At 38.4% G+C, this 72,089-nt stretch overlaps 1 protein-coding gene across 2 annotated transcripts; it reads right to left on the bottom strand.

Annotated features, from left to right (window-relative positions):
* Positions 1-14,961: 14,961 nt before the first annotated feature.
* On the bottom strand, positions 14,962-60,167 carry kiz (kizuna centrosomal protein). 2 transcript variants are annotated; one of them, XM_079833688.1, is made up of 15 exons: positions 60,019-60,162; positions 59,305-59,367; positions 58,084-58,246; positions 56,696-56,776; positions 51,339-51,909; positions 50,938-51,178; positions 42,752-42,868; positions 42,189-42,356; positions 39,114-39,264; positions 30,402-30,567; positions 28,907-28,969; positions 27,470-27,553; positions 25,195-25,252; positions 17,055-17,098; positions 14,962-15,339 (listed from the first exon to the last, which is right to left on the bottom strand). In XM_079833688.1, exons 1-15 carry the CDS (start codon positions 60,081-60,083, stop codon positions 15,236-15,238), a joined length of 2,139 nt encoding a protein of 712 aa, XP_079689814.1. In that variant the 5' UTR covers positions 60,084-60,162; the 3' UTR covers positions 14,962-15,235. The 2 variants fall into 2 exon arrangements, with proteins under 2 accessions (XP_079689814.1, XP_079689815.1); XM_079833689.1 differs by lacking the exon at positions 28,907-28,969 and having other exon boundaries at positions 14,963-15,339; positions 60,019-60,167.
* Positions 60,168-72,089: the final 11,922 nt, after the last annotated feature.

The raw sequence follows: 72,089 nt of genomic DNA on the forward strand, positions 1-72,089 counted from the left end.
GCTGTGGAGCGAAGAGTCAATAGTTGCGTACGCCAACGGGACACAAGAAAAACTAGTTCTCCTTTATCCGTGATGATTAATTCTGTTCATCTCGGGAGATTGTCTTCAATCATGGAGCATACGGTGCCAATGCTTTGGCCCTGCATTCAGGGAGCAGTGAATTACCTTGTGCCAGATTGCCAGACAGCTGTAATAAGACTCAGCTTTGGGTTAATTATCCAATAGGAAGTCAAAGCTCACAATCTGGGCTACTTAACAAGAGGGCAGGGTCACCCTTGGACAAGAGCAGGTAGCAGAGGGCGCACAATAAATCCAGAGCGAAGAAAGCCCTCAAAACATGTTGGTAACATTCACATCCGCCTTCAAAACGAAGAGAAGAGAACTTCGAAGAGAACATATTGGCTGAGCATGAATTAGGCAACATTGTATCTCAACAATATATTTAGTCAAGTAGCCTACAAAATGTTTTGTAAAGCGCTTTTCCCAAGACACATTGTTTCAAAGCATTATGTTGATGTCTACAATATGTTAATATCTTCATGTCTTATCCGCTTGTTAAGGAACGCCGTTTCTGGGTCCAAGTCTCAACTCGTTTCACTTGAGAATGCCATCGACGGCTGTTTATGAGCGCTATTTATTCATATTAAACATCAAACATTTTTAAAAGTTAAACATTTTAAATACTTACAGTCTACACAACAGTCTCTGTGCTCACAGCGTCACAGACATGAATATTTTAACGATTTGTAAAAGATAAATCACTTTCTGGCCATCTGGAATTTTGGTATGGAGATAAAGGTTATGATTATAATTTTTTTTTGTAGTATTACATCACATTGTGTGTGTATATTAGCACCGTTTGTTGTTTTTCTTGTGGTATGAGCGTTTGGACCCGGAAGCTCTGCCACGTGACATCAGACTTAACAACCGGATAGTTGCACTTAGCTGAGAGCTGGGCGATAATATAATTTACTTTTCGCAACTATACACGCAATCAAGCATTTGAGATTTGCTATATAGTGGCCTACACGAGTATACTGTATGTATATACAGATAAAGCTGGACATACTTGTATAAAGAGCTTGGAGATAATATAGTTACATTTCCCTAAGAAAATCAGGTGATTGAGATTTGCTATGTAGTGTATATCGCCCAACACAAGTATAGTTGGACATACTGTACTTATACATCCAACTTAATATAAAGAGCCAGAGGATAATATATTTATATTTTGTGACAAAATAAAAGTCAAGCAGTTGAGATTTGCTATACGGTATATGTTACCGAGTGATGCCAATTATCAGCAAAAATAAACCTGGCTGGCTGTTTTAGTTCTGAATAATAGCTGGATTTGGAGTTCACGCTAATTGAGATATGACCAGTACATTAATGCCACTGCACAATCATGGCATATGTAAAATTTCACTCTAAATGGTTCGTAACCGATGGAGAAACCCAGACTATAGGTAATGGGCAGTAATCATCCTAACTCAGCGCACACCTTTATTTATTTATTTCTGTGCCCTGATGTGTGGGGTTAAAGTATCACACTGTTGCTGTTCCATTTAGCAGATCACAGAAATTGATTTGCTGCCCAAGGAACGGCCTTTTTCCCGCTCCACTCATGCAGCCTGGTGGCATTCCGCTCACATAATCAAGGATGAACGTTGTCTGTCTACCCAATCTAGCCCTCACTCCCAATGGGAGAGCGGACTAGTAGAGAGAAAATCTGCATGAATACTAATTCAGCCTCTCGGCTTTAACAGCTTTCGCAAACCCATCTCAAAGGAATTCACCGAACATGATGTCTTACCATATTAATTACTCCATGGGCATGAAGCAGAAAAAAGAGGCAGAGATCACGGGAAACCTATAAGGAGGGACTTGCTGCTCCAACTTAAATGTGGTTAATTATAATTTGATTTTGTGCATTAGATGGAAGGGCCCAATGGTCTTGAGTGATGCTGAGAGTTCCTCTGCTATGGATCTGCCTGCAATGCTATATAGCCTATTCTCCTCCATATAGCTCATTTTGTGGCTTGACGTCCAGCATTGCAGCATACTGTGGCATTAGGGGAAATGCACAAGCCTACATGCGACTGTATATCAAATCAGTAAAAGAACATTCTTCTGTAGAGAAATTAATTTTTTACAGGCGCCTTATATGAATGTTTTTGCTCATAGTGTGTGGAGCCAGTAAGGCATTGTCCTTTTGGTCACCAAGTTGGTCAGAAAGTCCATGTCTCCCCAATATTTTCTTTTCTCAATATTTTCAGATCACAAACTTTTACTCGTGTTTGATCTATACTTACCTAAAGTGGTTGCTTTTCATAATGCATGATTCATAATGTTGACATTCATTAAAATGTTTTGATTATCATTTAGTCTGATTTTGAAGGTTGATCAACAAATTGTTTGGTAGACCTACAGTGCACATCATAAATGAGTACACCCCCTCTGAAACATAACAAATTCAGCAATTACTCTATACTTAGAACAGGGGTTTTCAAACTTTATGATGCCAAGGACCCCCAAATATGATGAATCTTTTATGAGGGACCCCTTCCTAAAATCCATCTGTATATTTGTATGTATGAAAAAACATTTAAACTGTTAGATAAATAGCAAGTGTGACATTATAAATACAACATATTGTTTCCAAACTTAAATGATTGTATAAACCTGAAGAAGAACACGTTCAATTAAAAATGATTTGTATAAGCAACTTTCAGAATAAATGTAAGCAGCTTACGTCCTGCGTTAAGAATACCGCCTTAAACCCCAGTGAGTGAGATAAAGGGGACTATAGTGAGAAAACCTTGCCAGAAAGATACAAAACAAACACATACAATTCTGGGAAGTATGTATAAGGCAAGAAATGCGAGAAACATTTAGAAGTAAAACAGTTAGAATGTTTGCTAGACTTCATCCATTTTTGCTTTGTCTTTTCTGGGGACCCCTTAGAACCTTCTGGAGGACCTCTGGGGGTCCCGGGACCCCAGTTTGAAAACCCCTGACTTAGAAGACATGTTAGAGTTCTTTTGAGATATAATGTTCCAGGAAGTCTGCTTGACCAATTACCAAAGAAGGATTGTTAAAATTATTCAGGAAAATAAGATTTTATCAAAGTGATCAAATGAAAGTTACTAAATAAAACTAAATATTTTTTTCTGGTGTAAGTTTAAGGCAATTGTTTGATCAACTGAATGTATGTTGAATTTCTTGACCATTAAAAGTGTTATATAGCCCACTGAATCATTCTCAGACTTAATGACAATTGAACCACTTGGGAGAGAACTGTCAGGAGACTTATTTCTCAGCACAAAAGAAGACAGTGGTACAAGAGGATTGCCAAATCATTGTTTTAGGTGTAAAAATATAGCAAAAGTAACAGAAATTAAAAAACAATGGACTTGTGACAAGGCCACTGAAATAATCAGGCCTTCATTGTAAGCTTTCATTTAGTGATGAGTGATTTTGAGCCATGAGCCAGCAAAAGCTATAAAGAGGGAGTGTTTATCTCACAGAGTAAGATGCAGCCTGCAGAAGTGACATGCATGGTTGTCGTCCACACTGGAACTGTCCACTGTAGCCACAGCACAATAAAGTCAACTAGCCTTTTCCAAGGACCATATTTTCAAAATATAGACTCCTGGGAATCCATACTCTGGTCTCATGAGACCAAGTCCATCATTTTGGATCTAACAGCATCTAAAATGTTCTGGTGTTGCTAGAGGAGGAGTACAGTGAAAAGTGCCTGGTTCCCTCAGTGAAGTTCAGTGATAGTAAAGCTCATAGGGATGTATGAGTGCTGAAGGTGTGAGAGAGTTGTGCTTTATCAATGCTGTCATGAATTCACACACCACTGTGTGATGTAATACGAAAACATGAAGCAGAAGATGCTACCCTCTCCTCATTCCCTGCGTTGTTGTTGTTGTTTTTTTTAACATGACAATATGCATTCTCCCAAGGTGAAAACCCTTCTTTCCTGTATTTAACCCAGTCTTAACACTCTTAAGCACCTGTGGGGATTCTGAACGAGATGAGTTGAGTTGAACACTTCCCATTATAGGGTTAGTTCACCCAAAAATTAAAATTCTGTCATTAATTACTTACCCTCATGTCGTTCGACACCCGTAAGACCTCCGTTCATCTTCAGAACACAAATGAAGATATTTTAGTTGAAATCTGATGGCTCTGAAAGGCCTCCATTGGCACAATGCACTTTACACTCTCAAGACCCTTAAAAGGTACTAAAGACGTCGTTACAAAGTCCATCTCACTACAGTGGTTCTACAATAACTTTATGGAGTGACGAGAATAGTTTTTGTGCGCAAAAAAACCCTAAATAACGACTTATATAGTGATGACGATTTCAAAACACGGCATCATGAAGCTTCGAAGCGTTATGAATCAGTGAGTCAAATCATGATTCGGATCGCGTGTCAAACCGCCAAACTGCTGAAATTTGGCGATCCAAACTGCTGAATCGACTCACTGATTCATAACGCTTCGAAGCTTCATGATGCCGTGTTTTGAAATCGTCATCACTATATAAGTCGTTATTTAGGGTTTTTTTGCGCACAAAAACTATTCACGTCACTCCATAAAGTTATTGTACAACCCCAAATCAGAAAAAGTTGGGACAGTATGGAAAACGCTAAAAAAAAGAAAAAGAAGCGATTTCTAAATTTACTTTGACTTGTATTTCATTGCAGACAATATGAACACAAAATATTTCATGTTTTGTCTGGTCAACTTCATGTCATTTGTAAATATGCATCCTTTCCGGTCATTCAGACCTGCAACACATTTCAAAAAAAGTTGGTACAGTAAAGCATTTACCACTTTGTAATGTTGCCATTCCTTTTCACAACACTTAAAAGACGTTTAGGGACTGAAGACACCAAGTGATGAAGTGTTTCAGGTGTAATTTTGTCCCATTCTTCCTGCAAACAAGTCTTAAGGTGGGCAACAGTACGGGGTCTTCGTTGTCGCATTTTGCGCTTCAAAATGCGCCACACATTCTCTATTGGAGACAGGTCGGGACTGCAGGCAGGCCAGTCAAGTACCCGTACCCTCTTCCTCCGCAGCCAGGACTTTGTAATGTGTGCAGAATGTGGTTTTGCATTGTCTTGTTGAAATATGCATGGACGTCCCTGGAAAAGATGTCTTCTTGAAGGCAGCATATTATGCTCCAAAATCTCTATGTACTTTTCAGCATTAATGGTGCCTTCACAGAAGTGCAAGTTACCTTTGCCAAGGGCACTGACACAACCCCATACCATGACAGACCCTGGCTTTTGGACTTGTTGCTGGTAACAGTCTGGATGATCCTTTTCTTCTTTGGTCCGGAGCACACGGTGTACATTCCTCCCAAAAAATACCTGAAATACTGATTCATCTGACCACAGTACACGTTTCCACTGTGTGATGGTCCATCCCAGATGCCTCCGAGCCCAGACAAGTCGACGGCGCTTCTGGACACTGTTAACATAGGGCTTCCTTTTGGCACAGTTCAGTTTTAACTGGCATTTGTGGATGTAACTACGTATTGTGGTACTTGACAAAGGTTTGCCAAAGTAGTCCTGAGCCCATGTGGTGATATCGCTTATAGATGAATGACGATTCTTGATGCAGTGCCGCCTGAGGGATCGGAGATCACGGTTGTTCAGCTTAGACTTGCGCCCTTGTCCTTTACGCACTGAAATTCCTCCAGATTCCTTGAATGTTTTAATTGTTATGCACTGTTGAATGTGAAATATCCAAATCTCTTCCTATCTTTCTTTGAGGAACATTGTTTTTTAACATTTCAATAATTTTCAATAATATCACCTGTTTCAAATCACATTATTTAACCATTTTACCTCATTACTAGCCCTAAATTGCTCCTGTCCCAACTTTTTTTTAAATGTGTTGCAGGTCTGAATGACCGGAAAGGATGCATATTTACAAATGACATGAAGTTGACCAGACAAAACATGAAATATTTTGTGTTCATATTGTCTGCAATGAAATACAAGTCAAAGTAAATGTAGAAATCTCTTCTTTTTTTTTTTTTTTTTGCGTTTTCCATACTGTCCCAACTTTTTCTGATTTGGGGTTGTAGAACCACTGTAGTGAGATGGACTTTGTAACAATGTCTTTAGTACCTTTTAAGGGTCTTGAGAGTGAACCGTGCATTGTGCCAATGGAGGCCTTTCAGAGCCATCAGATTTCAACTAAAATATCTTCATTTGTGTTCCGAAGATGAACGGAGGTCTTACGGGTGTCGAACGACATGAGGGTAAGTAATTAATGACAGAATTTTCATTTTTGGCAGAACTAACCCTTTAAAGATCGGGGCATTTAAGGAGGTCATCATCCAGGAGTTAAAACAGGACAGATGTGACAATTTATCATGAACTTGTACTCTCCATGCCAAGAAGCAATCAATGTTAAAATTATAGAGGACATATTAAGAACTAGAATATTATACATTTGTTGAATGAAATCTAGGGTGTACTCATTTCTGCAATCCTTCATTTAAACAAAATTGGCTAATTTACTTATTTTACGGATATTAATGACATATATTTCTCTGGTTTTATTAAGTATATGTTTAATACATTAAAACTGTGCCATCTTTCCATAAATTGTATTAGTGATCATTAAGAAAATACATATTTTGTTTTTGTTCAGAGGGGGTGTACTCATTTATGCTGTGCACTGTATATATTTTAAACTGGTTTGATTATTTTGTATGCATTATTTAAAGTACATGTTCAAAATGCATGTTTACAATGCACATTCAAAGTGTTTGTTTGTGTGAATGCAGGAGAAGATGAGAGGAAGATAATTTCCCAGTATGCCACATAATAAACAAAGGCTGACAAATTACTATAACCCTAACCCTAATCTAACCCTCGGCCAAAGGTCAGATGCAATACCAATTCAGTTACACTGGAAGAACATTTGATCAAGATAACATGTATGCAGGCTGTGAAGGCCATTGCATTATTTTAAACATTATTTTAAATTGCATTTTTGTCCAAAAGGTTTCGAAATGTTCCTCTTGTGAAAAAAGTTCCAAAGTAATTTAAAAAACGTATAAAATATAAAGAAACGATAAATACTGAAATATATTTTTGTATGAATGTTCAAACTTGATACTATGTCAATGCCAAGGTAATGCAGACTTAGTGAACAATATACACTTTGAATGCGTTGAATGTCACTGTTCATCAAAACATTTGCTCAATAAGCGGCATAAAATTACATGTACATTGGGCAAATGCAGGCTCAGCACAGACTGATAGATTGATATTTTCTCTACAACATGCCACAATATGCAACATGGTCCAAGAAAGTGATTTCACTGAGATCATTCATATTGCACTACCGATTTATGTATTAGACCAGACACAACACACTACAGTACATTTAGTCTTTACAATCCTAAGAAAAATATTCAATATTATGCACAGCCCACATTCCCCCAACCCACAAGTCCTATTTGCATATTATAAAATGGCTTTTGCTTAGACACCTATAAACCCGCATGCTAGTTAAACTGTATGTTTCTAAGTAAAAGGAGGTTTAATTATCTATATCTGTATGAATCAAAACGTGAAACGTGGGTTTGAATGATGAAAAGCTCGGCCTTTGTGTCTTCACTGAACATCCTCAGAAACACTGTCAGAGAAACCACAGGCGAGTAAATGAATATTTCATTAAGGTCTATTGAAACAGAAGATCAAATGACCTTGTTTTAAATCATTATTCCCTGATAAAAATAAAAGTGGATAGGGGGAGAGTGGAAGGGACACACTTGAAACTTCAACTTGTCGAATAAGCGTGAATAAATTACACAAACATGCAATATGCAAATAGCACAATGCTGGCATATCATTGTTAATGAGAGTGTTTAACTTCCCTACTTGCTTTCATCTCTTTCTTTCTTTTATTGTCTGAGATTGTTCCAGAAACAAAAACAGACATGTCTGGCCTTTGCTGCATAATGTATCCTTCATGGGCAGAATACAAGTTTAGCTTAGGTGCCCAGTGATGCTAACAATTTAGCCACTTAAAAAAGGCTCCAGTTGGACATGCTAACAGTTTACAATTGTAAATTAGTGGAACTGTATGATAACAGACCTTGACCAAAAATCATGTTAATATTGATAAAATTCATTTTTGAAAGAGTTCAGCAGTGTCTATATGACAGCACTTTATTTTACAGTCCTGTTCCCCATGTACTTATTATAGTTGTTACAATAACTGGGTAATAACGAGGTACTAACCTTGATCCTATACCCTAAACCTAACCTTAACCCATGGTGTTACCTTATACAGTGAGGAAAATAAGTATTTGAACACCCTGCTATTTTGCAAGTTCTCCCACTTGGAAATCATGGAGGGGTCTGAAATGGTCATCGTAGGTGCATGTCCACTGTGAGAGACATAATCTAAATAAAAAAAAATCCAGAAATCACAATGTATGATTTTTTAACCATTTATATGTATGATACAGCTGCAAATAAGTATTTGAACACCTGTCTATCAGCTAGAATTCTGACCCTCAAAGACCTGTTGTTAGTCTGCCTTTAAAATGTCCACCTCCACTCCATTTATTATCCTAAATTAGATGCACCTGTTTGAGGTCGTTAGCTGCATAAAGACACCTGTCCACCCCATACAATCAGTAAGAATCCAACTACTAACATGGCCAAGACCAAAGAGCTGTCCAAAGACACTAGAGACAAAATTGTACACCTCCACAAGGCTGGAAAGGGCTACGGGGAAATTGCCAAGCAGCTTGGTGAAAAAAGGTCCACTGTTGGAGCAATCATTAGAAAATGGAAGAAGCTAAACATGACTGTCAATCTCCCTCGGACTGGGGCTCCATGCAAGATCTCACCTCGTGGGGTCTCAATGATCCTAAGAAAGGTGAGAAATCAGCCCAGAACTACATGGGAGGAGCCGGTCAATAACCTGAAAAGAGCTGGGACCACCGTTTCCAAGGTTACTGTTGGTAATACACTAAGACGTCATGGTTTGAAATCATGCATGGCACGGAAGGTTCCCCTGCTTAAACCAGCACATGCCCAGGCCCGTCTTAAGTTTGCCAATGACCATTTGGACGATCCAGAGGAGTCATGGGAGAAAGTCATGTGGTCAGATGAGACCAAAATAGAACTTTTTGGTCATAATTCCACTAAACGTGTTTGGAGGAAGAAGAATGATGTGTACCATCCCAAGAACACCATCCCTACTGTGAAGCATGGGGGTGGTGGCATCATGCTTTGGGGGTGTTTTTCTGCACATGGGACAGGGCGACTGCACTGTATTAAGGAGAGGATGACCGGGGCCATGTATTGCGAGATTTTTGGGGAACAACCTTCTTCCCTCAGTTAGAGCATTGAAGATGGGTCGAGGCTGGGTCTTTCAACATGACAATGACCCGAAGCACACAGCCAGGATAACCAAGGAGTGGCTCTGTAAGAAGCATATCAAGGTTCTGGCGTGGCCTAGCCAGTCTCCAGACCTATACCCAAAAGAGAATCTTTGGAGGGAGCTCAAACTCCGTGTTTTTCAGCGACAGGCCAGAAACCTGACTGATCTAGAGAAGATCTGTGTGGAGGAGTGGGCCAAAATCCCTCCTGCAGTGTGTGCAAACCTGGTGAAAAACTACAGGAAACGTTTGACCTCTGTAATTGCAAACAAAGGCTACTGTACCAAATATTAACATTGATTTTCTCAGGTGTTCAAATGCTTATTTGCAGCTGTATCATACAAATAAATAGTTAAAAAAAATCATACATTGTGATTTCTGGATTTTTTTTTTTAGATTATGTCTCTCACAGTGGACATGCACCTACGATGACAATTTCAGACCCCTCCATGATTTCTAAGTGGGAGAACTTGCAAAATAGCAGGGTGTTCAAATACTTATTTTCCTCACTGTAGGTAGTTAACCAGTACTTTCTAGCATATGTACACTCTAAGTACATGTACATGTGTGTACTGTCTGAATCTAATGTGCCTGATTTCAAAGCTAAGTTTGGAAAATCTATTCATTTAATGAATTAGTCAGATCTATGTTTAAGTATTTTATTAAGAAAGCCTGCTATTAGCTATTGTCTGTGCATGGAATGTGACAATGATACTCCACAAAACTGCCTTCTTTGACAGAATGACGAAATATATAATAATATATTTGATTATAATTAGGACATTTTATGAGTTTATTATTAATAATTGTGTTTTTATTATTAAATACAATAAGAATTGAAACACTTTATGGTAACACTTTATTTTACAGTGTCCTTGTTATGTTGCATGTAGTTACTGTAGTACTAACTATAAATTATGCATCATTACATGCATCTAACCCTTTAGTAAGTACATGTAGTTACTTAAAGGGGGGGTGAAATGCTGTTTCATGCATACTGATCTTTTTGCACTGTTAAAGACTTGGATTCCCATGCTAAACATGGATACAGTTTCAAAAGCTAAGGTGGACGTTTGATGGGAGTATTTCTTTGCCAAAATTAGTACTTCCTGTTAGTCATAAGTTTCGGAAAGTTTTTTTCGATCATGGGTCCGCTTGACGTCAACAGGGCGGAATTTCCTTGTATGGGCCGTACGGACAATTCTACCGGAAGAGCGCGCGCGCGAGAGAGAGAGAGAGAGAGAGCGCGTGAAAGCAATAGGCTACGTAATAGGCCCATCAAAGCGCTGGCTCGTAGCCAAATAACCCCGCGTTAAGGCAAAAGTGGATGGAATTTGCTTTTCCGGATTTTCAAATCCCTAATACTGAAGGATGGAGCGGTCCCAACGATAAAGGTCCCAACGTTGGAACCGCAGGCAGTGAGTAAGACTGCTTCAAATGTCTGTTTTTGCCTATGCCCATCAAGTAGCCCAAACACGACCACGTATTGATCAATGGAGCATGCGATGTATATTGTGTACATTTGTTTAGCTGGCCACTATATGTGTATGTTTGTGTATTGTAAAAGCACTCCAAACAACAATACACAAAGAATGGGGGAATATGTGAACTAAATAAGCGCGCTTCTTCATTCAAATGCGCTACTATTCCATGTCTTTCTATGTAAACACTAGCCTGACGCGCAAAACCAGTCCGCTTACTACAAATCATGTCTTCACAAACCACGCGTAAACACACGCACGCACGCACGCACGCACGCACGCACGCACGCACGCACGCACGCACGCACGCACGCACGCACACACACACACACACACACACACACACACACACACACACACACACACACGATATAATTAAAGTATAAATGTGTAAATAACACAAGCCGCTAAGCATATTATATAGTTAGTGTAACTTATACCACATAGAGATGTCCTGCTCTAGTCGTTTTTGCTGCTGCTCCTGTTCAACTTCAGCCTCTGGGTCTGATTCCGGATCATAGATGTATGGCTGTATCTGATTAAAAGCCATTTTTTATGTTGAATAAAGTTTTTTCCCGCTTTTAGGGATGACGCAGCTTTCAGACGCACTCAACACAGTAACAGCGGCGCGCGCTCGACATTCTTTAGCTCCGCCCACCTTTTCGGAAAGACTCGGAACAGCGCATCTTCCTTTTATAATTATAATGAAAATAAAGACTTTTCGGAGATATGCAGGATGCAATGCTACTCTATAGGTACTCAAGATTGACATGAGACTGACTGAAACTGAGTGTTTCCCCCCCCCTTTAATATTACTCAGTACTTAAATGGATAATTACAGTGTAACAAAGACACCTTAATATAAAGTGTAACCCCGCCTTATTTTAGAGTTCTAGGTACATGTACTACATGTACTGTAGAAATAGCGGTTACACTTTATTTTAAGGTGTCACTTTTACAGAGTAATATTAAGTACTGAGTAATTATAATTAACAACATGAACTTACTATAGGGTTAGGGTAGAATTAGGGTTTGGTTGAGGGTTAGTTGCATGTAATTATGCATAATTTACTGTTATTACTATTGTAATTACATGTAACATATATAACAAGGACACTGTAAAATAAAGTGTTACCGAAAGAGCAGTACTTATGCATAATTACATGCAACTAACCCTATGTTAATTAATATTACTCACTACTTAAATGTATTACACTGTTGCAAGAACACCTTAAAATAAAGTGTAACCTTATAATCTTATTACTGTGTATTTGTACACACACACAAACGATTGTTTTTAGTCATTTTCAGCTAATTGTAAGAATAAGATTATAAGGTTACACTTTATTTAAATCTTTACTTATACTAAGGTGTTCTTGCTAGTGTAACTATACATTTAAGTACTAATTAATTAACATATTCTTACTATAGGGTTAGTTGCATGTAATTACACCCAATTTACTGTTGTTATTATTACAGTAAGTAGGCTACATGTAACAAGGACACTAAAAGAAAGTGTTACATATTACAGGGAGGCAAACGGGTGAGGGGAAAAAAAGGTGAGAACATTGCGTGGATAGAGAAAACATTCTCCGAGGTCAGGATACTTTAAAAAAATATATATATCACATCAGACATATCAGAGAGAATAGAGACTCACATCGCGTTTTTAGTGAATCATTCATTTCAGTGTGTGCTTTGCTTTAAAACATGAGCTCTGTCGTATTCAGCCATTGTTTCTGAAGAGCGCAATGTTGGTGACTCACAGCAGTCGTACAGTAAGCGCGTGAGAGTTTGTTATATTGATGCGCAATGAACGTGCATGTGCGCGCTCTCGATCACTGATCGCACGCTGCATTCATGTACAGACACATTCAGTACATTCGCGTTGTTTCCACACACACATTCAGGAAGGATAATGTTAAATGGCGTATGCTTAATTTCACGATAAGTGTGCTACTAAAATTTCAACATGACATCATGACTTTGCGTAAACATACACGCCACTTTCTAAAGCCAAATGGTGTGTTATCTGTACGCATTTTGGGCTATCCGTGTGTATGTCTACGCCGTGTGATTCCGCGTGAATGTAAATGGATTTATGAACATACTAAATTATGTTTTTTTTGAAAATGTAAAAATGCAGAATGTTTCTTGTGATGGGTAGGTTTAGGGGCAGGGGCAGTGTGTGTGTGTGTGATGGGTAGGTTTAGGGGCAGGGGCAGTGTGTGTGTGTGTGTGTGTGTGTGTGTGTGTGTGTGTGTGTGATGGGTAGGTTTAGGGGCAGGGGCAGTGTGTGTGTGTGTGTGAGATGGGTAGGTTTAGGGGTAGGGGCAGTGTAGGGGGATAGAATGAAACGGCGTTGATAAACACGCTAAAAAGCGATTATGCGTCTTGATAGCACGCCAAAATGGCATAGCGAATTGGCATGTCATACATACGCCATTTCATGAGATCAGTCTGAAAATGTGATATCTATTGACAGCCCTAAATAAAATATATTATAGATTTCATCATTCTGCCAAAGGCGGCAGTTTTGAGGAATGACATTGTCAGACACATACCATGTATAAAACTGACAACAGCTAAATAATAACAGGCTTTCTTAGTGAAATAAGAAAATACTTAAACATGTAGATTTGACTCATTCATTAAATGAATGGATTTTCCAAACTGAGCTTTGAAATCAGGCACAATACGCCATTAGATTCAGACAGATCATTTCAATTGAGAAATGTCTCTGAATGCTTTAATGACCTTCCCTGCTGGGAGACCTTCATGCATGCTTATAAAAGCGGCTTAGTACACACATTAAAGAAATCTGGGCACGGCCCATTTTGAATCAAAACACTCTGTTTTGATGTGACATCATTTGCAAGTCACACTCCGGGTTTTACTTTTTTTCCCCCTCCTCCATTACCCCGTCCGTGGGCTGTGTGATGATGCTCGGAAGACAGTTCCTTTAAAAAATGTTTATCGCGTTGTTACGGGCCGGCACAATGTAACTCTCTCGCACGGCTTCCTCCATCACACAAGTATCTGTTGACATGATCCTTAACACAGATATTATGTGAGGGGAGCTTTTTAGCAATCTCCAAATTATGCAGGCGCATTTTGACGCGGGTCAAGGCTGGCTGCAGCCATTACGGCTAATGAGTGTGGAGTCCTACTCTAGCAGGTTCGGCCTCATAAACTTACTTAAAAGCGAACTAATGGAATCCTACTGATGGATAGAATGCTGCAGGTTTTGTTTCATTACAGGATAACATGCCTGTGTGCATGTTAAATATACCAGCACAATGATGAAACCACATGAACTTGGAGTCACAGACAAAATTGACAATCCCCAGTCATGTGCGATGTAGATTATTGATGGCAGGGGAAACAGATCTGGAAATCCGTGCACAGCAATTTTAGTATGTAATGTTATTTTCAGCTCCATTAGAAAAAGGGTTACAGTCGTTATCACTGATTGTCTGTTTTGGAAAAATAACCGTTATTACTGTAATGATATTGCGGTGTTTGATCAGTGCTCTTTTCGATGCCTAATCATAATTATCCGTAATTTTAACTATCATTCTCAGTCTAAAAATAACCATTAGAGGGGCATATTAAAAAGAAAAACTTTTAACAGTGAATTGAAGCAAGCACGTCTCATATTTTCGTACAGTAACGTCTATGTCTGTGATGCAACTTGTTTAAAAAGCAACCAGAGGATACAGTGTGAAAATGAGTAATGGCACATTTTAAAAACTGAAGTGGGCTTTGCTCAGCGCATATCGTCGGCGAGACGCTGTCGCGTTCAGCTGACGAAAACCAGCGCAAATACAGAGAGCGTTTGTTTCTATATTGAGATGAGCACAACGCATTTTGTCCTCCTAAATGGGCCATGGGTACTTGAGGGAGTTCAAAGGTGTTTTAGCAGCATGCAGAGTGGCCATTGTGCACTGGCTTTTCATAGGAGTTGACTCAGAGCATTCCACTCCAACTCACCGCCAGATACCTGCAGCATCTAAAATGCGTAATATTCAACACAGTGCAAAGGAATCACTTTAAAAACCAAGTTTAATCTATTTCAACCAGGTCCAAGTGTTGTTCAGCTAAAGAGATTCAAGCAGGGTTAACACCAACATGTTTTGAAAACCCTCCACAGTCTTTGGCCACAATAAAGTGGATGGCTCTTTTTTGTTTTCGCGGAATGTCGCACTCATTCCTCTGTGAAGATTTCTGTTTGTTTTGCGCATAAAGGCATCTCTTTCAAATGTATTAACTGCTCAGTGGGGAAAAAATGTGACGGTGTGAACTCTGAAAAAAAGAAACATCAATCATAAAAATCATCAAAGTCATGGCTGCTGGTGTTGCGGGACTGAGGACGCAAGGCCATTTCGATCTCAGAATTGCTGTCGTCTGATTCTCCCCAAAATGCTGCAATCAAAAATATATATAACGCACAGCATTAACATTCTGTTGCAGTAATGCATTTGCGTTATCTGCAACGAAAAGTAAATAATTCCAGAGACACTGGGACAAAAAACACTTTAAGGCCAAAAAAAAACTAAACTAAACACACATGGTAACATACTGGCCAAATTTTAGAATAATTATTTCGAAATAAGTCTCTTATGCTTATATTCGATCATAAATACAGAAAAACATGAATATTGTGAAATGTTATTACGATTAAAAAGAATGTTTTTCATATTTTAATATATTTTAAACATTTAATTTATTTCTGTGATCAAAGCTGAATTTTCAGCATCATTACTCCAGTCTTCAGTGTCACATGATCCTTCAGAAATCATTCTAATATGATGATTTGACGCTCAAGAAACATTTCAAATTATTATCAACGTTTTGCTGCTTAATATTTTTTTGGTGGAAACCATGATACAAAAGCATTCAAAAGTTTTGTTTGAAAAAAAAAACAAGAAATTAATACTTTTATTCAGCAAGGATGCTTTAAATTGAACAAGAGTGACAGTAAAGACATTTATAGATTTCAAATAAACGTTCTTTTGGTCTTTCTATTCACCAAAGAATTCTGAAAAAATAAATAAAAATATTAAGTGGCAAACATTTATAATAAGAACCACTATTCAAAACTGAGCACCGAAATAATTGATAACCGAGCAGCAAATCAGCGTATTAGAATGATTTCTGAAGGATCATGTGACACATGAGTAATGATGCTGAAAATTCAGCTTTGATCACAGGAGCAAATTACATTTTAAAGGTCCCGTTCTTCGTGTTTTTTTGAAGCTTTGATTGTGTTTACAGTGTGCAATATAACATGTGTTCATGTTCCGCGTGTAAAAAAACAGTATTTTTCACACAATTTACTTATCTGTATACCGCTGTTCTCACCATCCTAAAAACGGCTGGTGATTTCCTTGTGCTATGAAGTCCCTCCTTCAGAAATACGTAACGAGTTCTGATTGTGCAAGCGGTTCCTGTGCTGTGATTCGACCACAGCTTAGCGCACGTGAAAGCGGTTCCTGTGTTGTAATTTGACAGCAGCTTAGCGCACGTTGGAAAGGTCACGCCTCTTAACGGGGAGATGTATGTGTTCAATAATCTCTACAGCGTCCCTGGGAAAGCCAAACAAAGGTGATTTGACTCCTGGATGAAAATAACAGCGTCTCGATGACATGGCGATAAACACACTCAACGCAACAGTTCCTTTTCTCCACGCGACCGTCCGCTTCTCCACGTGGGACAGCAACAAGACCGCGCCCCCTTTTTCGCGTTTCTTTGTGGGCGGAGGTTAGTCTGTTCTACTGCTCTACTGACGTAATTAAAGAAGGAAGTACCAGGATGTAGTCCAAGCCAGCCGTTCGCTGTAGGCTTTGAAAGGGAACTTCTGTTAAATAAAATATCTCGTTTGGCATTGAACTTTGAGCTTGATAATTTTACAGGTATTATTTATGCTCTAACAGCAACATTACACACTAACTAAAGTTTGAACAATGGAATCGCGAAGAAGGGGACCTTTAAAATATAATCAAATAGAAAACAGTAATTAAAAATTGTAAATGAACATTTCAGTTTTTACTGCATTTTTGATGATAAAAATAAAAATAAAGGATAAATATCCACGGGATGTCTTTAACATATCTCAGTAATTTGTACAGTGGCCTTACCCTTTGACTGGACAGCAGAGAAAGCTTTACTTTTGGCACTCTTCCTGTGAGAAATGAAAAACAAGAGAATGTGAGACTACATATTTTCTGGCTTATTTGTAATTTTGAACAACAACATTTTTTAGTTTACAAAATGAAAACACACAAATACAATTCAAATCTCAAAAAGAGTTATAAAAAAAATTGAAGAATCAGTTCAGCCACACCAGACAACAACATGCTCCATGAAGCCATCATCTCTTACCAAAACATTGTCTTTAACCAAACCCTGAAGAACATAATTTCCCGTCTAAGCTCGTTCTCAGATGGGGAGATCGGCCAAATAAACTTCCTTGACTTCTTTTCTAATGGCACTGAAGGACCCGGTCAGGGCTCTCTATTCATAAGTGGACCGAGCGCTGGGCTGCCTGGTTCCCATAGCATCACTGATATCTCTATGTAAATGCACGACCCCTGACAAGCCTTTGATCTCCATTGATGCATATGCAAAAGCTTGCGCTACTTTTCATACAGGCTTCCTTCTTCATTTACATCAGCACAGGGCTATTCAGACCTCAACAATGACGTCTTCGTCTTCACCCTCATCCTCGCCCTCCATGTCTTCGTATGTCCATATCATTGATTTTGTTTTCACGTCGATGTACTTTAAAGGATTCTGGGAGCAAGAGTAGGAATATTTCCTTTCCCTTTGATGGATTTGGATGAATAGCTAAAACAGCGATTGTATGTGTATTCACGTGCGGCCCGCCGACCCGACAGCAAATCAGTCACGTACGCTCAACCTTGACACTGACCAAAAGAAAAGTAAAAGACGTAGTTGAACTCAATTAGGTTGGCTCTCACATAATTCAGCTTAGCTCTTTTGTTTCCAGAACATCTCTGTACAAGTCACAACATTTCATCTCTATTGATGCATGTATGCAGATGCTATGAGTCAGAGTCAGAACGAACAAGTTACATAAATCACCTTTGGCTCAATAAGAATACAACGCCAAACTTATGAAAGACAGACCATCAAAGTTACAGTTGACGAATACAAAACGTACCACAGAGATGTATTCAGTCCCAGGGTCAAGGGACATGACCGGCATAACCCCATGAAAAACCTTTCTGAAACAGATACTGGCGGCTGAATTCTTTTAACCGAATCGTGAAGGTTACTTTGATGACTGTAGGAGATGCAAAACCCAAGAAAGGTGATGAAACAGACTATTCAGGGAGCAGAACGTTCAAAACACATACACGCATGGTGAGCATTAGACATGTTTTAGCGTAGCATAATATTTGTTATAGCAGTGTTTCTCCATTGGTGGGTAGAGGAGTGTGCAGTCAAAGAAACAACATCAACCCAAAGGCGGGCAGGGCGGGGGGGGTCTTTTTAAATGTGCTCCGCTCAGGGGAACTGGGTCACTGCATTTTTTCTAGCCTGCATTATTTTAGTAAAAAGAAAAATTAAGACCTCAATTAAGTGGGGCAATCCAACGCTCTCCATTGACTTTGCATTGCGGGAGGCTGCCTCATTGTCATTTTGGACTTATAACAAAAAACAGAACAATGTCTAAAAGCTGATATGTGACAAGGTGTACAGCAAACAAGCTAAAAAACACAGAAATACGTGTTTATAAGCTGTCGACCCAAAAAAACGAGCGTTTAAGAAGATAAAAGTGGATACAGGCAATACGAAGTGAAGCTTCAGCAGGAAGAATGGGCAAATTTTGGGATCCTGACACTCAGTATGCCTCAGTATGTCTATGTGTGCAGTAAACATGTTGTCACTGTTAAGTCAAATATCCAAATGTCCGTTTTATATATTATATTTACTGTCGCTGATTATGTTCCCCTCTAGTCGTCGTAGTTCTCAGTGTAATATGACCCGCGCGCTCTGTCTCAATGGCCTGAATCCACTTTTTTGTACTTAAACGCTCGTTTTTTGGGTCAACAGCTTATAAAAACGTCTGGGTTTTTGCTTCTGGGTTTTGTTTAGCTTGTTTGCTGTACACCTTGTCACATATCAGCTTTTATACATTGTTCAGTTTTTTGTTATAAGTCCGAAATGACAAAAGGGCCGCTTCATGCAATGCAAAGTCAATGGAGACAGTTTGATTGATTTCCCCACCCGGTGGGTGTGGTCTTCAGATTATGACGCGTGTCGGTCTGTCTCTATATTGCGCCAGAACGCCCACCACACACCAGCTGATTGGTGGAGAGGAGACGGAGTGATGAAGCAGAGGCCATTGGGCCAGAGTTAAACCCCTACTCTTTTTTTCGAAGGACATCTTGGGATTTTTAATGACCACAGAGAGTCAGGACCTCGGTTTAACGTCTCATCCGAAGGACGGTGCTTGTTAGAGTATAGTCTCCCCATCACTATACTGGGGCATTAGGACCCACACAGACCACAGGGTGAGCAACCCCTGCTGGCCTCACTAACACCTCTTCCAGCAGAATGGAAGAATGGATGTCTCCCATCCAGGTACTGACCAGGCTCAACCCTGCTTAGCTTCAATGGGAAACCAGTCTTGGGCTACAGGGTGATATGGCTCTGGCAACACATGTGCGGTTGATTCTTCTGTCAGACGCAGTTTTAATTTAAATTTAATTTCTGTCATTAATTACTCACCCTCATGTCGTTCCAAACCTGTAAGACCTTCATTCATCTTCAGAACACAAATGATATCAAAAAGATATTTTTGATGAAATCTGAGTGCTCTCTGAGCCCTCCATAGACAGCAGTTTAATTAACACTTTCAAGGTCCAGAAAGGCAGTAAAGACATCGTTAAAATAGTCCATGTGACTCCAGTGGTTCAACCTTAATTTTATGAAGCGATGAGAATACTTTTTGTGCGTAAAAAAAAAACAATACTCCTATGCAGTTTACGCAACATATGCGTGTGATGATGACGCAGGAGTTGCACTGCATTTACAACGTAAACTGCGTAGGAGACTGGCACAGGCTAGAACGAAATTGTTGAATAAAGTTGTTATTTTTGTTTGTTTTTGTGCACAAAAAGTATTCTCGTCACTTCATAAATTAAGGTTGAACCACTGGAGTCACATGGACTATTTTAACAATGTCTTTACTGCCTTTCTGGACCTTGAAAGTGTTAATTAAACAGCTTTCTATGGAGGGCTCAGAGAGTTCTGTCATTTGTGTTCTGAAGATGAACAATGGTCTTACGGGTTTGGAACGAGTTGAGGGTGAGCAATTAATGACAGCATTTTCATTTTTAGGTGAACTATCCATTTAAGCAAAGTGGGATGTAATTTTTGTGAAATAAATTTGCTTGTTTAAAAAAAAAAAAAAAAAAAAAAATTATATATATATATATATATATATATATATATATATATATATATATATATATATATATATATATATATATATATTATTATAATATCCTAAAAAAAAAAGTCATGGCTTAATGACCATGGGAAAATGTGGGTCCCATGGCCAAACCAGCTGAGAACCACTATGTTATAGTAATATTGATTGCATGGTTCTCTGAAAAGCTCAGTTATGACTTTCAATGGGCATTTATTTGTATCCCGACTGACAATAAAATTTTGGTTGATTTCATTCGACCAAACTGTACATGACTGTAAATTATTCCTCACACACACCACCGTTAGGTACGTTTTGTTTTTTTGAAAAGTCTCATAAGGAAGTCTCTTATGCTCACCAAAGCTGCATTTATTTGATCAGAAATACAGTACAAACAGTAATAAAGTAAAATATTACAATTTTAAATAAGGATACTTTTATCCAGAATTTTTTGATGAATAGAAATTTCTAATTTTATTTGAAACGGAAATAATTAGTACCATTATAAATGTTCTACCGTTACTTTTGATCAATTTAATGCCTCCTTCCTAAATAAAAGTATTAATTTCTTCCAAAAAAGAATCTACAGAAAAAGTTGTGTCATGTCCTGGTGAATAAACTGAAAGTTTGACAAATAAATGCATTATTCAAGTAATTATGCTTAAAAATGCTTTGAAGGATTTATGTCAATTTAAATACAAAAAAAATGAATAAACTAACAAACATCCATCTTGTGTCCAATTTCCCATCTCCCTTTCTCTGAACAAATTGAAAGCTGAAAATATGGGAGGCCTTTCTCTTTTACGAACATTGAATGGTAAAGCAAAATTTAGCCCCTTTAGTCATGATGAGCTCAATAATAAATACATGTTTGGGTGGGTAAATAGGGCTATTCTTTTATATAACTTGCTTGCCATGGGAATGCTCGATCCACTGGGCCACTTCAGACAGTGACGAGTCTGATTTCAAGACACTATTATCACAGAGAGCTGTGAATGCCACTGACCCTCCAATCTAATATTCCATTTCCATAAACATTTATGCCAGTTCATCTTGCACTGAGGTTCACTTAATTGAGGCAACGAATCTGAATATGTAAGACTGGGCTGGCCACTGTTTGGCTGTGTCTCATACACAGAGGTGAATGTAATGTGTAAAATGATGCAAATTACTGCTTTGACGGCAACCTCTCTCTATTTCCCTCCGCTCCAACGTTTACTTTTTCCGCTCTCCCTCTGTTCCGCGTTGTTTTGAGCATTTGGATGTATTTGCGATATTTGATGAAAAGTGCCCCTGTGCGTTTTTAGGCAAGCATTTGATACATTAATATATGGGGTGTGTGGGTTGTTGTTATGATATCTGAGCTATGAATAAAAGACGTCTCTCTGCATCCTATGCAGCAAAATGCTTCATGTAAATAGCCTGCGGTTAGTCTGCATTTGTTGTCTGGGCAAAGTTATTTTCATAATACCTGTGATCACGTACGATTACAGCTCTGCTATTAGCTTTGATGAAAGTGTATCATTGTGATATGAAATATTCTAATAGAAATATATTTATAAAGGAAAAAATAGACATCTGTCGTCATGTCAAATCATTATACAGATATTCACTTATATGTATTAAACATAATAAAGGGAACAAATTTTGTAAATTTTTATATATATATATATATAAAAATACACACACTGAATATTTCTTCAAAGTTGTAAATTAAGATTATTGAAATTGTCATGTCAAATATTGCAGATATTTACTTATATTAATTAAATAATAAAGGTCTACGTAAAACTGCTTATTGAAATATGTTTTACATAAAAAAAAAATGATTTCAGTCTTTCCACTTCAAAATTTCATGTTTAATTCAATTTGTTACTTGCCAATTCTTTGTAATTATTTGTCGAAATTTACTAGCAAATTCTGTGTGAAAATTGTTTCTACTCCAATATGTGTGATCTATACCTGTACCTATCATAAGAATATAGCATATGAATATAAACATCTATACGCCTCCACAGCTATGCTAATAGAACATGCTCTTTGGATCAGTGTTTGTGCAAGGTAGCAGTAGCACCTCCTACACCCGTCCCAGCTGTGACCCACAACGGCACTGATTTAGCATTGATTAGACCCCTGTAAGAGCCAAGAGCTCTGGAGTGAGGTAATGATTCAGAGCAGCAGAGAGAGCGCCCTCTATGTGCCACAAGCTGCCACTGTCATGGTACCACACAGCTGGCCGAATTATGAGTGCCCTCTGCTGGCCAACCACCAGAACTGCAGGAGAACATGCAGGGGGAGGGTGGGGGTCTTTTTAAATGTGCTCCCCTCAGGGGAACTGGGTCACTGCACTCTTTCTGGCCTGTATGATTTTAGTAAAAATTAAGACCTCAACTTGGTCAAGAAAAAAAAAATTGGCTTAATGAAATAAATGTGGATATGCGTACAGCGAATATTCTTTTTTGTTAGACAAAGCAGGCGGATGAAGAGAGGCACAAAGAAAGAGAGTGACCCCCACTGGCTATTGCAGTTTAGTGCTACCCCGTCCCACCCACCACCACCTCACACATCCATTCACTCTAGAGTCTAGACAACTGAAGACACACGTAACAGGGATATTTTAGTTAATGGAAACTAAACCAAAAATCAAATGTAGTATAACTTGCTGTACTAAACTAAAACTGAAATAAAATTAATACAAATATGTAGACATTTAAAAAAAAAAAATTATAATAATACTATAATAGTATCTCGATGCAAATGTGTTAAAACTGGGAAAAACTGCTTCCTTTACGTATTAACCTCCTGCTGCTGTTACACAAGCACCAATGTTTACATCAACAAGGATGTGAGAAATTGACGAAACGTTGGTGAAGATGTTGCGCTAACCTGTTACAACTCCTAACCTGTTATTTTTCATAAAGCTACAGAGCGGGTCACTAAGATCCAGCGAGCGGGCGAGATCTGCGCTACATGCCTGCAGTAGCCGAGGACACAATAGCCGCTGAAGAGGAGGAAGCTGTGGCATGCAGCCTTAAACAAAGCGCAGGAACAAGAGGTCTTTACATGGAGTGCAGCTGCTTATTGCGGCTCTACCCTTCCTGAATCACTGCAGCACACAGGCGTAACAAATACCGCCCGCTCCGTCCGCACAGCCTCTGAATTATAATACAATAAAACGCTGTGCTCCATAAAAGTATTTAGCAGTAAAAATGGCAAGCTGACGAGAGGAGAGCACAGGGTAGGGAATTAAGAAAAAAAAACGGGGGTGGATATGAAAGACCCCAATTCTCTTCAGTGCTATAATAGTGAAATGAACACACATAAATGTGTTAAGAGTATCTCTTTGCATCTTGTATGGACTGCATGTATTTAATCTGGAAAGCTTATTATGGGCGAGTCATTGCTATGCAAAGCAGCGCCTGACGCTTTTCTCTGGTCTTTTCAGCCCAGCGCAGTGTTTGGCCAATAGGCCTGGCCCCCCGCCTCTCATTGGGCATTCATAACATGCAACATTTGCACAATGTATCTCTCAAAGACTGCTGAATAGGGGGCCTTAATACTCATGTAAACAACTGCAAACCAATTACTTAATGAATCAGCCCCACACATAATGAGGCGGCGCACAAAGGCCCATAAATGCATTTTTTGCACCAAAGCGCCTGCTTTAAACTCTGATTCTTCAGCTACAGTCCCGGCTTAAGCACAAAATCATAATTATGGCTAAGAAAGAGAGGCACTTGATTTATTTATTTTGCTTTATTACTATTTTTTGTGAGTTTTGGTCTGAAGCAGAAGGTCTTTTAATGTGCCCATCGGCTCAGTGACAGAATGACAGCAGTAAGTGACGGAGAAGAGAGAGCGAGAGAGGGGGAACAGCACATGTAGTGTTCTACTGGTGCTCGAGTGCCGGGTACTTGTAGAGGCAATAAAGCGCAAGAAGTGACTGGCAAGAGGAATTCTTCAACACGAGGAAAAAAAAAAAGTGCCACGAAATGTTTTACCTGAAAGCAAAGCAAATGCTGCGATGCTAGCCATCGTCTTTGCTGTGAGCTTTAAACAACGGTCTCTCTTCTCTCAGGAGCTCTGTGTGACTACCAGGTTCTGGGATGATCCAGAAGCATCTCGCACTAGAGACGGCTTATGTTTATTAATGAGGCCATTCATTGGGCAGACTGTGGCATCCATCAGAGAGCTCTGTCAGAGTGCAATCATTATACCCTTTCCTCTGCAAATAGTGTAAACTAGCTGAGAGAGCGCGAGGGGAGGTGGGCAAAGAGTGGGCAGAAAGACTGGGCAGGAGAGAGAAAGAAAAAAAAAAGACGGAGAGACAGGGAGAGAGACTTTCGACCCTTGTGTCAGCGTGATGCTCTGAAAAGCATGTGAAATCAGAGACGATTACTCTTCACAAGGTTTACCCATCCATTACCTGCCCTAATGGATTCATGGAGGAGAGGCACTGCTGGGAGGGCTGCAGTCTTAGCTGATTGTGTGAACTTGTGTTGATGTGAAAACCTAAACAATGTACCCTCAAGATCCTTTTTCATCATTCAAAGTCTCGATTTACTGAAGCAATCAAATAATGCCGATGATGAGAGAGGAAGCCCTGAATGAAAATACAGCTTGACTGATGCCTCCCACGTGAACTTCTGTTAATGATGCTAAGAGTGTTTCAAGGACAAACACACATTGCTTTTTTATTAAAAGAAGACAAATGGGAATAAGGATTTATATATATATATATATATATATATAATACACACACACACATATACATACATACATTTACACACACACACACACATTTTGAGAGTACTTACTGGCTATTTTGTCTTACAGGGTCCCGGACCACCTCAGACCTCTTCAATTTGTTGATGTCTTTGCATAGCAAATTAATTATTTAAATAAAAAGAGAAGGAAAAGGGTGTGTTATTATGACACATTTAAACGCCAGTATATGCACGTGAACACAGCTTTGTTCATTTGTAATCATAAATATTATATATTTTTTCTGTTAAAATGCAGACAATATTGACCGTAAATAACTCAACAAAATAATTTAAATGTAACTGGGTTAAATGGTCATTGCACAAAACAATTGGAAAGAGAAAGGTAATGGGCTATTTATTTAAAAATAAAATTACAATTAAAATGTGATTTAAAATTAGGGGTAATCGTTGCTGCTGTTTAAAAAACAAACTAACAAAAAAAAACATTATTTTATGGTTGTCTCCAAATATCTATGGCGTTTACGGCCCTGGTACTTTGGGCCTGAGGTGAGGTGAACTTGAAACTTTGGGCACAAGTGGCACAATTTCCTGCAAACTCTCCATTCAATTAAAACTAGGGTTGCACGATTTGGGGAAAATATCCAATTGCGATTATTCTGGTTAAAATTGCGATTTTAAAATGCGATTATTGTTATTTTTTATTTTTACAAATGAAAAGTGTGTATATAACATTTTGTGTTTATATATTAATATGACTGATAATAATTGTTATGATTATTATTATTGCTAAATAAAAATAGTAATATTTCTTATTACAATAACATTCATTATCAAAACATTAAAAAGAGCATTTAAGAATAAATATAACAGTATAATAATATTTATATTTTACAGAAAACTAAAATATTATGGGTTACCTGTTAATATGCAGACAGCCTATGACTAAAAATCATTAGAAAGGTCTAAGACTTTAAGAAATTGATATCACAGATAAAAAGCACAGATTTGTATGATATATATTTTTTTTTTTACAATAAATCCTATGTCTTTAATATGAAATATGAGCCTCTTATGCATCCACTGTGGGGATTAAAACTCCTGTACATTGAAGAAAAACATGGATTGTCATATACATTTATTTAGAAATATTATTTTTCTCATTTTCTACCCAAAAGTTTCATTCATACTGGAAGCCAGAGGGCGCCCTCGAGCAGAAACTCCACATTTTCCTCAGAGAAGTAATCGTTTTCAGGAAATCCCTATGGGAAATCCCTAAAGTGAAGCTCACGTTGTAGGCTGAATAAAACAAAGATAGAAACGCTTTGACTGATAAACATGAAGATAATACTTCTGCGACAAGATATGGTGTATTGGAGTTCTTAAAGCCTTCTCGGGTATTTTCATAATAATAAAGTATGCAGTGCTGATTGACTTAATGTGATAAGAAGCCACATCAGCTCGACTGACGATATGAAGTGAGTTAAAACCTGTTATTAAACGTATTTTGTTGGACAACAGGTTTATGAACGCTTCACATTACTAGTTTTTGAAGATGTTTGACATGTGTTTCTTTTTCAAACGCACGTTATAAGCGACTCAAACTCGCAGTGCTTTCAGACGGAGCAGCGTTTACTGATCACAGAGCCGCTCTTCACTGACACGCTGGGTATTTATTTATTTAATTAAAATCGCAGCCTTTGCGGTTTCATAATCGCACATAACCCAAATTTTGATTAATCGTGCAGCCCTAAATAAAACAAATAATAGTTATAAATTCAAGTATACACTGTAAACCCTAATGCTCAAAATAATGAATTGGTTTTAAACTTAAATTAAACTAATTAGTTGTTTAAAAAACTATTTTTCTTTTGAGTTCACAAAACTGACACATTTTAAGTAATCTGAATTTTTCAATTGTTTTGAGTTTCTTTTAACTTAGACAAACATTAATTTAACTGAAACTGGGCTGGGATTTCCATTTCCCAGCATGCTTTGCCATGGAACTCGAAAGGAAGAGTAAACGCAATTATTACTGAACTAGCTAGTTAAAGCTAGCCAATTTTCCACTACTACAAATATTTAAGTTGATATTACATGATCATTTCAAGTGAAATGTATGAGTTTTGAGTTAGATTACTTAAATATTTCAAGTTTAGAGCAATTCAAATGCACGAGTACAAAATACAAATTAGCTAGTTGTACTTACTTAAACTTATTCGGGTTTAGGGTGTAGTGATTTTAAATAAGGTTCAACCAAATAAATGTAAATATATATTTTATATAAAACATGTTTCCATGCAAATAAACAAAGCATCTCATACATGCTTTGTCAAACTTTAGAATGTTTGCTATTGTTCCCCATTACCTGACGGCTCCGAATCCGTATCCGAGTCACTCCAGTGCCCCTCTTGTGCCACAGACTGTTTAAGCAGCTGATATGCTTTGGTCTCTATAGAAAAGAGAGACAGAAAAGAAAAAAAAAAATGCGAGAGCAGCTAGTCAAATATTTGCTAAAGACCTCAACTTCCAACTTTCCAGAGCCCTGATGTTTGATGAACCAACATCAGCTCTTTAAGGCCTCTGATGAGCAAAGAGAGTAGGCGAAAAACAGAGTGAGTGAGCACTAAACTATTGATCTAATCCAGACACACACATACAGGCTGCCGTCTAAAAAAAAAAAAACCCGGCTTTTGTGTTGCTGCAGCATCTTGTAGGATTCCATTTAAAACACTGTCTTTCATGTTCTATAAACTTTCGAAATTGAGATATTTAACCAGCGAGCATTCAAGCTTAAAATACTTTTTCAAAATGAGCAGCGAGAAAGAAACGTGCCCTGGAATACAAAAATACATCAGTTTTAAATGCTGAAAGCAAACAAACAAATTGCAAAGTGGTTATGCCCCCAAAGACAAAATACATTCCGGCATCTCATTACCCAGATATTTGTTGTATGGCTGCAACAAACATGTTGTTTGTTGCTCGTTTCACCCTGTGTAATGACTGCAAAATATTAAAAAAAGAAAAAGAGCATCTAAAGAATTCCGTTTTGTTCGCCATATACATAAAACAAAATTGTGCGCAATGGCGCTTTACCGACATGGACGGCGGAAGGCCAACGTTCGGACGTCGTTTCCACGGATGATTGCAAAGTGATGTAATACGAAAGGCAACAGAACTCAATGCAGTCTTCATTAGCCGCCTGTAAACAGCTCATAAGCAGCCAGGGACAGCAGAGGCGGTTTTCTACTACCATAATGCCTTTGATTAGTTGCAGTGAGAAGCTGGACTTCTCTCTCCGTGGCGCTCTTGGGCTAGCCCTGCGCATGAAAGGCACAGTTTGAAATCAGATAGCCAAGTGGAATAATGGATAGTTTTACATTTCTGAGCTGGCGCTGGGACTTGCTACCCGAGGCTTTTCAAAGGATGCCTTGACATCCAGTCTTTTCAAGTCCGCCTCTGGCTGGCATTGTTTAGCAGATAATGAGAACCAATGACAGATCTTGTGCGGCACCCCCAACCCGGCCGGCGGACAATTAAACCTCCGCATTATGCGCTCTGAGAATCTCAGTTTCACCCATACCTAGGGCAGAAGAAAAGAGATGGGTTTGTTTTCTCTGCCGATAATTAGAGGAACTGTTCCACTCTTCAGGTGGGACTTTGACCTCTGATTCACCTTGATCATCCTTTCACAGCTATCCAGTTGGGGAAAAAAAGGGACCCCCATTATCTACTGCGTGAGGAGAAAGACAAAACAGACACAGAAGAACTCCCGAACGGGCGCTTCTTCGATCTGCCTTTTTACCTCTAATAGGAATACTTTCCACTGGGCTTTGGTCGGCACTGTCCTCTTCACCACTTTGAATTCCTGAAACAAAGAAAAGAGAAGGAAAGCGCAGCTCAGAGAGATGGTGGAAGAGTGAGACAGAGGAGAAAAGAAAAGAAAATAAAGAGAGAAAGAGAGAGATCTGGGAAGGGGGGGGGTGGGGAGCTTTTCGAATCTGAACAGCAGGACTGATTGAGACAGGTTTAAAGGGAGAATGAAAGCTGGCTGGCTTTGTCAGAAATGAGATTTGGGCAAAAGTGTATTCTCATGAGGGTCAGAGCTCTGGCATCCTGCGAGTACTCAAGGTCCCCTCTTCCTTCATCAGAACGGAGCCACCGAGCTGATGTTTCTCTGCTTTGCCACTGAAAATGAGCCATTAATGCATTTCGCCTGGTATTCGCCTCTCAGTTCCTCCCATTGATCTGTTCTGTCTGGCCGAGCACGGCTCTTAACATCTGTGTGTATTTAAACTGCTCAATAAAGGCCCTTTCACACCGGACGCGTAACGAAAAAGCGAAGCAAATATTTCGTGTGCGAATAGTTCGCGTCAAAACCATTCGACGCGAGTTTGCGACGTCTGTGACGTTTCAGAGCTCCAACATTCCAAAACATTCGCAGCGACAGCTGAGAAAACACAGACACTTCATCCAGTGAAGATGAGCTTTTCATTTTATTTAAAAGACAGAGAAGAAGGTTTTGGGGGCACCCAGTCTTTAAGAACAGAGAGTCTGAAGGGGAGTATCATGCTAATCTTCTACAGGAGCTAAAACTTTATCAAGGCCGGTTCCGCACTTACTTCAAATGTCCGTGGGACAATTTGTGGAGCTCGAGAGAGAGACAGTAGCACCGCATCTGACGAGACAAACACACACTTCAGGAACCAATCGATCCGGAGCAGCTGTTTCCAGTTGAGTCACAATGTAAACATTTAAGTGCCACAGTCGTACTGATGGAAACACATTCACTTTCCATAGTCACGGACACAATTAGGTTAGAAAAAAATCAACGAGTTTTAACTCAAAAGGTTATGTTATCGTTGTCTGTAGCCTACAGTGGGCAAACATGTGCATTTGTACACCTGTACAGCTGTAATCTCATGAGAAATGCGATACCTGGCAAAGGTTAATGTTGATTGAATAGCTAATGACATCAACTGGACATTTCCTTGTATGTGATTGGTTTAAGCCTTTTCTGTCGCTGAGAGTGTTAAAAAAAAAATCGACATCGAAACGAAAAAAATAAACATAGTTTTTTAGCCTCAGCACATTCACGTTCGGTGTGGAAGCACTCATTACACAAACAGCTGATCAAAAAATAAAACCATCGTGCGAATTATTTGCGCGTCAAAATCGCGTCCAGTGTGAAAGGACCTTAATGCGTGGATTACAGGCTATTCATTTGAACCCGGAACAACAGATATTTGCGATAAGCAGAATTTGCAAATGCCAGCTGAAATGTCAAACAAGCGTATTACCTTGTGTTCCAACGGTTTGAATTTTTTTTCCGGAAGGCCTGGCGGGCTTGATTTCCACACTGTCATCTAGAAGGGAGGGCAGGCTGCAAGAAGATGAGAGTTCACTTTCTGACGGCTGATGGGTCTCAGATTTGTGGGTTAGAAGCCTCTTCAACAGCTCTCCTGCCTGGATGACAAAGAGAAGACTTGTCTTCATTTCAGGGTTCTCACACCTTTTGAATTTTCCATTATTTTTCCAGTCATCCATGATTTCTTCTTAAAACGTTTTATAAACATTACACTGACAATTAGTCATTTCTAGCCAATGAACAAACAAAATGGCACTGACCATTAAAAAAAATAGCAATCCATGATTTTTGCAGACCTGGAAATCACGGTTTTAAAATTCCCTAATATTTCTAGGTTTTCCATAACCACAAGACCATGCCATTCAGATTGCGATTAATATGTGTTACCGTGTCAGAATTCAACCTGACTACATGTGTGATTTTGGTTTTTATTTGTTTTTAAAATTTGATTCCCATGTAGAGTCAGCACCCAGTGTGTGTCCATTATACATTTTGGCAGTACTGCTGAGCACATTTCACGTCTATTTCAATTTTACAAATCTCCAGAATTCAAAACAATTTCCAGCAAAAATCAGTACAATAAAAAAAAAAGAACAAAAAAGAGAAAATGCCAAAAATCTGCTGATTCTATTGGAACCTGATGATCACTCACTGCTCTTTTTACATAAAAATAATACAAGATCGAAAGGGATGATACTGCAAGAAATGAAATGCATGATGGAATCCAGTGACTGAATTAAACCAGGGAAAATAAAAACTAAAATCATTATCTTTTATCTTATCAAAACTGGCATTCAGCAATATTACAAAACACTAATATTACTGATCTGGATAGATCAGCTAGATATTAAAAGTCAAACACTTCAAAATGGCAATTAGATTGTCAGTGGTCATCATCAGGTCAGATCCACTGATCTATATAGAGAACTCTTCATTTATACAGATCAGTGGTCAGATCCAGAGATAAGAATGTAGTTCCTCTGACTGAGGCTAAAAGATACAGGTTAGACAAAATAACAGAAATATGCATGAAAACATATGTAAACCACAACTAGAAAATTAAGCCAAAAAGTCACTACGTGTAAAAAAAACAAAAAAAACAAACAAACTGGGGTATGACGAGAAACTGTCATAAATGTACAGGAATGGAGCTCAGATGTCAAATATGATCAAACCCTAGCAATAGATTTACAACTTAAAGGCCAAATACATGACACAAGTCTCATAACAACATGAGAGTATGACCACCCCATGACCCCATTTTAGCATAAAAGTAGAGAACTTTATAAAGCTGGAATTTATGGCAGGTCCGCCACAAGGAAAGACTACATTTACAGGATGAGGTCATTTTACTGGACCAGGTGCACCATATTCTACATTCCTTTCTCGTAATTATTCCATATTCCAGGATAATAATGTTTTCATATATTCCACCAAACATTAAAAAGTGGTTTTATGGGAAATAACATGACTCACTGAACCTTTAAGGGCAGTTTCAGCATTGCTAAAGTGAAAAAAATGTTTCCTAGAAAAACGGTATCCCACTAAAATTATGACTCATGAAATGATATTATCATTATTAGAATCAAATCAATCAATCAATCAATCAGTCAGTCAGTCAGTCAGTCAGTCAGTCAGTCAGTCAATCTATCAATCAATCAATTGTGTTAAAGTTTGTTGTGATGCGTGAAAACATTCATGCCTAACACTGGTTGCACTAGCATTAGTGTAATCCTCGTAACCACAGCCCTATTATCAGCATCATGTTGGCACTTCATGATGGCAGTTCCATACATTCCATAATTAAATGGGCTCAATTGAGTGCAACAGTCGGTTTTCCGAAAGTAAAAACTCCATAAATTTTCTCCGTAAAATACGGGGGGGATTGGGGGGTGTTGGTGATTGGCACAAATATCGATTTCGATCTTGATTCAGTATGAATTCATATGTATATAGCCTACTGTACAAATAAGGAAAAATAAGTTTGGCTTTTTAGCACTATTTTAAACTTTTCTTGGGTTAAATTATATAAGCTTGGATTCATTAATATTCACTTGTGTGTGCTTATATAAGTATCATTAAAAATATTAGGATTTAAAGGTCCCATGGCATGAAATTTTCATTTTATGAGGTTTTTCAACATTAATATGAGTTCCCCTAGCCTGAATATTGTCCCCAAGTGGCTAGACATTTCGATCGGTGTAAACCGAGTTCTGGCTGTCTTTTTCTGCCTTTTAGAAAATGACAGCCCAGACGAGCTGATCTTGAATTTTCCTGTTATGACGTCATAACAGGAACGGTTACCTCCCTTTCCTCCGCCCAGAGAATTTGGCACACCCATGCAAGCGTTATATTTGTCCTCGAGAGATCATTGCTTGAGAACGAGTGAATGCTGGCAGTTTCTCAGTGTTTGGATGTACAAATGAAAACAGAAGTCTTTTTTCAGTTCCTTCTGATCTGTGATCAGTGATTTCTGATGTGTAGCTAATTATTCAAGTTCACACAGAACTGTATTATTCGTGCACACTCAGCGGCTTCTCTCTCTCCCCCGACAGAACAGTGTTTTCGTGTTTTCTATCTTGTGAGTCAGTGTTTTTGTCTGTCCTCGTCGCGTCTATCTGTTCTAAAATGTGCATACAGTCGTGAGTTTCTGCTCAACATCGGCAAAGCCACATCTTTAGAGATAAACCTCACGCATGCCGAGGCTCGGGCTGCACTGACCAGTCGGCCTTCAACATCACCGACCCCCAGTACTGCATCTGGCCCACAGCGGAGGCACCATGCGCAGCGCGAGATTAAGCAGAAGGGGGGTAAGCGTGAGGGTATCCGGCTAGGCTAGCCAGCTATCCCCACAATAAAATGGATTACATTCGATTACTGCTGTTCTGTATTTGTTTGCGCTGTGTACTCAATGTGCGTCACTGATGCTTTTCATATGATAGGAAATAAAAATAATGCTATAATAAACACTTACTCGTAACTCGTTCATCTCGACAGCTGTAATGGTACATTACATGTTTTACAAAGTTGGTAGAATAATGATGAAGACGGACTCAGCATGACTGGGACTTGTGTTTATTCACAACTCTCAGATATAAACAAATTAAACTCACGCTGACAGCGGTCTCATAACTCAGTAGTTACTATAAATAACTTTGTTAGCAATCGCTCCATCTCTGTTCCGTGATGTCCGGTTCGCGAACGAATCATTCTTTTGAACCGGTTCTTTTTAGTGAACCGGTTGAACCAGTTCACCAAATCAGACTGAATCGTTCTAAACGGTTTGCGTCTTGAGTCAGCGCTGATCCATAACTTACTAAAGTTACTAACTTTCTGACATGAGTGACAGCCCCTCTGACTAGAAATAAACGAATAACCTGAAGTATATGCTGTAACTACAACAGTTCACTGAACTGAGACGTGCTGAGAGAACTGATGAGAAGTGAACTCAGGTCCATCCGTCTCTGTGGCAGCAGGCTCGTGCCTGCTCGTAGACCTCGTTAAACCACGCCCCCTCCGCTCCAAGATCTGATACTCATTTCAAATGCAAAAATGTCAGCCAATCACAACAGTGGGCGTTTTTACTGAAGTCTCGCTGCAGACACGCCCCTTGAAACAGGGCATTAAGCCACAGGACAAACATCAGTATAGAAAGAATGCCTTTTATTTCTAAATGATGACATTTTATGATGTAAAAATCATACTAACAATAAGTACACCTCAGGAAACAAAATAATAGAAAAATGCCATGCCATGGGACCTTTAAGTTATTAACTAAAATTTCATGGACCATAATTATTGCACAAATAGTAGGCCTATTTAGTACCAAAAGATATCCTCAAAATATTCAATAAATATTATTAAACTAAAATATAGAACATTTATTTAATGGAAAAATATTTGAGTTAAAATATGGAGTTTGACCAATTAGTAAGGAATACCTGAGGGCTAAATACAAGAAAAACATTAAAGGGTAACTAAACCCCAGCTCAGAGCTTAACTCCACCCACTGGCAATTTTTGAAAAATGCTGGAAAAGTGGGCAGAGCCCAGAGGAGACAGAGGGAATGAACCGAGGGCGGGACTGAGCGGAGGGCGTGCACCTGAGACCCAGAGTGACGGATTGATTGACAGCTTTCTGACTCGCGAGTCGCAAAGATGGAGAATGACTGGAGTGACGCCAGCTTTGCAACAGAGCGGTCATTCTCCCCCATCTTCACCTGAAGTGGAGGAGGGTGAATTGTCTAGACACAGACCCAGAGCCTTATCAATGCGAGCCGCTGGCTCAAACTGCGTTAACGATGCTAGCGAAGCAGGAGCGCAAGAGAACTGACCTAATCTATGAACAGTCAAATCCTTGAATGCCACTAAAAATAGATCAGATATCTGATATACATACGATGTATTTTCATTCAAATTAACTGAATCAATAAGCAGCACAGGACCAATAAGTTCAGACCTAATAGCCTATTATAAACAGATTTCCTCAAATAAAAGAATATATGCCAGCACGTTACGTTATTGTTGTTCGTTACCGCGGCAACCACTTGCGTGTCAGGGTTTGAAAGTGCGTCTCATGTATGAAAATGATCTTCTGTACACATGATGGGCGGCAATAATATCACAAGAAAATCCTGACCTGTACTGACAACAGCATTACTTAACGCATTTTCTTCATTACAATGTTAAAGCAAGTGTCAAGTAGTTTCATTCATAATGTTTCTACTTCATGTAACATGACAGTTCATACTGGAGTGAAGCCGTTCTCATCATGTGATTGGGGAAAACATTTCTGAGGGCGTGGTGAGCTCGTGCCAGGGGCGTGGGTAGTGAGCCGTTGGAGGTACCATCCTACGTCACGATGTACCACAACGTCCAATAGGAAAATTCAACTGCAATAGCCACCGTTCAACCTTAAGAGGGCAGCACTTTTATGTTATGCCACATTAGCGCCAAACGCTATTTATTTTTTTAATTTCGTATTCAATTTTAAGATCTTAGACTTTCATATCGAAAGCAGGTTTGAGAGAGAGAGAGAGAGAGAAAGAGTGAGAGAGAGACAAATGAGTGACAGAGAGATGAAGTGAGAGCAGGTAAAGGAAATGAACGAACATGCTGCATGTTTTAAATAGCGTTAAAAAGTTAATGAATAACGACGCGCAATATGTGGTAGCTGGTGTTGATTCTGTGGCGCACTGCCACTAATTTGTCTATGTGTGGGAAACACTGCCCATTCATTTACTCATTCATACACAGACGGCGGTGTCAGCCATGCAAGGTGCCATCGAGCTCGTCGGGAGCAGCTGGGGTTAGGTGTCTTGCTCATGGACACCACGACACTTGGTCAGGTGGAACCGGGGATAGAACCACCAACCTTCCGGTTAGTAGACAACCTACATGAACCACTGAGCCATTGCTCAGACAGCCCTACTGGTTTTACCAGTTTCCATAATGTAGAGAGTGTGTTCATTTATATGATAAATAGACTATAGTAAATCAGGAAAGTAGATGAGGTAAAATTAACCATGCATATGAGTTGATGAGATTTGTGCTTATAGGTGAAAGTGCAATAATTTGGATGACAAAAATTGTCAAATGGCAACAATCGGTGATAATTTTGAGAAAATAATCCTGATTATTAATTTAACTATTATGCAGCATGACGAAATTATGATGTTTTCATTGACTAAAACTAGACTAAAATGCTAAGACATTTTAATCCGTGTATCATTAGTTCAGTCGTTTTTTGATTTAATATTGAAAGTAGAAAAATTTGAAAACAGCTTGTTTTTTTTTTGTTTTTGTTTTTTTTTCAGAAAAGCGTTTTTCATTCAGAGGTAGAAAAATGAATAAACAGTTTGAATATTTGATTTCTACACATGGGCAGGAACTATACGCCCTTAATTCAATAAGACAAAAAACCTGACAAAATGAACCCTACCTTTAACTCAAAATGAACTCAAAAAATTGTATCACCACAAACTGATTTGTGGCTGTAGATAATTTTATATAAAAGGCCTGTGTCAAGAATTCCTGTAGTATTAAAAACCTCTGTGCTGAGTTTGGGATTGGGATGGAACGATTACCGATTTCACGATAAAATGTACTGACAGTTAGTAATATAATTTAAAATTTAATTGTCATTAAAGCCACGTTTGATTATTACGATTTTGAAAACTTGCGCTAAATCCTGTCCAGCCAGCATCAGTCTGGTGCAGGCACACTGCGCAACGTTGTTTTTTGAATCAGAAGAAATGGCAGAAGGCAGTGACAGCGCTCGGGGAACTGTTCAGCCTTCTAAAAGGAGTTGTGGTCATATTTTGGCTTTTACAAAAATCCTGAGGAAACTTAATCGAGTATGGTCACACTGTCTGCAGAACACGCAAGAAGAAAGTCGCTGTAATAGAGGGAAACTGCGATCTGCTAGCAAACTAGCAATCTGCGAATGCAAGGCAAGTGGACTTTGACCTCAATACTAAAACTAAGTCTGGGAAATAATAACGTGAAGCTTGAGCCAAAGACGAACGAACAAGTTCAGACAAGACTAGGGTGACATTTAAGGGATAATAATGTATATTCATTGTACACTTATTTCACAGATTTTCTTTACCACATAATTTCCGTGATTAGACTCCCCCTGCAACTGCCTCATCGACACGGCATCTCAATAAACCCGTCTCCGGCGTGTTGACTCCGATTGTTCGAATATTACAATTAAATAATTCTTAAATCGATGTCATCCTCAATAAACCCGTCTCCAGCGTGTTGCCTCCGATCATTCGAATATTGCACTTTAATAATTATTTAATCAACATCATCCTTAATAAACCCGTCTCCAGCATGTTGCCCCCGGTCCCTCGAATATTCCGATCTATTATGACCTCTGAGCTGTAAAGCTGCCAGAATAATAATAATAATACGCTGTTTGTTAATTGGCCAGAGGAGAACTGGCACCCCAACTGAGCCTGGTTTCTCCCAAGGTTTATTTTTCTCCATTAGGTCACCTAATGGGGTTTTGGTTTCCTTGCCACTGTTGCCTCTGGCTTGGCGTGCTCAGTTGGGGACACTACATTTTTCAACTAAACAACAAAATAAATCTAATTAATAAACTAAATTAACCATTTAAACTAAATTACTGATCGAATTATTGATCTAAAGCCCACACTGTCACTGTATGATAATTGAAATGAACTGATGACATCAGCGTTTTCTCCAGAATGGCTATACAGCTGAATAAAATTATGCTGCATTATTTTCCTGTTTAACACTGTAAAGCTGCTTTGAAACAATCTACATTGTTAAAAGCGCTATATAAATAAAGTTGACTTGACTTGACATAAATAATTACGGGGACATATTGAATTGAGATTAATGTTTTAAATCTTACAGTTTACAGTGTACAAAACAATCGTCCAGACAAGATGATCACACGAAGTTATAGTAATAATTATAGTAGTATTAATAGTAAGGTCCACTGATTTCATTTTCAATACAATCAAAAACAGAGACGGAAGTTGCAATTAGAATGAAACGAGAGAGCGCGTCCGTTGTGATGCATGGATGTGCGCGGTTATAATGCGTTGGTGTTGACGACGGTCATTATAAGGAAGGAAATGCCACAGAATAGAGACAGAGTGCATTTAGGCCACGCCCAACCTTGGGGGGGGGGGGGTGGGGGTGGCTCAATCCAACGCTCTCCATTGACTTTGTACTGCGTGAAGCAGTGAAGCAGCCTCCTTGTAATTTATGACTTATAACAAAAAACAGCACAATGTCTAAAACCTGATATGTGACAGGGTGTACAGACAACTGAAAAACATAAATACTGTGAGTTTTTAACACATAAATACTGTAAGCTATCGACCCAAAAAAACGAGCGTTTAAAGAGACAATAGTGGAGACAGGCAATAAGACGTTAAGCATCAGCAGGAAGAATGGGCAAATTTTGGGATCCTGACACTCAGTATGCCTCAGTATGCCTATGTGTGCAGTAAACATTTTGTCACTGTTAAGTCAAATATCCAAATGTCAGTTTTATATATTCTATTTCTATGTCGCTGATTACGTTCCCCTCCAGTGGGCGTAGTTCTCAGTGTAATATAACATGTTGTCTCAATTGCCTGTATCCACTTTTGTGTCCTTAAACGCTCATTTTTGGGTCAACAGCTAATAAAAACCTCTGGGTTTTTGGTTCTGGGTTTTGTTTAGATTGTTTGCTGTGCACTGTCACATATCAGCTTTTAGACATTGCTCTGTTTTTTGTTACAAGTCATAAATGACAAGGAGACTGCTTCATGCAATACAAAGTCAATGGAGACGGTTGGATTGTTTTCCCCCTGGGCGGGCGTGGTTTTCAGATTATGACGTGTGTTGCTCTGTCTCTATAGAATCTTCCTTAAAGTGCATAGAGCTGCTTGTTTTATTTGCTGTGTGTTGATTTTCAAATATAAAACTTGTTGAAATGTTTTCAGTGTGTGCATCTGTTCTTTGTGGACACTTTCATCTCATTTGAACAAAAAAAACGTGATAATATTGATAATCGTTGTGATAATTTGGGTCACTATAATAGTGATATGAAATTTTCATACTGTTCCATCCCTAGTTTGGTAGATAGCTGTGGAGCAGAAAGCAGGGGAGAGCGATACCTTGTTAGTGTAGGTGGCATTGTTTGGCAACAGGAGTGGAGTAAAGAGCTGGATGATGTGGTCAGTGCTGAGGATGTTCTGTTGTTGAAGCTGAAGGAAGTGTCTGAAGCAGCAATCCCACAGCCGAGCGCTTTCAGCTGGCAGACACAACCTACAAACCCAAACCAGGACAAACAGATTTAACACAGGCACATCTTTCCCATGATCTGATCTATTTATGACAATATGAAGATAAGAATAAAGAAAAACATATCAATAAAGTGGACATAAACTGTTATCTAACAAGCAGTGAAAAATCTGCATGCAAATAATCACAAATCAAATACAGCAAACAACAATACATTATAACTCTAAATCATTCCCAAAAGAAATAAAAAAGGGAAAATAAGATTATTGAGGCCAGATTTGTGCCAACGCAAACCCTCTTCTGGATTTACTTTAGCCTATTTACAGGATAAAGAAATGACAGTAATGGGTTACTTTGTCCATACTCCATAGCGAATGCGTGTGTGTTCCTGCAGAACATTCCTCTAATCTGGTAACACTGAGATTGTGTTTCCTTGTGGGATTTAAACTGTCCGTTTGCTTAGTAACTTTTTTGCATACAATGTAGGCCTATAGCACAGATATACCTTTACAAAAATTAACCATAGTTTTATTATAGTAAAACCATGTTTTCTGACGTATAGATTACCATTTGTATAACTACACAAATACCATATAGTTAAACTATGGATTTGAAGCAAAACGTGGTTACCATTGAATAACTACAATAAGTTATTTATTTATTATTGTTTTTTGTTTTTGTTAATTGTAAAACCATGGTTCATTTTTTATATATTCACTATGTATGTGTTCCTAGCACTCCGCTGACACGTTTGTTTGAAGGACAGCATTGGACAGGATGTGGAATAGTGTATGTTGTCAATAAAATAAAAAATGGGCTTTGTATCCGATTAACCGATTAATCTGAAAAATAATAGGCCAACTAATGTCAGCATTATCATATACGTGTAAAGAATTTAAGTCTGTCATGTAAAACAAGAGCTTATTGATGCAGTTCAGTCTGCCTGCTATTTTATTCTATCCGCTACTCCTGATTGGAGGCTTAAGTAAATATTTAGTTTATATGTAGATCTAGGCTTCAACTTATGGAAGCCCTGAACTGCAAACTAAAAAAAAAAAAAATCTAGAATTTCGACTTTATTCTCAAAATATTTCGACTTTATTCTCGAAATTCGAGAATTTTTTTTTTTTTTACTTTAAAGTCAAAGTTACAAACACAGCCTCATTGACTTGAACACACACACACACACACACACACACACACACACACACACACACACACACACACACACACACACACACACACACACACACACACACACACACACACACACACACACACACACACACACACACACACACACACACACACTACAGCGCTGCAGCCGCTAGTGTATTTGAAAAGGGGGCTGAAAACTTTCATCATCATCCTGTAGCCTAATTGCCCTTAACGTACAGTGAATATCACTAAAAAAGAGATAATTTAAATATAAAACGTAGTGTTCAGGTTATCTTAACGTTCATGAAACAGATAGGACAGGAGTTTTCAAACTGCGAGCGCCTGCTCAAGAATTGGTTTGGTTTCAATGATTGGTTTAGGCCAAAACTGCTGTGATTGTGAATATAATTAAATAAACCCTTTTATCACTATTATCTTATACATTAATATCTGCTCTGAGAGCAAAATCTAATAAAAAATCCCGCACTTTTTTCGGATGCGTGTTCACGTAAAGATTTCTATGGGTCAATGCGGATAAATCTAGATTTAAATTCAGAGAGACCAGCGCGTGGCCTGACGGATTTGGATTATTCCTATCCAAAATGAGATGATCATGTGAGCCTTATGTATAGTGTAACTTCGAGGGTTGAAGCCGCAGGGCGCTCTCACACAGAACGCCAAAAACAGTCTCATAGAAGTAATGATTTATGACGTTCCAGTAGGCAAAATGGAAAAAATCATCCAGCTAAGTTCAATAAAAAGTAGAACCCTATTGACTGATAAAACATGAGGACAATTAACACATGATCATAAGTGATAAGTGATCATATATGTTTTATGTGTGTTTTTAAAGCCATCTTGGGGTATTTCCATATTTAAATGAATAAAGCAATGTTAATTGCCATTATAGATAATATGTGATAATTGTTGTAATTGTATAAAATCCATGGTGAAATCTGGACGTCTTAATTTATTATAATTAATAATATAATTTGTACTGCGTTTTATTGAACTTAGCAGGATGATTTTTTCAATTTACTGGAACGTCATAAATCATATTCATAATCATAAAGCAGATATTAATGTATTAGATAATAGTGATAAAAGGGTTTATTTAATTATATTCACAATCACAGCAGCTTTGGCCTAAACTCGCAGTTTGAAAACTCCTTTAGGCCTATCTGTTTCATGAACGTTAAGATAACCTGTCCTGAACACAACCTGTCCTGAACACAACGTTTTATATTTCAATTTTATCTCTTTAGTGATATTTAGGCTACCTGATGGACGATGAAAGTTTTCAGCTCCCTGTTCAAATACACTAGCAGCTGTAGCGCTGTAGTGTGTGTGTTACGTCAATGAGGCTGCGTTTGTAATTTTTGACTTAAATCTCGAAATTCTAGATTTTTTTTTTTACTTGTGGTTCAGGGCTTCCGTATCAACTAAGTTAAATGGTGCAATACAAAAATATTTAGTATTGCAGAAGTTGTAACTTAGTGCCCATTTACGTCAAAAATAGGCTAAGTTGTAACTTCCGCACAGCTGGTGGAACCAGCACAAGGCGCTGAACTTTACTCTCCTGTCCGCGCTTTTTTAGAATTGCACTCTCACTCTATATTTCCTGTTTAGTAAATCGGGCCCTTGGACTTCAAGAATATTTTTAATGCATTTTTTTAATTAAAGCTGCCAATATTATTCAAACAATCTCTTGCTACAGAATACTGTATATACATAACAGTGAAACAACCTGAATAGATGCTATGACTCCAGAGAACAGTAAAGCACTATACCGGATCTGTTCTGGCTTTGTAGCTGATGACCAGTGTGTGTTGATCAGATCACTGGGTAACAGGCATCCATGAGACAGACTGCAGGACAGCAGGGGCAGCTGCTGCAGAACCACAGCACCACACGCATGCAGTTCCACATCATCCAGATGCCCACACTGACCACATACACTGGGGAATACATGAAGAAACATCAGGCTAAAAATTAGAAACATTTCAGCTACCTTTGAAAACCTCACTAATAATGCAGTATTACTAAGAGTACTTTTGTATTAGTACAAATATTCTTTCAATCTACACAAATAAACAAAGAGAGCATGAGCAATAAATTGCCACACATGTATGCCATTGCAAAACGGTTACTATAACAATTCACTGTGATTCAAAACCCCTTAGAAACCAAGATTTATTGCTAGAGTGTTGTTGGTGCCAAAGTAATGGCACTTAATTTATAGCGAGAGCCCTTAAAAGCAGGATAATGCAATTTCCACTGAATCTGTGAACACTACACCACCATGAGAGGTAGCAGACTCAAGCAGGGGAACAAAACATCTTCCTTCTCTGACCTGATAATATCACAGAGTTCCTGCTCATTGACTGTGCTTCTGTAGAGGTTTACGTCTTTCGCACTGAGACGGCGCCCAATGCTGTCCAGAAGAAGACAAAATCCTTCCATGGAGAGCCTGGAGAAATGTTCAAGAACAAGAAGGTAAATTACTGGTTTATATTGAATACTGTTATTAGCCTTATTAACTTGGTATCTTTCTGCTTACATTAATGTTACTGAGATTAAAATCAACAAGAAACTACACTTGCAGCCAGTTTGACTTGTGCAATGTAACATATTTCTGAGTAAAATAGGATGTGAAATTTGAAATATAGGGTGGGACTTGCCATTATTCACTGGGAATTGACATGATCACAGTGAACATTCCATTTCAGAATTTAGCACCGGGATGAGGAGGCTGAAGTTTGAGTTATCCTATCCTTTTTCATATCTACCATTATTTGCTACTATTGCTCTCACCTGAATTACATTACCCGACTTTAAATTACTGGGTTAAAGGGATAGTTCACCCAAAAATGAAAATTCTGTCACAAATGAACACAAATGAAGATATTTTTGATGAAATCCAAGAGCTTTCTGACCCCGGCCATAGACTGTAATGTTATTACCACTTTCAAGGCCCAGAAAGGTAGTAAAGACATCGATAAAATAGTCCATGTGACTACAGTGGTTCAAACTTATTGTTATATTCAACCTTGTAGTTATGAAGCGACGAGAATACTTTTTGTCCACAAAAAAATAAACAAAACAAGCCCAAAAAAAGCGCATCCATCCATCATAAAAGTAATTAATGTGGCTCCAGGGGGTTAATATAGGCCTTCTGAAGCGAAGCGATGTGTTTTTGTATGAAAAATATCCAGTGGGGCTGTCTAGTTCTGTTGGAAGAGTGACCTCTGACCCGACGCATGATGTGTTGATGAACGCGGAAGCGCAGAGGATAGAGCAAAACAAAACACTGGTCATGAATTAGAAGTCTAACACAAATTTTTTAAAATAAATGTGGGAGGAGCTTGAGTTTGTTGCCCAACCCTATTAGTTTGAACCGCGAGAGAGGCTTCTACTCTCACCTAAGCGTATGCAACTCCTACATCCCACATCGGGTCAGAGGTCACTCTTCCATCGGAACTCGACTCGACCGTTACTGGAACCCAGTGAATTTGGTTTATAAAGTTATAAATATGGATATTTTTCTTACAAAAACGTATCGCTTTGCGTCAAAAGGACTTTATTAACGCCCTTGAGCCGTATGGCTTACTTTTATGATGGATGGATGCACTTTTTTGGGGCTTGTCATACACCTAGGATGGCTAGAAGGTGAGTAAATTATGGGATAATTTTCATTTTTGGGTGAATTAACCCTTTAACTACTGACAAGACTTTATAAAGGCCTAAGACAATGCCTAAATAGCTATTTGTCTATTGCTTATCATTATCCAATAGCCCACATGGTCTAGGTAGAAAACCATTTCAGAAGTAGAGCATTTAATTACCTTACAAGATTACAAAGACATTTTTTTTTCTGATTATCATTCACTGATCTACAGTAATAATCACCCAGGAAATGTGAAAATGAAGAGTCAATTCTGGTTTTGTATTGCATTTTTAAGTATATTAAAAAAACATATTGTATCAAGTACAAAAACATTATTTTTAAAATTGTATAAATACATTTATATTTACACTTAAAAAAACAACATATTCTTAAGTTTGGCATTAGATGGCTACAGAAATATGAAATATTGTTTGTGGCTTATTTTGTTCTATAGCGAATCCATATCTCTCACACTGACATATTAAGCACTGGGTGGCCCTTATAGAACAGCTTTTGCAAAACCTAAACTCAAATCCTAAAACCCCCACCATATAAAATGGCCAAAAAGAATTTATGACAATCTATAATGGGCCCTGGGGTCAGGGGCCACCAAACAATCGCTGCCTCTCTTTGGCAGGTTGTTTCCTGGAAACACCCTGATTAAGCTGCCTGTGTGAATTATATCCATGACATTCTGTTGAGCACAATCCATCTGGGCAAAGTCCTCTTCAGAGCGGCTGAAACAGCCCCCCCTCCCCATACATCCCTCTGCTCCGTCATCATCTTCCCCCCAGTTTATTCGCCAGGGCTCTTCAAAACACCTAACACACCCAAACAGCAGCTGATTACAGAGTATTGTTGGCAACATCTATAGGTGTTTGCTCTTGAGACCATTTATGAGGAGCATGTTCTCTATATTTCAGCTATTTGTTTTCTCCATAACAGCAATAATGGTTCCTCTAGCATATATTCTATAGCATATATCCACCTTAGAACTAGAAAATGTAACAAGGGAACTGATGTGATTTATGAAAACATGAAAATGTCATGCTCTGAGATACAAATTAACAAATAAATCGGTGAAGAAGATACAGATTTGTTATACAGCATCATACTTGAAAGGGCTTGACAACGGATCCATTACAGGGTGTTTTAGTGCTGGTCTCTCCTTTTACAAAGGTAGAATTACAAAGGGTTAGTCGAAAGATCAACTGAAGCACATCAAGATCTTTGAAAACACAAACTCGTGCTTCATATGAGAGGCTGAGAGGACAGCCTCGTAAAGGGAACGCTCGAAAGAATACAATGATACACTCTCCTCTCTAGACCTGAGCGCACGATATAGCCTTGACTCCACTTTCGCATCACAACATGTGCGACACGGTATTTACTAAATGATAAGATTGATACTAATGGTTTCTACTTCTCTTGCTTACGCGCACAATAAGTTACAAGAGCTTTGTTCTTAGCCAGGCCTCTTCACAAAGCCAAAAAAACTCACATTCATGTTTAACAGCAAACGTTCACAAAGACGAATAACATGCCAAAGAGGTCACTACAAACCATATTCATTTACCAGACAGCATGAAAAAAAATTGGATAACGTAGTAGCCCAAGTGGTGGGTTTTGTCAATAAAATGTCATTTTAATCTTTTGAAAGGACTTAAATTACGAGGAAACACTTTACAATCACCTCCATAGGGAACCACTGGGGCTTTGCATGCGAATTAGCATCTAAAGTGAAGGGGATGTTTGTTTTGATAGTCATCTCATTTGATCACAGGGCCTTTATTATGCATGAAGCAAACAAATTATTCTGGCAAAAATGCAGCATTTGCATGCATACCTTTGTGCTATGCATGTATTCAACCAATTCATTAAAGTGTATAATCCACTCCATGTATACATTGGCCAATATTGATAAAGCAGGCTTCATTAATCTATTTATTCAATTTAGCGATAAAAAAAAGAAGTAATAAAGAGCAAAACGCTCTAAGGATATGGCTGGAGTAATTTTAGAGTACATTGCCCTAGAGGGTTATGAAGTTCGTCATGACACATTGTTTTAATTGATGCTTATCATTCCATGGTTTCTTTTTCTAATGTGATGTCTATAACCACAGGAGTATGTTTTACGATTGACAACGCATTGGCAAATCTTATGCTTATACTCTACAAATAGTTTTTCTGAGTGGCACTGTAGATAGAAGTGAGTAGAAATAGACAGATAATTGGTTTGACCAATATTTTTAACCAATATTCACACTTTTCTACTTAACACTTAAACGCATACCTCAGGTCTTTAGTGACTGGGGGACGTCATACACTACCCTCCTCCTTTATTCATTTTTTAAAGTTGGACATCAATCGGTTATGTAATGTTTAAATGCTCAATTAATGCATTACAATTGAACTAAATCATTAGATTTTAGTAAACTAAATCTACTGTAGATTTAGTCGACTAAAATTTTATGACATTTAGTCAACTAAAACTAGACTAAAACTAAAAACAATTCAGGTGATAAAAATATGACTTAAAATAAACAGCATTTTAGTCAAAAGACTATGACTAAACACTGAGTACTACATTAGCCTACTATAATGTTGAATGTAAAAATTAACTGATTTGTATACAAACACTTAAATTACACAATTAAATATTAACTTCATAATTACATCACTTCATATTTATACTCTAAATCGTTTTTTGAAATATAAAGTGGATGTAATTTGAAATCTGAGACTTTGTTTCATATCAATAGTAACAAAGCACAGTAAGGGGTGGGGGGGGGAGCAAGATCATTTGAATAAATTGTATACTACTGATACAAAGCTTAATGCTAAATCGATGAAGTAACCCTTTAAGAATCGATATTGGTTCGTAAAAATGAGAATCGATTAAAAACGAGATATCGTTATTTTTTTTACCCAGCCCTAATAGTGTGTATATATAATTTAACTAGTACTGGAGATATGCTATAAATAGTATTAGTCCGTGCACATCATAACCTACAAACTGTCTGCCTGAGCAGAGCCTTCATGATGCCCACACTGTCATTCTTCAGAACATTCTATGAAGTCAAGAAATAGTTGAGTCTCCTGGGACATGGGGTCAAATCTCCCGAGGAGAAAATTGCTCCCTTACAGCATTATCTGGGATTAGGCCAATAATGTTGGATTCAGGGTCTGAGCTGTCCTTACAAGGTGTCCTAAAGCCACAACTGAGCCCCGCTGAGAGAGGTTGTTGGCTGCAGAACCCCAGTTCATTATATCTGTACACCCATGTGCACATGTACACACATCCCCCATCCCAGAAAACCACACATAGAGAAAAGACCTCCCAGTTGTTGTGGTTGGTGCTTTTAGTAGAAACTCTACATCAGACTGTATTAGTGTTGTCAAAAATATTTATATTTTAATATGTATCGATACTGAAATATCTAAAATGGTTCCAATACTCCTTTTCTGCAGTATCGATATACCAATACAGCGGCACTTTCTTGGCCTCTTCTTTCCGACGGCGAATTTACAACACACACCTTCCTCCTGTCACGGTCTCATTCGCTCACTGATCTATATAAGTGGTGCTCTCATAAAGCCGCTTCTCAAACAGCTTGCAAGTAGCAAATTGAATTCTTTTTAGTCAAATATATAAAAATTATGTCAAAATACCCGTATTGCCGAGTCAGTTTTGGAATGTAAATAGTTGAGAGAAAACGCATGTTCTGTAACAATATATTGGATCCGTGCATAAACTCTTAAAGTGACAGCAGCCTAATAAACCTGCTGCTATTGTTTCAGCAGCAAAATTAGTTCCAAACAAAGGAACACTGAATGATTCAGCATTTTGAATGAATTGGTTGAATCAAAGATTCAATGACCTATTCATAAAAGACTGCAGCTACGTCCCAATTCGCACACTATCCATACTAAATAGTATTCGAAAAAAATAATTAGTATGTCCCAAATCGTAGTATGTTGAAAAGAGTATTCCAAAGATTCCCGGATGGTCTACTAGTGCAGATCGATGCGCACTCTAACGGCTGATATTGCCCACAACCCATAGCGAGATGGACGAGGATTCGATTAGAACTACAAACGCAGCTAAAAAGTGTTAAAAACTACAAACATGACGGTTATGGGCTTCAAAGGGCTTTAAACGATACCAAACGATACCAGACGATGAATTCTTCCCAACATTTCTTATTTGTATATTCAAAAATAATTAAAACAATCTCATAACATTATTTAATGCAGTTGAAATTTTCAGTGTAAATTATTTAATTTGATTTGTAACAGCCATATAGTGTCTTAATCTAGTTTAATTTATTGATCAAATTTAAGAATATAAAATTAAAGTTGAAGCATAGCCTATATTTCAGATCATGGAATAAAACAGTCCCGCTGCTGGCCGTCTTGGTGCCCTAGGCGTAATTACTTTATGATGCCCATGGTGGCGGCGTTCGTGACTTTGCGCGTGGTGGGAGCGGCAGCACTGGAAAAAAATGCCCTTTGTAAAAATATCACAAATATGCAGATTTAAAATATGTCAAAGCTCATTGAACACTGGAGAGAATATTGCTTCAGAATAAAATTACACACAGACACACACAAAAAAAAGTAATAAAACGTTTTTGACAAAAAAAATTTTACTCGGACAAGTGAATGATAGATTTTCTTGTCCAAAGGACAAGAACGTTAACAGGCTTAATGTCGAGCCCTGATTTTAAATGTAATTACTTTATTTAATTTTAATTAAATTAAAAACATTTTTTTATAAATGTTATTTTTTTTAATGTTTTATTATTATAATTTTTTTTATAGATTATCGATATTTTTCAAAGTATCGTATAGAAGTTGAAAATTCCAGTATCTTGACAACACTAGACTGTATTAGCATTGCCTTTCATAACAGCCCTGCAACTGAGTGATTTCAATATGCTTACTACAACATGCTGCTAAATTATTTTCTTAGCTTTTTATCTTCTTTTCAAGTAAAAACAACCAAACATAATTATTTAGGTTTATGCAAAGACTATCAATCAAGCAAGACAAACAATAAAAAATTAAAGGGAAACCAATATCTTAAACAGCACTTTAATCTTTTACAATTTTGCTTCCTTTTCATTGCAAATAGGGATGCACCGATCCACATTTTTTCACTTCCGATCCGACTCCCGATACCTGAATTTGGATATCGGCCGATACCGATACTATTCCGATACCAGAGCTGTGTTTGCTTTAATATTATTATTATTATCATTATTGTTGATTTTAGATGATGCTGACATAAACTCCACTCAACAGGCAAGTATGATATGAACATAATAGTGACCCAAATTATCACGGTTATCAATTTATATTTGAAAATCAAAAAAAAAAAAAAAAAAAATTAAGCAGCTCTAAGCACTTTTTTAAGCTAGATTCTGTGGGATTTCCTTCCTTATAATGGCCGTCGTCAATGGCAACACATAATGCATAAATCTATAATATTATATCTGTAAATATATTCTCAAGCAATATTCTCATCAGTGTTCTATCAGCTATGACACATTTAAATCTAGAATATTTTGTGTAAGAGCCCATACAGTATTCTAGTGAAATCAAGCATATATTTTCATATGATTTGACAGTTTATTTGATTAAATATCAAAAATCCAAAAGGTGTGCATCATACCTAACACCTAGATGAACAGTTTACAGTCAGTTTTATGACTAAGTCATTCTCTTCAAATGCCATTTAAGTTAGAAACGTGTATAGCCTACCAATGTTGTATGTAACTTTAGAGACGGTCCCTAGATTCGCGAACGTCAAGCCAACCTAATGCCAGTCATATCAGATGCGCTGTGGTACTGCTGTGTTTTGTTTGAAACTATTTTCGGTGCTGAAATGTAACAAAAACTGTCAATCACTGTATAATGAATTAATCTCCAGCGTGCATCGCACGTTTATCTCTGCTTTGAGTGTAGATTTCAGCGAGAGTGAGAGCCGCGCGCGCTCTGAACAAAACTCCGCTAATCTGAACACCTCTGATTATTATATTCATAAACTCAATATAAACACGTGTGATTGGTTATAATGCGCAACGTGATTATAACAGATGGCTTTTGAGAAGACCATAATAAGTTCAAAGTGGCTGGTGTGAGTGTTACACAGCCGAAATACACCAACAGATGGCGATTGTCAATGTCAAGTCCTGATTATTATCTCTTAAAAGTCTTGTCTGCTTTTTTAAATGTTTGATTGCGTTCGTTGTGTTGTACGACGCGAGGGAGCTTCCACCTCTCTAAATTACGGTTTTGCAAACATTGTCTTTCTCTGCGGTGTTTCCAGTGTGAAGTATTTCCACACAGCTGACATGTTGGCTAGCCACAATGCTGCTCAATGCTATCCTGCTGCAAACTGCGGAATGGATTTCCTGAGTGGGGCGTGTCTCATAACTCTGTGTCTTATTGAGCCGCGCCTCCGTTCAGGAAATCCATTCCATAGTTTGCAACCAGCTAGCAGACAAGCCGACGGGAATCACTTTTGGAAAGCGCAGACGTGGCTCATGGATATCGGATTTCTCCGCAGGTTGGATCGGGAAAATCCGATACGTGAATTAAGCTGGTCTCGATCCCGATACCGATACTGGATCGGCCCCATCCCTAATTGCAAATTAAACATCATAGTATATCTTCTAATCTAGAGTAATAATCAGGTGCATCTATATGATAATACTTAGATAAGTGAGCACGATACTGTGTTTGCATCGATAATGAGAAATCTGTTTCGGAGTAGAACACATTCAGTAGGGCCAGTATTTAGGTCTATAGAGTTTTTAGCTGCTTTCAGAAAGAAGAAAACAGTCGTACAATCCAAGCAACTGTACCTGTTGGGGGATTCGAGAGAGTCAGGCCTTCCATACTGCTGTGTGTTGACCTGCTCATGTGTGCCACCGTTGGTTTGAATGGGTATTGCACTCTGCTTTTGAATTACATCATCTCCTCTGAAGGTGTGATGCCCACTTTGACTCTGTGAAACTGAAACATTACTGTCCGTATACATCGAAAGGTCTGGTTTAATTTCACCAGCTGGACTGAGAACGCTTGGAAATCTGCTGTTAGTGTAATCTGAAATGTATATAAAACAAAAATGAGTAAGTATAATTCTTCATAAGGGCTAATCAATTAAAAAGTGATAAAACATTGATGAAACTTGGCAAGTCGGTCAATACATCTGTTTATTGAATGAATGTGGAATTAAAAAAGTAACTGAGCAGGAATTTCAAACCTGGAAGATCTTGATGTCTTGGCACGTAGTCAAGTTCATCCTCTGCAGACACTTCCTCATCATCATCTCCAGAGTTCATGTACTGTGAGGAATCTCTTGGTTCACTGGTATCTGGGGAAGGACTGCGGGTCGGACACCGCTCTAATGACACAATGTCTGCAGGCTTCTTCACGGTCACAGATCGAGAGGACACTTCAGCTTGCTTCAGGGTCGTGTGAGGTGAGTTTAGTACTTCCCATCTATGCTGCTCTCCTGCCCTCTGAGAGATGTCCCAATCAGACTTTTCATGCACGTCACTCAAACATCTCCCCTCAAGGAAATCACCTGAGTTTAGAATGTCATCAGATAAAATGGCAGTGCCGCTGGCTTTTGAAACATGGGAGTGCATACAAAGGGCACTTTGTAGAGGAGAGAGTGAAGGATGATTAGGTATCAGCTCTGTCTGAGATGGTGAATGTGTGGTTGCGACGCCTTCATTTCTTGATGAGCGGCTGGAGGTCTGGTGACCCGTGAAGATGACAGCACTCTGTGATGATCCCCGTTTGCTGGGGAGCTGGAACCTGCTCAGGTGCTGTGCAAGTGAAACAACAGATATGGTAGATGTAAGTGGTGGCAGACAGGAGTTGATGGCAATTAGGGCTAGGCGATAGAACGATAATGATAATTCTTGTGATATCATTTTCCAGGTAACACTTTACAATAAGGTTGTATTAGTTAACATTAGTTAATGCATTAGTTAAAATGAACCAACCATGAACAACACCTCTGTTCAGCATTAGTAAATCTTTGTTAACGTTAGTTCATAAAAATGCAGCTGTTCATGGTTTGTTCATGTTAGTTCACAGTGCATTAACTAATGTTAACAAGATTTGAATAACGCATTAGTAAATGTTGAAATTAACATTAACAAAGATAAATAAATGCTTTATAAGTGCAGTTCATTATTAGTTCATGTTAACTAATGTAGTTAACTAATGTTAGCTAATGAACCGTATTGTAAAGTGTTACCATTTTCCTCTATAAAATAGTTTAAACAAAAGTTTGATAAGTGTTCAATATAATGTTTATACACTATGCAAATAATGCTTTGCATGCGTGTTGCAGACCGTCGCACTGGTGACAATAATTGATAAGTGCTGCCATTTCTGTTGCGTATGACATCAATATTTCGATATTATGTGCCTATTTTACACAGCCAGTTATTTACACAACCATAATTAATACATTTACAATTAATTAATTATTATTATTATTATTATTATTAATTCAAAACTGCAACCAAAACAAACATTTATTTCAAAATTTCACATCCTGCACCCTGATTGGGACATCCCCAAATAAAAATAACACACAGTAATCTTATGTACACAGTAGCTTAGTCAGGGAAGTATTTTAGGCTTCTGTGCTAAAATGTGTAATGTCAAAAAACTGATCAACAAGAAATGCTATTAATATTCTTTCATTGTGCAAAAGCATCACAAAGCACTTATGCGCATCCCGTGTGCAGAATGATGCGCCTGAAGCAGTTTATTGAGCATTTTCCTTTAACAGTTTTAAATTTCATTGTGAAGAAAGAAGTCTCAATTCAGTGGCTTATTTGCGCTTCTATTTTTCAATTTTTTTGCAAGGCTTTAAACTAGTGGTGGGCCATTATCGGCGTTAACGTGCTGCGTTAACGTGAGACTCTTATCGGGCGATAAAAAAAATATCGCCGTTAATCTATTCTCAAAGTTGGTTTGGGAGCTGGGTCTATACTACGCAAGCTATGATGACTTTCATCTAGATATTCTAGGGCGGATGTATACCTAGCCGAATTGCACTGTAGGGGCGAGAGAACGAGTCTTCGAACCTGTGTGTATGCCTACTAGTGTTGTCAAAAATATTGATATTTCGCTATGTATCGATACTGAAATATCTGAAACGATACGATACTCATTTTCTACAGTATCGATATCAGCTGCGCTCTCCTCTCCTCTCCGACCGACAGCGAGTTGACACGCACCCGCCTCCTCTCATTCAGTCCATTTAATCCTCTGAACATTGCGAACGGGTGTTCTGTTGGATTTTCCCTCATGACAGCATGTTAGTGTTGGTGTGACCGGTCTGAATTTCGCGCGGGGTTGCACATAACGTTAATTCTACTAATTCCCGCAGATTTCGCGCTCGCATCTGAAGCGCACATACACATACCGTAATAAAGCCGCCTCTGACATACAAGGGCAAAAATGAGCTCCTTTTTCCAACTTATTAATGGTCAAATACACTCAAAAATGTCTCAATGCCCATCTTGGTGAGTTTTAACCTATGGTTTTAACGTAAACACAGTTGTAACCAGCTCACAGGAACAGTGGGATCCATGCGTGCGTCAGGTCTTAAAGGGACAGAAGTTATTTATAATTAAAACTACAAAAAGACAAACGATCACTTACGAGCACACATATTCTGAATGCCTTCGGCAGAATTCAAATGAGCCATTTTAATCTAGATTAATTCCAAGATTACAGTGAGATTAAAAAAATTAATCTATGCCCACCACTACTTTAAACACAAGCAAATTATCAACTTTCGTGAAGATTCAGCACTGACCCGATCAGGACAGTGACAGTTCCATCGGATGTCCCAAGCGTCTTTCACAAGCTCTAAAATGTATTTTAAACGAGAATGCACGCGTTGGCGATAATACATAGACTGACATTGTGTGAAAATGTGAAGAGTGTTAAAACAAATGTGCCTCTTAAATACATAAACAGCCTACATGTATCGATTTTTTACGCGTTGCATCAACGCATCGCATCGCTAGACATTAGATCAGTGCATTGGTCAATATCGATGTATTGTTACACCTCTAACAGTTAGAAGGCTTTTCAATCCACAAGTCCCCAACATTTACCATGATTAACTGTAGTAACACTAACTGAAACTATGTGTGGCAAAAATGTGGGATATTCATATCGAATTTTATTATATTATTAATGTAGACATTAAATGAATTAATGGAGCAATGGAATATAATCAGAGTATTTTTTATATTAAGCTATAGCATAAAGCATATGTTTTTTTTTTATTTATTTTTTTTTTATACAAAACTATAACACTGGTTCCAAACCTGTATGCTTTTCTTTCTTCCATGGAACACAAAAGGAGATGTTAGGAAGAATATTCCCATTGCTCTTCTCTGTATAGTGACAGTGAATGGATGCTGCCAAACTCCAGTAATGACAAAATAAATCTCAAAATTACAAAAGACTTGTGTACTATATTTCAGGTCTTCTAAACAACATATGATAGGTTTGTGTTTGGTTTTTTTTTGTTGCCATTTTCAAGGTGAGTCAATCCCAATTCACTTCTATTCTATATTGTAACATTCTGGCATCTCATTTTGTGTACAACAGAGAAAAGAAAGCATTTAAGGTTTGGAAAACACAAGGGTGAGAGAATTTAAATGTTGGGGTAAACTAATATTTTGAGGGGAATTATTTTGAATATCAATGGAAAGAGTTTGGGAATATTTTGACTAAGTTAAACATTTTTCAAATACATCTGTAAAAATGTGATATACTAATTTTCTATATTCATGAAAATGACAGGAAGTAAAAGAAAAACAAAAAAGCATGTCAGGTACACTGAGTCAAGACGTTTAGAAAGTGTTTAAATTAATTGGCCGGTTAAGGATACTTCATTGCCAGAAAGTGGGAGCTAAATTTCTGCTATATCATTCTCTCATTGCTTTACTTCCACTAGTCCTTGGCCCCAAAACTCAACCTCACCAATTCAGGTTACAGTGGCTTCTTTTCAAATCAACTTTAATCCAAAAAATTTCAAGGTATCATTTTTGAAGCTTTATACAAAACGAGTAAGATTTCTTTTGGTCAAGGTTAGATTTTCTTCCAACTGCCTGTTCAGCTGAGTGCACTGAGATCAGCGTCTTAACTTTTAATCTTATTAACAATCCTATGCTCCTAAACTCTGTTTCATGACAGAAATACTGCACTATGGAGGAAGAGTGGCGGATGGGTAAGGGAAAAAAAATCAGCACACATAATAATAAAAAAAAAAACATGGCTTCTGTTTCTTTTCTGATAAGGGTCTTAAATACCAACCCGTTAGCTGCTTAATAACATCCACTGTAAACCACGCGGTCTGTCTGGCAGATCCAGTGTAGAAGTAAAAAAAAAAAGAAAAAAAGAAAAACAGAAAGGAAAAAAGAAATGGAGTGAGAGGAAAAGTTAATTTCTTGGCTGAGTGATTCCATCGCTAGCTGCAGGGCAAAGTAGAAAGTGTTTCGCTAAAGTAGCAATTGATTCTTCTATCAATCTGCGGCACGCGCCTGCTCTTCCAAGGAATATATTAAATATGAAAATCATATCCCGTTATCATGGCTTCCCAGCTTTCAGGCTGGTAAGCTCCCCTTAATGAATGCTGCAGCCTCGGGGACATGCACGCAGCCAGTGGTGGCGCCTATGCATAATGGAGTGATTCCTCCCATCTCTGCTCATTACAATATCGGCAGGCTGGAAGGGGGGGTGGGATTTGGGAGGGGGGGGGAGCGGCACAGTCACAAGTGACTGCTCTAGACGGAATGCTCTAAGTCATTATGAGCTGTCTTCCACATTTCATCCGAGAGAGCTCGAGTCGCTTGAAGAGAGAGAAAGCTACAGCCACGGGCTTGAACTACATTGTCGGTGCGGGCAAAGCAGCTAGGATTAGACACCTGCGGCACTACAGATACGACGAGAAAAATGAACAGCCTCGCGACCACCGCTGAGCAATCTACATAACAGCGACTTTTATTCGAGGGACTGACAGAAAGAGTTTGGAGGCATATTGTTTTAGCTGTCATACATGTGACGTGCAATACTGCAGACTGTCACAAAGAAAATATGGCACACGGTCAGTTGGATTGCATTAGCTGTTAGAGGCTTCCTTTACTCTTTTCCATTCATGTTTTTTTTTTTCCTTTCTAAATTGAAATGGCCTTTTAAAAATGTGTAATATCGTTTGGTTTTAAGACTGTGATACTCCTTTGTTAAACCAAAGCAGTCATTTGAGCAAAACAGTAATTACTTCAAGCACTTTCCAATTTGCTTTTGATTATAAATTAATTGTGGCCTTTGAACACTGATACCCCATATAAACTGTCAAAAGTGTCTCCTGAAGAGGGAGGCTGAGCTGAATAATGGTTGTGGTATTTTTCTCTACAACTCTCAACTCTGTTCTTTTGAAAAAAATTTAATAAAATGACACACTTCCATTGGATCCCATCACAGCACTGGAGTTTTATCAAAGGCACACAGATAGCTTTGTAAATTCCCCACTGAACTGTAATTTCCATAGATGACATGATAATTTTCTCTTACCTCGTCCGCTTCGGATTCCCCCCTGCTCCCCGTTTTCTTCTCGTCTTCCTTCAGTCTGGTAATATGACTCTTGTACTCCAACTGAAATGAATTCAAGTCAAATCATTACTAACATAGATTGTTTTCAACTATGTAAACGTCAAGAAATATTTGCTCATAAACACGGCACTGGCTTTAATTTCATGGCAGTAAAAGTGACCACAGTTACGAGACAAATCACACAAGAAATGACTCAAATCTATAACCTCTCATTTCATTAAACATTACAAACAAAGCAATGGAAGAGCAAGATGCCCCTAAATGTAGCGCCAATCAGCGTGCGTGTTCCTTTGCGAGTGCCCTTAATAGTGCCTGCCAAGGCTCTTAATCAGTTTGGCGAGTTAACCAGTGGCAGAGATGAGGGTGCTGGGATTACCTCCAACCTCCCACTTCATTTTCGTAAGACAATATCTGCACTCCCAAAAGGGACCAGAGTTACCACTTACACCAATTTTGCACACGATAACACCCAAAGTGGTCCACGCATTTACAAGCAGACAAATATTAGCATCGTTCAAATCAGAGTGGCAATGGAAAAACGTGAAATGTGAGCATTACGATATGAGGAGATAGTATGAATTTGAGCAATTAAGCAATCAAGTTCAATTTAGTGTAATAAAAATCTAAGTGATATTCTTTGGCTGGCAGCTAGATTAGCAGGTATCTTTTACAATTGCAATTTAAAGCTACCACTGCCGCAACGAAATACAACACACACGCACAAAAAAGTAGGAAAAGGGGTTTCTTTCACAAAATGGGAAATTCAGAGGCACTTCACTATCTGAATACAGGGCGATTAATTTGTGGTAGTGTAATTAAACAATTTGTCTAATTTGATATTAAGCTGTGGAGCGCTGTTCAGTTTTAAGTGACAATCTGACGGAGCTGTTGTTTTCTTTTTCTCATTTGCGTGCAGTGATAAATGAGTACTGGAGTGTTTATGATTGTTCCCAAACAACAATAAGTGTGAAAGTTTAAACACTGGAAGACAATTCGACAGACAATTACAGGATTATGGCAATGGTCTAATTGAGGCTCAGAATACATGTCTGAGCCTCAAAAGAATGCCTTGGTTTTTTTTGGGAAATGCAAACATTTAGACTTGCACTAACTTTTTTTGGCATCATTTGGGTCACTACATGTCATGGGAACTATAACGCACAAAACTACACAGGTTGTCCTTTGACATGAGAATAACAAAAACTAAAATAACAACCAAAACACGGGTTGGAATGACAAAGTTATGTATTTTGTCTAAAAATGCATAACAATTCACACAGAGAGTCAGTACTATTAATGAAGAACATATGATGAATATTGGGACAGATTCGGCAGCCCAAGGTTGTTACCCTCTTTTGAAGCAGCCTGCTACAATCAATGGAGAATTCTTTCAATTTCGATGCCAAGTTTTCCACATTCTCAAGAAGCTCAAGGTTGCGTGTCTTTGCTCGCTCCTCTCTCTCGTGCAGCTCCTTGTAATAGCAGCGCATCTTGGCACACTTTAACTTAGTCCTATGAGCAGGAGACAGACGTGAGACGGACAGCTTTGTTACTCTCTTTTTAGAAAAAGGCTGCACTGACTTTGTATTAATGGAAATAAATATAGAAACCTGTAACAAATAGGTCAAACATTACTATAAATAGGTTAATGCTAGCTTATTAGTATTACTAATTGCTCCTCACTGTGCATATTACAGAACAAACTAAAAAAATTACATATTTGTCAAGAGCCACTTTACAGTAGTACTAATGGATTCTCCACAGATAAGATGGAGTTTGTGACTAGCAAAGGGCGAAAATGGATAATGATGGCAGAAATGTTCAAATGAATGATAAATGCTGATCTGCTAACCTCTCACACATCCTTGACCATCATGGCCCCATATCAAAATTCTTTATTTTTATAAATGCATTTAATTGAGCCATCATAAAAACAAACTGGTCTCAAGTACTTAAACAGAAACAGATGACCCCAAATCATCAATGAGTGAGTGAATTATTCTACTTATTTATCCTGAAATAACCAATTTTCGGGGAAAACCTGCTATATTGGTAAAACAATAAAGAAAGTCTGAAATTAGAAGTGGCAACAAATGATGTATGTCACTATATAGGCTCAATAAAATCAGATCAAAAATACATTATTTTTAAATGATTAATCAAAGTAAGTTTCTCTCTAACCTCTTTCAGGATGTAAAAGAAAGAATCTCTAAAAATGTCATCTGAAAGTCATTTCATCTGAGATAGATAGATGCCCCGAAAACAACAGTAGCTACTGTATGGAGCAATACATATCAATACATTAATCAATACACTACAGTAAATATGCAATGATTTTATTGGTGGTGTTGGGTAGATATTATAATATATTATTTACAATTATATATAATATATATGCGTGTATAGTATACATACACAGACACACATACACAAATTATATATATATATATATATATATATATATATATATATATATATATATATATATATATATATATATATATATATATGTATGGGTTTCATGATATTTACTATTTCATAAAGTAAGGGTCTCTTGTTTTTATACTTACAGTCTTTCCTCTGATCTTAAGTAGGTAAACAGTTTTTCTTCCAGTTCATGTCTTCTTCTCTCCCTAAACACAAAAATAGCACCTGCAGCTGTAAGAGCTCTTGTGTAGTATTTATTTCATTCACTCCACAAATACTAAATTATATTAAAAGAAAAAAAAAAGAAAAATAAAGACCTACATCGACGTATAAGCTCTTATGAAATATATAGCTCGAATAACGTTAGAGGGATCCAGAGAGCATTAACACATATTTACGAACTTAGCAATAGCAAGTAAGTTACAGTAATAATTCTTTACCTCCGCAAAAGTTCTTTAAATCTTTACATGGAGTATAACGTTTCATCTCTCACAAAAACTAAAGAGAGAGAGCACAAATATTGTGATATCTGAATCTGTCATCCTAAAATGCAGTAATTCCAAATAGACGATATCTATAAGATAGAAAGACATCCGACCGACATGCTACTTGAGCTCACTGCTACACACAGATGATTAATACAAAATTATGTTATTTCAAAAGCTATAAAGAGTCGTTCAGTGCAGTCCCATTGGTTATCACTCTCGTGCTCACCGACTACGGCAGCTACAGTCGGCGAGAGCAGAAATCTACCGCGCTGCTTCATTCAGGGCCCACTTCCATTTCTAAACATTTAATTGAGACAATACAACATTTATTGTGAATACGCTAAAGAAAAAAGTACACTGAGTTCTTACCGTTCGTGTATGCTCTTTTGAATATTTCCGATCTGGTCGAAATACTCGGTGTTGCAGAAAGCCATAGCTGGTGGTTTTGTTCGCTGTTCACCTCAGTGCTGTAGGGCGAGTTGTTTACAATGGTTGCCATACGCACCGTTACCCAAGAGACCGCGCGAGATAGTTGACTGAAGGGTGCGAATTTTTCTGAGGCGGTGCAACCGTGCAAGACACATTTACCAAGGAAAGAAAAGGTACAAATGACACATTTTACTTCAGACATCCAGTTTAAACTGATATAAAATGTATTAATACCACGTCTTACCACAGAACTTGAAGCATCAACACATAACACGAGATGAAACACGTTTTGTCTCTGCAACATACTTTTACACAAAATAAAAAGTAAGTTAGCATTACGATAAAGACGACTGTCAAAAAATATATACAAAAATAAAAATAAAAAAAAATTATATATATATATATATATATATATATATATATATATATATATATATATATATATATATATATATATATATATATATATATATATATATATGTTGACGTAGGCTGTATTGTAATATATAAAAGAAACAGGCCTACATTTTATTTGGAAGCTTCAATTTCCAACTTTTACTGAGCTGGCTTGCAGTAGGATCTCAAAATTAGTTATTATTACTGAAGAAAATATTTTAAAATGATCAATTTAATGATTGAAATAGTTAATGACTGAATGCACCAAACCAGATGTATTAAAGTCTTCATGGAATCAAAATGGACGTTTTTTATTTTTATTAATGGAATATTTAAATATTTATTGTTAAATGATGCATCCGTGCACGTCATTATGTTATTTATTTATTTATTTTTCATTTATGTGCCCTCATAACAGACATCACACCCTGCAGAACTCATCTTCGGGATATAGATATGATATAAAAAATGTACTACACTATTATCCATTCACACAAGTCGCCTAAAGCAGGGGGGTCCTCCAGAAGTTTCTAAGGGGTCCCCAGAAAATTCCAGAGAGTAACAAGTCAAAGCAAAAATGGATAAAGTCTATCGAACATTCTACCTGTTTCATGTTAAATGTTAAATCTAAACGTTTCTCTCCTTTCTTGCCGTAAACGTACTTTCCAGAATTGTATATGTTTGCTTTGTATATCTTTCTAGTTTTTTAGTCCTTTATCTTGCTCACTGGGGTTGTAAGGCAGTATTCTTCTTAACGCAGTACTACGTAAGCTGCTTACATACATTTATTGTGAAAGTTGCTTATAAAAATACGTTTTAATTGAAAATTTCTTCTTCGAGTTTATACATCCAACATTAAGTATAGCCAATTTAAGTTTGGAAACAATATGTTGTATTTATAATGTCACACTTACTATTTATCTCAGTTTTTTCCATACATACAAATATATAGATGGATTTTAGGAAGGGGGTCCCTCATACAAGGTTCATCAGATTTGGGGGCCCTTGCCATGAAAAAGTTTGAAAACCCCTGGCCTAAAGCCACGGTCACACTAGACTTTGAGCATGCAAGTTTAAATTTTTTTTTTTTTTTTTTAAATGCTTTATTTCAGTTTACACTATGGTACAACAAAATTAGAATACAACGATTAAAGGGGTGGTTGATTGCCCCTTTTTACAACATGTAAAATTTCTGATGTCCCCAGAGTGTGTATGTGAAGTTTTAGCTCAAAATACCCCACAGATAATTTTTATAGCATGTTAAAATTGTCACTTTTTGAGGGTGAGCTAGGGGTGTTCGTCTCCATTTACTTTACATCGAAACAGGGTCAGAAATAAGTTGTTGTTACACACTTAAATTATTAATTTTTTTTTAGTTTGACCGTCCAAATTAGTCCAATTTAGCTATGACTTGATGAGTGGCTATCAACGTTTCTACCTAGCTGTTGCCGATACTTAAAGGTGCATTATGTAACTTTTCCGTCCACTAGAGGTCGCCTGTTCAAAACAAAGGCGTAGTTTGATGACGCCACGTTTGAGCACAGCATTATGTGGTCTTCACCTCACACTTCACCCCGTTTGTTCTGTTGCAGCCATGGAGCACGGTAAGCGGCGCTCAAAAGTGTGGCTTTATTTCACAAAAAAAAAAAAAAGCCTGGGTCGGCACAGTGCAACACATATGACAAACTTATTTCTTGCACGGGAGGATGCACTACAAATAACTGGTGTATAAATTAACGAGTGTAGCGTGTTTGAAATGCTGCGCAGGTCTGTCCTCCTCAGGCAACCCTGCGCTAACCAACGTTACTAAAGGGATAGTTCACCCTGAAATGAAAATAAAGCCTTCTTTTTCTTACCCTGATGTTGTCCCAGTGCCCTATGTCCTATGACATTTAAAATTCTGTTCCTGCACGCGCTCCTTCCTATTATGGCAGTGAATGGCGATCAGCTAAAACATTACAAAAAATAAACAAATGTATCACGCAACGATACAGGGAGACGCGCGCCATATGGAAAGTGTTCAGGGGGCACACTATAGGTTTTGCGAGAAAGAAACCGTATTATTCAGTCAAAACACTGAGCTCGGCCGTTATTCTGAGCGCGCTCCTCTGTGTACACTATGAGCCGTCAGCAGCCGCCGGCGCTCATGCCTACTATAATAACTCGCACTGTTGTTGTCATTGCACCCAGGATAAGCACACACACACATGCACCATTTTGAGAAATCAAGCTCAATAGAAAAAAACGCGATTCTCGTCTTTTCTATAACGTATATGATAAGAAATAATACTAATAATATAACCTCCTTAAGTGAATATTGTGTACCGGTTGTCATGACAATATTGCACGAGGCTACTGCGGCTTGGAGTGCGCACACACAGGAACACGCGCATTTGAACAACAGCTGGGTGAGTAAAAGATGGCTTTATTTTCATTTCAGGGTGAACTAACATTATCCCACCTCGTCATAATCAGCTAAGTGATTGTAGTGTAATAACAAAGCCCTTGACCAATTGCGAATTGTGGTGAACAACAACGTTACTGAAATTATTTTTCCCCCTCGTAGATAAATGTAGCTATACGCAAATTGCCCACGCTAGTAGCAGTCCTAATATGACTGCTGTTAATGCTATTGTTAAACCAGGACTCGGTGTGAAACTCCATTCACCTTTGCAGCAAAGCAAGTGAAAATGCCAGCGGAGAAAGTCCCAAAACTAAAACTCATTATTGAATCAAAATACAATTTTCCTCTGTGAAATGAGCCTGTGACATGTTGTGACTCCACCCCTCAAAGAATCGGAATCGAGAATCGAAAAGAACCGTAATCGAAACTAAGAATCGGAATCGGAATCGTTCAAATCAAAACGATGCCCAACCCTAAGTATGAAGCAGAGCAGGGCCGAGTGTTGTGGAGCTGAGCAAGGCCGCTGGAGCGATTGTTAATAAGATGAACACAACACACGCCTCGCGAGCAGCGGAAATTTTATTATGACAGTCACCAGTGCCACTTCCGCTCTTCGTGTCATGAGTATGAGGTAACGCAGCTCTGCTTATCATATTAGATACATCTGAGTGTGTTGAAAATGAAGTTTTGACATTACTCTGTGCGTTCGGTCGGTGGCTGCTATGAGACTTGTTCACACTGCAGTGAGAGTAAAGCGTTTCTGCAGAATAAAACTGGAAACTGCGGGTAACGCAGATATGACGCAATTGACAGGCGACTCCCTCACACGTCCCGGTTCCTCGGTTAAAATAGCAATTTCTCACGATTTACAAATAGTTGGAAACATTTGGGATATTCTAAGTACTCAACTGAACAAAATATATAACACTGGCTTAGTAGTTTTTGGATACTTTACTGAAATGTTTTTACATAGTGCACCTTTAAAGGGGGGGGGGGGGGGGTATCACACAGTTTCTGTCATCTCATGTCAATCTCGAGTACCTATAGAATAGTATTGCATCCTTCAGATCTCCGAAAAGTCTTTAGTTTTATTATATTTATAAAAGAAAGATACGCTGTACCAAGTCTTTCTTAATAAAACCGAGCAGATGGAAGCGTACCGTGTGGGCGGAGCTAAAGAATCACGAGCACAGCTATTGGGGTGAGAGCGTCTGAAAGCTGTGACATCCTTAAACATTGGGGGGGGGGGGGGGGGGGGGTTATCCTACATAAATCATGGCTATCAGATTCAGTCATATACATGATCCAGAATCTGATCCGGAGACTGAAATTGTTTTGAGTGGTTTTACAATAAACAAACAGACACCTATAATGGTCTAAACAGTGGGCTAAACAAATGTATTTAAACACACTATACATCGCATGTCCATCGATAAATTAACCATACGTTCATGTTGTTTACTCGATATGCACTTACACACCGATAGCCAAAAATACACTTTTGGACTCGACTCCCCATTACTAGGGTGAGCAAAAATGTGCCGTTTTTGTGTGTCCCTTTAAATGCAAATGAGCTGATGCTCATGGGGCAGAGCTTCAAGAACTCCAGTTAGCAGTTCTGATAACCTCTTGCAGACAGGCAAAGAAACTGTTCAGCCTTTTATGTTCAAACTGGAGTTTGACAATGATGGAGAGACTCAAGAAGAAGTGACAACATGTAGAATGAGACAAGAGCATTTGGCAGACGCTTTTATCCAAAGCGACTTACAGTGGCCTTACAGGGACAATCCCCCTGGAGCAACATGGAGTAAAGTGCCTTGCTCAAGGACACACTGGTCAGTGTTTCCCCTACAATGTATTCACGGCGGCGCTTTCAGCGGCACTGCAAAATCTTCACATGATCAGTAATATCACGACATTCACTTACACACTGTAAAGGAGAGAGAGAGAGAGAGAGAGATTGACGATGGCCAGAGAACTAAACAAAAATGTAGTCTGCTTACACTTTCACAATATCACAGGGCTGTAATATTAATCTTATTTTCGCTTCCAAGGATTAAAAAAAAGAAGATATGAGGTAAAACTATTATAAACTATGCTCGCGCATCGTCTAGCACAACTTCCTTCCCTTCACAGCGCGCGCTGTCATTTCTCCACAAACATGTATTTAACGTCAAATTCAGCACAATCCGTGATTGTTGTCAAATGCACACTCCACTTTGGCTAAATTGCAGAACGTGTTTGATTAAATGAAAAGCACAATAATCCGCGCAATAGACGCTGTTTCCAAGTTCAAGGCGGATGTGTGTGTGTGTGTGTGTGTACCGGTGTGTACCGGTGTGTACGCACGCTGCGAAACGGACCGACTTGCACATATGCTTCGTGTGCGCGACTAAACCATCAAATACACAACAAAATAGCCTATATCTCAAAATGACAGGCTTGGAGAGTATTCACTTAAACACAGTTTAGCTTAAATTTTTTTAGATATTGCCCCTTTCTTACATTTGAGCCCTTGCCCCTTAGGAACTTTCTGCACGTCTCTGCAGGTTATTGAAGTAAAATAGGCTATAAGCTAGTCACCTTTTAAACTAATGAAAAGCTTAATTTGGATTTTAATGTTCAAAATGTCTATTTCTATCCACAAAACTTGCCAGAAGTCATGGTTTAAGGTTTTTTTTTTTTTTTTTATTATTCCGGAGGTGCATGCCCCCGGACCCCCCGACGAGCGGCTAACCTCCGGCACGTAACAGCACCGCTGCTGGAAAAAATTCTAGGGAAACACTGCTGGTGGTGACCGCTGGGATCAAACCAGCAACCTTCTGCGTATCAGTTCCATGGTTTAACCCACCGGACCACCATCTCACAAGATGTTCCTGAATGGTTAGTTGATTGATTTATGTTGCTGATGTGGAGTTAACTACCAGTATCTTCAAGTCATTGATTAGCATATTCTCTCATGATAATCTCACCCCCTTTGTTGTGTGTTCCCGGGGCAGGATTTATGTTAATTTCAGGGGAGGAAGCTTGTGTAGTCCCTACCAGCCATTAGTTGAAGTCCTTAAAAAGCAATTTCTTTAAAGCTACACTGTGTCACTTTTTTAGTCTATTCTTAGCTAAAAACACTTAGTTCTTTCAAAAATATATGTGCTCATTAATGTATATTTACTTCTTTCAAGTAATAAAGTATTCTCGTAAGTTTATAATATGCCATTGAAAATACATAAGGTAATGGGATCTAACGGTGGTCGCCATGTTGCCCCTCCATCTTGAAAGTACATTAGCCAAAGAGGGACATACCCGTAAATTCAAGCTTCGCCTTTCGCGTTTTAACCGGTTTTAACACTCGATGGCACTGTACAAAATTCCCTGCCTTGCGCATGTGCGCGTCAACTTGTTCAGACTTGTCTGGTGCATGTGCAGAGAGTTTTCATCTCAGCAGCGTCCAGTAACAGAGTTATACGGAGTTTTACTGGCTTGTTTATTCCTCAAAAGTCTGTTTTTCCTTGTGTGGTATTTCTGTGTGTTAATAACTCCGTAAGTAATAATAGTTATTATCATTGTAGATGTGTTTCAGAGTGTGTCATCGCGTAATTCAGTTGATGTCACCTCAGAAGTATTTTTGTGTCAACATACAATAGCGTAATGCTCACCTATTTGAATAATCATTCAGTTATTTTGTTATCAAAAATATTTATTCGTTTATAGAAAATATTTGCTTGTAATGCATGTTGATGGAAATATGTATCAGGTCTGATCGGCATGTTAACAATTGTTATACAGAGCGCACTGCAGTGCTAACGTTAAAGCGGCGCACACACTTTTGGACACCGCTTGCTAGCAGCAGCAGCGGCAGCTCCGCTCCTTTTAATGCAGCTGCATTTAGCGCCTATATATGGTACAATAAGCTCTGGTTTACGGTTACATTATAAATGTAACTTATAAGTATAGTTATACAGTTCTTAACTGTGTATGTATATTTACCATCCTTATTTGTTCTCTCACAGAAACCACATTTATGTACATATCCCCGCAAACCTGTTTATGCCTTGCAATTGGATGACTGAATAAACATTACTATCATCAAAGTTCACTCTGGATTAGCTGCAGTTCTTTCTAGCCGAATAATTAGGCCAGTTGAGTTCCAACCATCCCACTGCGCACAGAATATCCCACAGGCACCGTGTCGAATGTGGACGAGGTCGAACTGGAAGACATGTTAATCTTGGACTAAATCGGCCACCGTAGGAGTTGAAACGAAATCGGAATTGAGAGGAAAAGAAACTAAAATTCACTGGATGATCATATACCTTTTCACCACTAGATGGGGGAAAATATCACACAGGTTAGCTTTAAAAGAAAATATCTCCCTTTGCTTTGAACTTTGAGCATCGTAACTTTGCAGATATTGTTTATGCTCAAACAGCAACATTACACTAACTAAAGTAAAAAAATTGAAATCATAATCAACCACCCCAGGGCTCGACATTAACGCTTGTCCGCTTGTCTGGGACAAGTGGGTTTTTGGAAGGGGCATGTAAAAGAGAATTTTACTTGCCCGACCGGACAAGTAGCCTTATAAAACCTAGGGAATATCCAAAATGCAAGAATGATTCTGCATTCATTTAGTGCAGTGGTTCTCAACCTGTGGGCTGCGGCACACTAGGGGGCCGCAGTAATCCTCTGGGTGGGCCGCGAGATAACTTAAAATTAATTTTAATATATTAATATAATTCATTAATTTTATTATTGATTCGTTATATAATAAAAGATAAATTATATGAATTAAAAATATAAATTACAACAAAGAACCACCTCTCTCGTACGTATTCTGTGATTGTTTTGGATTCGGAGCAGCCCAAGGTGTTCCTAATCGCGCTGTGTGAAATACTGACTGAACAGCGGCTCAAAACACCCAACCGCTTCATGAAGACAGGATACGCAAACTACACATTTCAGTTGGATAAAGCAAACCAGTGTCGCTAAAAAGTTTTGATGGATGATGATGGTTGTAATGAAGGTAAAGACGATTGCAGTGAGTGACATACATTAGGCATGCGTGTGTCCATTATAATTGATGCGCAAACCGTGTATGTGCGCTCTTGGATAACTGAATAAAGTTTTGTTTGGGTGACGATTGTAATGAAGGTAAAGACGATTACAGTGACATGCAGGAGTCATACATTAGTCACGCACGATGTTTGATGCTCAAACAAAAACGTGCGCTCTCGGCTCACTGATCGATATTACATCGTATTTCTGCATGAACGCATTACAATATATTCATGTAGTTGTCAAAATGAATGGACCTTGAGTGTTTAATAACGGATGCTCGCCGAAGAAGTGTTCTTTGGAGAAGTTTGTGAGTATCAGTGGTATTACACGGGCATCAGCTCCATATTGTTTGTTCAGACAGAGGAACTGTTCACTGATGACATCGACTTCAGATGGCTAAGTTTCCACACAAAATTTTCATTTGTATTTTAGTGTGTTTGTTTATTAATTATTAATGGACCCGTATAGTAGTTCTTTGAGGTCATTTGGCATCTCCCTGTGGTCTTGTTTGGTATGGCAGGTTGACTTTTGTTTATTTGTACTTATTGTACTGTATAACTGAGCAGAGTAAGTACTTTGAGTAAAAAAGATTGGGAACCACTGATTTAGTGTAAGTGGCGATCGATAGTGGATATAATATATAATGTATAATGAACTGATGGTAACTATAACGTTGCGCTGTTGACGCTCGCGCAGCCTCTCGAGGAGAAATCACAACAAATGAGCGCCACTCACACAGAGAAACTCAGTTAACACACAGCAGTGAATAACATCACGACTGAAAATGACACTGATTTCATATGACAGTTCCATAAACAATTATTAACATAAAGTCGCTTACATTTTAGATGCAATATTGAGTGTTTTTGTTCTATTTCAGCAGCAAAAATAGTTCCAAACAAAGATCACAGCTGAACGCTTGTGACCGCAACAGCGTGTTAGTGAATTATTCAGCGTTTTGAATGAATCGGTTGAATCAAAGATTCAATGACCTATTCGTAAACGACTGCCTCATTGGCCCTGTCCCAAATGGCACACTTTATGTGCACTTTCGGTCTCGTGGACTTAGAATGGCCGCTGCGTGCGCGTGTCCGTTAAGTCAACGAGACCGCAGGGTGTCCCATTTGTCATTTTAGGTCTCAGAAGGGTGCTTGCGAGCACCCCCTTTGCGGTCGATATGCACCCTCGATGCACACTTCTGCCGAGCCCGCATTGGTGCGGGTCACGCAGCGGACTTCTTCCCGGCAGTCAAAGCGGCATTACGTCATGAAAGACCGTGAGGGTTTAGGGTGCCATTTGGGACAGGGCCATTCTTGAATGAATCAGCCGTTTGAACGAATCGACTCAATCACTCACTCATTCAGACGTTCACCTGCCGCCACCTACTGGCGTTTTAGTTTCATGTTTAAACATTCTTTCCAACTTTTCTTATTTGTATATTCAAAAAATATTTAAAACAATCTCATAACATTATTTAATGCAGTTGTAATTTTCAGTGTAAATTATTTACTTTGATTAGTAACAGCCAGTGTCGTCTTCTAATTTAATTTATTGATTAAATTTAAGAATATAAAATGAAAGCTGAAACATAACCTATATTTAATTAGATTAGGGAGAAAATGCCCTTTATAAAAGGTAAAAATATCACAAATATGCAGATTTAAATATGTCAAAGCTGATCGAAGACTGGTGAGAATATTGCTTCAGAATAAATTTTATTTACAACACACAAAGAAAATTATTAACAAGCAAAGTTTTTACTCTGAAATGACAGATTTACTTGCCCGAAGGACAAGCACGAGAACAAGCTTAATGTTGAGCCCTGTACCCCTTTAAGAATAACATCAATCGGTCTTTGTCAGTCACGTGGGTTTGTTGTGTGTGACATCAATGCGGCACCATTTTTGAGGCAATACTGACTGACTCTTATTGAAGAGATTATAAGAGTAGAGATAACGACCGGTTGATCGAACAATCACGCGTGGAGATGTTGCTTCTTACATCCGTTTCGGAGCACCAGAGGGCAAATATTTCAATCGACAACTCAGGCATTTTCACACATAAGTTTTAAAAATTCTAGCTTAGCCCCCAGCATGGGGTGGTCATTTTAAGGCAATAGCTTTTTTAGAACGTATCACCTTATATTTCCATGGCGACACGTCATGCATGTCACATGACACACTGCAGTCACAATAGCGCTGTATGACAGATGTATCGCTTTTATTTCGTTTTTCCTTAATTGTTCAAAATATTCACAAACTTCACTCTAAAAAAGAAAAAGGTTCTATATGGCACCAAAAATGGTTCTTGGCTCATAATCATAGGGGAACCTTTTTTAGTGCTATATTGCACCAATTTTGGTGCTTCAGTGGTTCTTCAGCGGTTCTTCAGAGGTTCTTCACCGGTTCTTTGACTAAGGTGCTATATAGCACCTCTGAAGAACCACTGAAGAACCACTGAAGCACCAAAATTGGTGCAATATAGCACTAAAAAAGGTTCCCCTATGATTATGAGCCAAGAACCATTTTTGGTGCCATATAGAACCTTGTTTTTTTAGAGTGTTGTTAGCTATGTCATCAACTACCTGATATTCCTATTCTCAAATATATGAAAGTGAATGTGTTTTGTCATTTAAAAACCTTTATAATGATCACATTAGCTGATCTATCACCTTTTTTATTTCAATAGAGCTTTTCACAACACAGATTGCTTCAAAGCAGCTTTACAGTGATGATAGGAAATTAACTATAATGCACAATGGACGGCGCCATGTTAGTTTGCACTGCAATTCAGATAATCGTATCTGTCGGACATCACGTTAATTCATCCACTTCCCGAAATACATAAAAGTGGCCGTGAAGTTGGAGAATAATAGAGTAAACTTTATAGTTACTGTACCTAAACAATGTGTATTAGGGATGGGCATTTCAAGCAAAAATGATATTCGAAGATCGCTGGGAATTATTCGATTTTTATTCGAAAATCGCAACTCCTCCCCCGCATGCACGCATGTATAGGCTACACACATAAACAGAGAGAGAGAGAGAGAGAGAGAGAGAGAGAGAGAGAGAGAGAGAGAGAGAGAGAGAGAGAGAGAGAGAAAGAGAGAGAGAGAGAGAGAGAGAGAGAGAGAGAGAGAGACCATTCACACTCTCAATCTGTATGATAACAAACTGTTTAATTCATTAGGGAATAGGCTATATCAACTCAAGCCATATTATTGTAACATGCTGAAACATATGACTGTAATGTGACATCGCCTCAAGTTACCTGATAAATGCCACAAGTCTACAGCGTGCGCGTGAGACGTTATTCTTCTGTTGTCTCAGGGCGTTTTTACTCTGGCATTTTAGTTCGGAATGGGGCACGGTTAGCATGAAAAATTGCTAATGTGAAAGCTTACCTACAGAGCTTGGTGTGCACTGAGGTACCGAACCCGAGAACACACAACCGGAGTTCGGTTGCTCTCAGAGCTGAGCCGTGATTCACGTGAATGTGCAAACAGCACTCGGGTGCGCACTTGTTGTGGAAGAAAGTAACCAGCGCATGCGTTTTAGCCGATTACAATGTCATTAGTTCAATAACATACACGTAAGAGATGATAGTGTTGATGATTTAGCTGAGATACGATCGCGCGAGCGAGCCTGCAGTGTATTCGCGCATAGAGTGCAATCAGGGCAGCAAATTAATGGCAATTCACCGTCTCCTCAAAAGAGTCTGTTTGCAAGCAGCAAAGCCGCCTTCAAGCGACACACATTCGGTAAACCCAAGTTCGTTTACTCAGCTGCACATAATAGCACCAAATGAATTGAAAAAAGCCCAATATATTGACCCGCGTTCTGTTTTCTATCACGCCCGTGCACGTTTGTGATGACGTAAGATGAACGCAAACGCACCAGGGTTCAAGTTGAGTGTGAAACCAGACCAACACTGCGGAGGCGGAGGGAACAATCAGACTCGGACCGCAGCAAACGTGTCCAGTATAAAACACCCTGAAAGCTGACTGGCAGCTTTTAGGAGCGTTATTGGCAGCGCCTCTGGTTACATGAACGCGTCAGCACCACATCAGCACCGACAACATGGGGATTTTTTTTGGACGATAATCGCACATACTATTCGATATTCTATAATTAAATAACTAATCGAATATTCGAAA

This window comes from Gobio gobio (assembly GCF_949357685.1).
Source record: "Gobio gobio genome assembly, chromosome: 13".
In the NCBI taxonomy this organism is placed as follows: Eukaryota; Metazoa; Chordata; class Actinopteri; order Cypriniformes; family Gobionidae; genus Gobio; species Gobio gobio.

Coding starts and splice junctions, on each gene's coding strand:
- kiz (XM_079833688.1), bottom strand. CDS start 60,083: ATGGCTTTCTGCAACACCGAGTATTTCGACCAGATCGGAAATATTCAA. Junction 42,869..50,937: donor TCTCTCGAATCCCCCAACAG/GTACAGTTGCTT, acceptor ACATTTCTCCAG/GCTCTCCATGGAAGGATTTT. Junction 25,253..27,469: donor TACGGATTCGGAGCCGTCAG/GTAATGGGGAAC, acceptor TGCTATGCAAAG/ACATCAACAAATTGAAGAGG.